General features: G+C 37.0%; 4 protein-coding genes across 12 annotated transcripts in view; 3 read left to right on the top strand and 1 right to left on the bottom strand.

Annotated features, from left to right (window-relative positions):
* Positions 1–24,187: 24,187 nt before the first annotated feature.
* LOC109074931 (ethanolamine kinase 1-like) lies at positions 24,188–38,373 on the bottom strand. 3 transcript variants are annotated; one of them, XM_019090930.2, is made up of 8 exons: positions 38,097–38,373; positions 34,231–34,490; positions 33,624–33,764; positions 32,524–32,666; positions 28,910–28,993; positions 28,659–28,819; positions 25,890–25,963; positions 24,188–25,794 (listed from the first exon to the last, which is right to left on the bottom strand). In XM_019090930.2, exons 1-8 carry the CDS (start codon positions 38,241–38,243, stop codon positions 25,722–25,724), a joined length of 1,083 nt encoding a protein of 360 aa, XP_018946475.2. In that variant the 5' UTR covers positions 38,244–38,373; the 3' UTR covers positions 24,188–25,721. The 3 variants fall into 3 exon arrangements, 1 of the variants encoding a protein (XP_018946475.2); XR_006156683.1 differs by lacking the exon at positions 24,188–25,794 and adding an exon at positions 30,645–30,739 and having other exon boundaries at positions 25,884–25,963; XR_006156682.1 differs by lacking the exons at positions 24,188–25,794; positions 25,890–25,963 and having other exon boundaries at positions 28,910–30,739.
* Positions 38,374–40,452: 2,079 nt separating this feature from the next.
* Positions 40,453–45,425, top strand: LOC109071365 (serine-threonine kinase receptor-associated protein-like). Its single transcript, XM_042740609.1, has 10 exons — positions 40,453–40,631; positions 40,786–40,910; positions 41,076–41,211; positions 41,290–41,371; positions 42,047–42,119; positions 42,229–42,328; positions 42,473–42,610; positions 42,728–42,864; positions 42,976–43,125; positions 44,714–45,425. The coding sequence occupies exons 2-10, from the start codon at positions 40,799–40,801 to the stop codon at positions 44,773–44,775; spliced, it is 990 nt and encodes a 329-aa protein (XP_042596543.1). The 5' UTR covers positions 40,453–40,631; positions 40,786–40,798; the 3' UTR covers positions 44,776–45,425.
* A 280-nt stretch (positions 45,426–45,705) lies between these two features.
* Positions 45,706–57,363, top strand: LOC109075106 (lamina-associated polypeptide 2, isoforms beta/gamma-like). Of its 5 annotated transcripts, XM_042740537.1 has the most exons (14): positions 45,706–46,014; positions 49,292–49,409; positions 50,291–50,440; positions 50,523–50,665; positions 53,102–53,209; positions 53,409–53,477; positions 53,563–53,700; positions 54,014–54,082; positions 54,167–54,301; positions 54,422–54,514; positions 54,629–54,844; positions 54,952–55,071; positions 55,305–55,408; positions 56,029–57,363. In XM_042740537.1, exons 1-14 carry the CDS (start codon positions 45,778–45,780, stop codon positions 56,375–56,377), a joined length of 2,049 nt encoding a protein of 682 aa, XP_042596471.1. In that variant the 5' UTR covers positions 45,706–45,777; the 3' UTR covers positions 56,378–57,363. The 5 variants fall into 5 exon arrangements, with proteins under 5 accessions (XP_042596471.1, XP_042596475.1, XP_042596485.1 ...); XM_042740541.1 differs by lacking the exon at positions 53,102–53,209; XM_042740551.1 differs by lacking the exon at positions 53,563–53,700.
* Positions 57,364–57,509: 146 nt separating this feature from the next.
* LOC109071370 (solute carrier family 25 member 3a) overlaps positions 57,510–60,948 on the top strand; it is a 4,738-nt gene continuing 1,299 nt past the window's right edge. Inside the window, exons 1-6 of one of the 3 annotated variants that reach the window (XM_042740589.1) lie at positions 57,510–57,935; positions 58,069–58,213; positions 59,037–59,164; positions 59,283–59,462; positions 59,593–59,774; positions 60,560–60,732. In XM_042740589.1, coding sequence (XP_042596523.1) covers positions 58,084–58,213; positions 59,037–59,164; positions 59,283–59,462; positions 59,593–59,774; positions 60,560–60,732 — 793 coding nt within the window. In that variant the 5' untranslated portion in view covers positions 57,510–57,935; positions 58,069–58,083. Of the gene's footprint in view, positions 57,936–58,052; positions 58,214–59,036; positions 59,165–59,282; positions 59,463–59,592; positions 59,775–60,559; positions 60,733–60,948 lie in introns of all 3 variants that reach the window. The other 2 variants (XM_019087831.2, XM_042740595.1) reach the window with 2 other exon arrangements.

The raw sequence follows: 60,948 nt of genomic DNA, 5'->3' as shown, positions 1-60,948 counted from the left end.
TGTGTTATTTTTTTTTTATTGAGGATTTATACAAAAGGGTATGATAAGCAAATGACTAATGTCCGTTAAAATGTCTGGTTTCTTATACTAGTTCTGTAGAAGCGCATTACTTACGCAGCATGCCGCGTTCATCGGTGACAAAGCGTCTCCAAATGTCCATCTCCAGCACGAGAGCCACACCTGCAGCTCTATGAGGTCTATAATTGACGAAGAATATATACAATATATTAATAAGAGCTTTCAGTGGCAGCCTTACACTGTTTGCGATCAAATTAACCACCATTCACATGAGTAAAGGGCCTGTTTTTTTCCGAACATTTGCACTGGTGTGTGATTTGGCCGCTGCCTCGTGCGCAGTAACAAACCATGTGTAGACCAACGGCACTCTTTTTTTGTGTGATATTACTGGTGTCATTTTAAATGTCAATAACACAATAAGTTATATTGAGTAACTTACATTCTAGACAGAGTTTTGTCAGTTTTTTTCCGTTGTGAAATTTTGGTTCAACCAGCAGAATCCACCCGTCGCGGACCGCGCCTTTGAGCAACAAGCGGTAATAGAGCTGCATTCCTGACATGAACTAGCGATTCGAACGAATCGTTTGAATGAGTGATTCAGTGACTCACTCATAAAGACAGTCACTTATCGTCACCTACTGGCAAAACGATAAAATTTACAGAAATCTAAAGTGCTGTTAAATATGTTCAGCCAAATTAAAACTGATGAACTGACTTGTATAAATTCTTATATTTTATTTAGTCAAAATACACAGCTAATTTTAAAAGGCCATCAATTAAGAAAGATGACTTTAGTTAAAGTGCAGCTCTGTCCTGTACCTCTTGCCTCAGGAAGTGGAATCGTCACTCTAGTTGAAGAAAAGCACCTCCTTTCCGATCCCAGACTTGTTTTTGCCCTTTCACTGACAGTGCACTGGAGCACATCTTTAATTTGCCCTGGTCGCCATTTGCTCTGTGCTCGAAGACTTTTGAGTTTTTTTGTTGTTGTTTTTTTTTCTGGCAAATATTTGTTTTTGATTTGCCAGAATGAGAGAGGCCCCACTGGCATGATCTGGGGCAGCATTGCTCATGCCCTCAGTGTAGTGACCGCTATTGCCAGCTGTTGACTTTGTAGCTGAAATTTGTTTAATATTCACTTTTCTTTATACGCTGTGCCCTCGTTCAAAGCAAAGGGTTACAGCCTCAAAGCCTCACTATTGCATAAATGCATCCTGATTCATGTGCTTTATAATAATATTATTAATAATGGTGCATTTTCTGAACACAGACCTGATAGTTCTCTCAAACTTACATTTCTAGGATGCCATGGACCCCCTAAATTTGATAATCCCCTTTTTTCGAGGACCCCCCTTCCTGAAACATAAAGGCGTATATTTTCATGTGTATTTTAAGACAGTAGTGTGAGAAAAATAGTTAACTTGATATAAAGAGAGTATGTTGTTTATAAAGTTAAATAATTGCCTTTTATATTGTCTTTGCACAGATGCCAAAGCAGATTATTTAAATATTAACTGGAAAATTGTCAATCTTTTTTCTACCATTTATAAAGTACAGATAGATATAAACCTGCAGAGATATTTATTTCTCAGTGTACAAATGCTTTATTTTAATTGCAATTAATCTCAGAATTTCCAACCAGTCTTTAAAAGATGACAAATTAAACTGCAATACAATCAAATTTAGCAAGTGTGCTAAAAATTAAATTAACTTTGACAGACCAAAATGTACTTTTTTTTTTTTTTTTTTTTTGGTAAAGTCAATGTGAAATGCACAACCCATTTTATGCCCATGATGTACTTTAATATGTAACAGGATATTAAATGAGGGGAAAAAAGACATTGTCCATCAGTACTTCTTTAGATTTAGATGATTTGGAAAAGTGTGCTAGAATATAACCAGACCAAATGCAAAATAATGCTAAATGAAGCCTATTTGGCAATTGATTAACATTATCCAACAGCCTACGTGGCTAAGTTAAGTCAGCTGAACTAGTTGTACATTTCTACATTTTAATTAAAGATTACAAAGTTAATATTTTTTTTCTCCAGAACAACATGCACCGATGAAGTATTCATAATAAAACCAGGAACATGCATTAAGAAAGTAAATAGGATCAATTCTGATTTCATGTTGGCTTGAACATCTAAAACCATTGCATGTCTCTGCTTCAATTACAACTGATTCTTTCAAAGTTGGAGCATCTGGTGTGGAGAATAAGTCCATCAGGGATGAAAGGGTAGGTGTTTTTACAGCCCAGCTAATGTTATTTGCATGAGGGACACATTAGTGGCCTTTGCCATGAATAGTAGGATAGAGTGAGATAAGAAGGGTCAGATGAGACATCAGAGACCACGAGATGGACAGGATTTGTGCCAGTGTCCGGGGATTACAGTGCATTGAGCACACACAGTATTCTGAGTGACGGATTTAACCATGGCCAGATAAATCCTAGAGTTGTGTAATTGTTGAGCACTGAGTGTTGTTCGCGCACAGCGGGCCTGTTGAACAGATGTGGGGTCATCCTGCGGTGTCTGTTAGTCCTGTGGTTAGTCCTTTAATAAGAGCAAGGGGACACTGCACACCACAAACTACAGGCCTGTAAACTGCGCCTGACTGCCAGGGAGTTTGCCACAGTGCACACAGACATAATGTTAGTTTTGTCTTGAATATTATTTGATATCTCAAGAGAATTTGGTAAAAAAAAAAAAAAGAAGAACAGTCTGGTTTTTTTCTTTTTTTTTTTTTTTTTTTTTAAGCTGATGGACAGAGAGAGCAGATCCTCGCATGGATGGAGTATTTCTGCATGTTTCCTCGGCTTATGGATTATGATGTTTTCAAAGAAATCTCTTTGAAGCCAAAAACACAAGTCAAACCCGCTATTTTTTCCAAGTTGTGACAAAAAATAGGATTCCAATGAGAACATCCTGAGCGCTCATGTGATTTGAGAGATGTGTCCAAGAAGCCAAGCCAGACTCCGGCTCTGATAAAAGATCACAGGTCACATGAAATGAACTTGAAGAATTTGGAAAGGAGAAATATGCTGAATGCTCTTATATGGAAGAAAGGATGGTGTGCAGACATCGTGCCATGTTTGTCTTTGCAGAGACCAGACACTTTTTTATTTCAGTACCATCAACCCAGTCTTTTATGTATGTGTATAAATTGTAACCTAAAATGTTGATGTTGAAAATAAAAAAGCCAACTACACATTAAGAAATTAAAATGAGGAAAATAGCTCTTAGCATTTTAATTCTAAAAATACTCTTTCTGTCTCTCATACACACTGTCCACATACACAGCTCCTTTGAGAGCAGAAATACATTAAAATTCTCTAGACAAGCATAATTGGCATGTCTGAAATATTGCAAATAACAGTAATTATCAGATATTACTTGTTGCATGGAAACAGCCGCCGTGTCATTTTATGTTTTGATTGCCGTGGTCAGATGTCTGCAAAAAGTTTCCGCCACTCAATTTACAATGCAACATTAGAACATCTTTGTTCTGAGGATGTGTTTATGTTGGAGTTGAACTCTTTCACATTCTAATGGGATTTTCTTTTTCTTTTTTCAAAGAAAAGAAAGGAAACAAACAGAAGTCAATGGTCTTTTGTTTCGGATTCTTAGTTTTGTTGATTTTCGACCCTTTAAAGTCCTCTGATATCCGGAAGTGTTTACAGTCTAATTACTGTCTGTGTTCAGCTCCCCTCTAGAGCTCCCAGCTGTGGAGCGGCTCGAGATGAAAAACATACGCGGGGGAAAGAGAGAATGAGAGAATTAATGGAGAGAAAGGGGGAGAGGATGGATGTGTGTTGACAGTTGGAATGTCTTTGGTTCCGCAGGTCATGCGGAGATTCTGTCCCCTGAAAGTGATCCAGATGCTCTGGGCTTTGACTTGGGACCAAGAGGCGTCTCTCTCTCTCTCTCTCTCTCTCGCACACACACACACACACACACACAACCTGTGTGCCACCGCTTGCTTGCAGGGCTGAATACACATGAGGGTGGGGTGACAGAGGACCCTTGTGCACTGGGGATCCCCTTTTGCCAAAGGCAGGGGGTTAAGCAAAGGAACGCCCCCACCGTGTCGGGATAACATTATTTCCATGTTGCTGACAACCTGTTTCAAATGGAAAGCAGTTTGAGACTGTTTTTGACAAGGGGAGAGATTCACCCTTGCCCTTGTCTTCATAATTACAGTGTCTGAATCTTAATAACACAGACAAAATCATAGTATAGAAATGTCCTCAAACTGAAACCAGCAAAACAAACATGCAGCATCTGCAGGGAAAGTTAGAAAAACAGGGAAATACGGAATTTAGTAACACTTTGTCTATTTTTGCTAGTTTCTTTCTAATTTTTAAATATTTAAGATCCAAAAGTTTAACAATGCTTCCTTTTTGCATTTTAGCCATCTCACACAAGTGTATTGCATGTGGTATATCTATGCATGCATGATGCATATGACACCGGATTGTTTTACATTTGTGTGGACGGACCATCTTTGTGTTCCCTCCATCTGCATTTCTCCCACTGCAAATCTGCGTCGCTGACATTTGCGAGTGATTTGAAGTGTGTCGCAAAGGTTGTCAAGGGATTAATCTCGTATCATGCTGTGGTGCAGAAAAAACGGCCCCTTCCAAGAATTAAACACAATTTACCCATCAAGCCTCCTTATTCTCCATCGCAGACAAGCATAAATAATATCTCTGCGGTCCAGATTCGCTAATTTACCAGCTTAAGCATCTCCTAAATGTTATTAGGAAAGCCGAGGAGCTTCACAGACCTCCTTCCGGCAGTGATTTGTTATCCGGGTGTGCAGTGCTTTTGTGTAAGTATGTGTGTGAGAAAGAAAGAGAGAGAGAGGAGCGTACCTGACACCTTCTCCAAGCAGCCTGTAACCTCAGGGGCATGTACCCTGTGCTTGGCATCCAATCTCGGTGATTGTCTCCGTCTCTGGCTGCTAAAACATCTATATTCATTATATGCCGCTCCCATTAGTGTAATTTCATGTGCAGAGCTGAGTTTATTTATTTAAAGTTTGTCTGACACACTAAACTTGTACATTTTGTGGTGTTTGCACACAACTGTGTACACTAAGATTCACTGAGTGAGCTGCCTACAGAGGCAGCGTCTTAAGTCAATATGGACATGTTCCTAAAGGCAGTTCCGAAAGGTAACTTACATTTATGGATTTGGACTATGTTTTTATAAACAACTTACATTGCATTCAGTGTATACATTTATATCATCCCTTTGCATTGCTAGTACCATACTCTGTTTGAGGAATGTGTAACTAAATTACTCTTCCTTTTAAGATGCTACTGTATATTTACACTAAATTTTAAAGCAGCAAAAGTGAACAATTCCATGGAGTGAGAGAAATGCTGATTGTAAAAGATCTATATTCAAAAGTCTCAAAAGAGTCAGAATAGTGTAATTAAAAGTAGATTATTTTACCTAAATTTTAAAGCAGCAAAAGTAGTGTTTATGAATTCATAAATTTTTATGCTGCTGAGGTTTATAGAAACATGTTATGAATAAAAAATCATTTGAATGGATTCTATTGACAATCAGTAACAAATTAATAAATGTCTGAAAGCAATACTATGCATTACAGTAACAAATTAATAAGAGCAAAACTATTTTTATTCTCTTATTTTATTATTTGATTCTAAGTTGTTAGCTTAGCAACATGCTAACATATTAATTTGTTTGAGTATATTAATAGTTTGCTATTTGTAAAGACTTTAATATGGATGAAATTATGGATGAGGTTTTTAAGTTGTTAGTTTAGTCTTATTGACTATCTGACTAAATATTTGTTTGCACTTTAAAAAAAATAAAAAATAATTAGAGTACAAAACTGTTATCTTCGCAAGATACAAAAAGCAAACTCTAATGAAATCAATTAAATGTCAAGGTATTGTCCAATTCCAAAAAGCGTCAAAAAAGGTCAGTATAATTAAAATATATTATTTTACCCAATATTTTAGAATTTGTATGTAACTATTGAAAGCCACTGTAAGTTTAGATGCCAGTGTAATAGTTTACTATAAAAACTGATTATTTCATTTGTGCTGAGATTTTTTGTACTGTTTAATGATTATATCTGATTTTTATTATTTTTAATATTCTATTAGCTTAGCAACATGCTATCATCCAATACCAATAACTAATAGCTAATAAATTAGTCAAGATCTGTTCAATTCCAAAAAGCGTCATTAAAAATGCCCAGTGTAATTAAAAATAGATTATTTTACCTAATGCTTATTAGAGTATCAAGCTGTTACCTAGCAACATGCTACTATCAAACTCTATTACAATCAATTGTGAGTGGAGTCTCCAGTGCAGAGTGCTATTTATGTGTTGCATGGAGTTTGCTATGTAGAGCATTTCTCAACACTAGTAATCAGTAACTATGAGATTTCATGTAAAGGTTAATGGGTAAAGTAGGCAAGTTTTGGAGAAAAAAAAATAGGTTTTAGAAACTGAGCCCTATTCTCCCTCTCAGAAACATGTCCGTCTTTGCATGTGTGCACAGACTGTCTAGATCACACAGTGTATGTTTATCAAGGTGCAACAGAGTGCATCCCTTGAGTGAAAAACCCCGTTATTATTCTGACAATCCTGATTGGAGGCCATGCTGGCAGGCTGGCTTCTATAGCATGTTAGCAGTGGAGAGCTTAGCTTCACCTGCCAGCCTGTGTTAAAGAGGTGAAGACTTTTCCACTGACTGGTTTAGTGTCATACACGTAGGGCCTGTGTGTGTGTGTGTGGGTGTGTGTGTTCACTGGAGCTCTGTGGGGGGTTTCCCAAACCGTCCGTCCCTAAGTGAGAAAGGTGGAGCCGGGTGTCAAGCGCTGTCAGAGTACCTCACTGCACCCGGAGCGAAAGATGTGTGTGAGACATCCTTTCTTCTCTAACCAGTCACAGAGCATAGATGTGCAAGAATGGGTGGAGCATTTCTTGACTGACAGAAGTACACATGAGCCACCTGAGCCAATGGACTCTCCGGACTCTGTTTTGATTATTTTATTAGTGGTGTTTGGTGAGATATCATCACTGTGCTATAAGCCCAGACAAATCTAATTAAATAGTCTCATAAAGTAAGCATTAAATTGAAGATTCAAACATGAACATGTAATGTTTTGTCATAAGTAAATGTGAGGTCTGGTGGGAGGAAAGGGGATTTATAAGGTGCATGTTTACTGTTTGAGTCATCTGTGTTCCACATAAGTCCACTCTATGCACTTAAATGTATAAATGCTTCACATTTTCTTAAACTTGAAGTGTTTATTTGATTTTTTATTTGATTTTATTGGTCAGCCTAAATAATTTTTCAGAATATTTTAACAATCTAAAAAGCCTTTTTTCAGCTATAAAGAACCTTTTGATCAATGGAAAGGTTTCATAGGTGTTAAATATTATTCATGGAACAATATAAAGAACATTAATTTTTAAGAGTGTGGATTATTTTACTCAGGTTCTATTTTTTCCACACATTAAAATGATCTAAGTGGCTAAATTTAATGAATTAAAATTAGGTGTTCTGAGCACTTTGAATTCAGTTAAAGCTTTTTATATGAGGTTTATTGTGTTCTTAGCTTGGTGGGCTTATTAGGAATAATAGGGGGTCAATGAGATGATCCTAATAAGCTCACTCAACAAAAACTTAATATTTCTGGATTATAATTACAGACAGAGCATTATGATAATCTTTGGCTCAAGATAATTCTTCAATTTTGTAATGTGAATATCAGCAGTTTTTATTCATTTTTGTTATTCTACTGCATCAATATTTGTTACTGTCACTCAGGCAGTGTCCTGTGCTCACTACAGATATAAAATCCATCTTTGAAATACACAATATAGCTTTAAAATACAATTAAAAAATCTTAATGTTTTAAATTCTACTCAATACTCTGCCAATTTAGTTACCAGAATCTAGAAACATAGCATCTTTGGGGGGTTCAACAACAAAATTTTGACGTGTCAGTCTACAGTTACTGTCACACAACAACATTTGATTAGAAATGAGTCATAAACCAATTTAAATCAGCTCCAAACAAAAACTAACATAACGATAACAAACATGTTAATTTGCTGTGCTTTCTGTCTTTTGAAATAAGAGAACAAACAAGTTTATGTTGTACTTGGACTTATTAGGGTCACTTCCCCCTAAATAGTGAGTGCTTCGATAATTGGCTTTCAAGGTTTGTTTTACATTTCATTGCCTCTTATTTTGAAGGACATTCATCTCCAAAGTCTCCAAAGTTTTCTTATTTTACAAACTGGTCTGTTTCAAATGTGGTCCATATAGCCCACAAAGGTCCTCTTATGTGAGAGACATTATGCATAAGCAAGCGTTCAAGGTCAGGCAACATGGTGGCTAGTCAACTTCAATACACTCTTGGTTGAGATCACACATACCTGCGATCTCTTCGGGTCTCTGTTTCAAGTCAACCACAGTGCTTACTATCCTGCAGACCGGTCACCCTGATGAGGTCATCGACTGACTCCAGCTGTAAGGTTAAATTACACTTGTTAACATCTTTCATCTCGACTTCTGGACAAACTACATTTTTGACAGGCAAATTCTCATTGAATTGCTCCGTATCAAACAGACAAGGTTCCCGCAGTATGAGATCATCCCGCACCATGTCTTTTCTTGATTCTGCTCAGTTTTGATGTGCCTGATGTTAATACGGTGAATTGCTACTCAAAATAGTATTCCGGGCAAAGGCTCAATACTTAGATAAAAAAACGTTGTTTTTAGAGTCCCCCCCCCCACTTTTAGGGCAAATCACACGCAGGAGACAGGTGAAAAGTGACTTTGACACTCGCTCACGCGTGCACGCGCACACACGCAAACAGAGAGGATCGTTGCGTCTCATTCCCACGCAGGCCTGGTTTTACCCCTCGCCAAGTCACAGGGTGCCGGCGGGGTTCGAGGTGACAGCGCGGCATCAATATCACGCGCCGCCGACGCCTCCTTGCTCTCTCTGGCAATGTGCACCTCGCCAACCTTTCTCTCTCTCTCACACACATACAGACATACACACTCACTTTCACTCCTATCACCTTCAGTGCTGAGCGCTCACCATCTGCAGCGCTGCTAACACCCAGCCACTGCCAAAGCACAGGCCCCCGCATGGCCTAGTCACACACACACACAACATACGTGCAGTGCACACACACGAACTGTCATATCCTCACACATTTAAGCACAGAAGATGAGGGCTTGTTCCCTACTAGTCTGAGACCACAGTCAGCCAACTGACCACCTGATGGATACTGCACATCACATGGACAAAATCGCCAGTTATGTTCAAACTGGCTTGTCTTGTGTTACTTCCAGGAGTAGAAGCACACAAGTGGTATTAGTCCACCTGAAACAAAATATTAAAATGGTTCAGGCTGATAAAATAAATAGTTAAGAATTTGCAAAAGTTTGCAAGGTTAGTGGCATCAAAGTTTTTTCAAAACTATCAATATTCAACAACAAAACTGTATATTCAGCTTTTTTTTTTTTGTAAAATCACTAGTCCTTAATCATAAAATATAAGTCTTTATATAAGACTTTATTTTATTCTGTATATATTTTTTATATTTGAAATAGTCACTATTCATTTTAGGTGGATATTATTTCTAATAGCAGAAATTATATTAAATATATTAATAATATATACAGTTCTGTTAATATTTATACTTACTATTTATACTTAAATAGTCATATAATATATATTTAATAATTATAAAATTTCTACCTGCATTTTACGGCATATTCTGTTCAATTGCTAGCAAAGACTGCTGTGCCATTTTTTTTTTTTAAAATATCAAGTTTATTTTATTTTGTATATATCAATTTAATAATATTAATACTAATGTTCTTAATAATGTGTGTGTCTGTGTTCAATATAAAGTCTATAAGACTGCTGTGCCATTATTTGAATTCATTTTCCTCAACAGTCTGTTTAAGTTTATTTTAGTGTGTGTGTGTGTACAGACAGACAGAAAGATAGATAGAGAATTTATACATAATGTGTTTTATGTGTTAAACAATATAAGTATAATATACATAGTATTAATTTATCTATTTTTATAAAATGTTACCTTTTCAAATAAACCCGCCTTAAAATGGCATGTAAAAACAAAACAAACTGCGGTTGGCTGCTTTATATGACAATCAGATGATCTTTTGCTGTCTGAGTGAGCGGTTCTTGACCTTAGACTTAATGCTGGTAGTCAAATGTCTGGCTATGTAAACTAATTCCCTACAAACTCTAATCCAGAGAGGGGAAAAAAAGAAGAGCACATAGAAGAGAAGGTGGTGGAGAGCGAAAGCGCATGCATGACCAAAGCGGAATGTTTTAGCTCTTACAACAGAAAAAAGCCCCACAGGTTTATTTAATTATCTCTCAGTAATCGAGGTCCCAGGTGATCGTTCCCGAGAGGAGAGCATGAGGGCTTGATGATATTACACACTGAATTATGCTCTGAGTGCGATATTACTGTGAGAAATTTCACGTCTTCCAGGCTAAACGTCTTGTTGTGGAGTGTCTTAATTCATTTACCGCTGTTTGCTGCCTCGGTGCCCCTGAGCAGAGGTGAATTAATGGTGGTCATTTCTTGCCCTTCCTCATTCCATTAAACGGACACGGGCGCTCGCAGGCACTCGTCGAAGAAGAAAAAACTCCTTCTTGCACAGGCCTCAAAGAGAGGAGCCCATGAAATGTGTAGTGGAGTTTAATGACTTATAATGAGATTCATAAAACAAGGTTGAAATTGCTCGAAAAAAGCAGCAGGAGAAAAAAACGGTAACGAAACACGTTGACGGCAAGCAGGCTTGACATTTGGCCTTGTGTAATTAGGAATGTGCCAGCTTCCCTTCCCTCTAAATCTGGGCTCTAAATCATTATTCTCCATGGTGTTGACTTTGTCATGTTTCTGCGCTTAAGCTTTACCATTTCTGTAAATATTGCAGCCAAAATTACATTACAGTTTTTTTCTACCCCTTAATTGCTTGCCCTCCAAACACAATCTGCTTTGGCAGTACATAAGATGGTATAGGAGTTAACGGAGGCTGGAAGCTGGCACACAAGCTGCACGCGCTCAGAAGAGGCCCGCTAAGAAGAGGAGATGAAGAGTTGAGAAGCTGGAGACAGCTGATCACACACACAAGCTGTAGAGCAGCAGGCAGATGCCATCGGAACATGGCTGTCTGTCAGCAAAACTGGCAGTACAGAGCAGCCGAGAGAGAGAGAGAGAGAAAGCTGAAACATCGAGGGAAAGATGGTGGCGGGAAGACTCGAACGGAGACTGTAGGATGGAGCGGAAAGTTAAAAATACCAAAATACAGGAAAACGAGGGAAGATGTGTCAATGGAGGGAAGTGATAGAACACGGAGTCACTTTAGAGTGTGTGACAAAACTGCATGAAAGGAAAAAAGCTCAAGAATTTTGCTCAAGAACACTTTTGGAGGGGTCAAACTTTCAAAAATCTGCAATTAAGTGAATTTAGTACTGAGTAAAGCTCTAACATTATTTGTTTTAATTTCTTCTTTTTTTAATTGTTTGTTTTAATTCAATGACATTTCAAGCATTTTAAGTGTCCTAATCTCCAAACTAAGGTCAATGCTGTCGAAACAATTAACATAGCGACTGAAACTGACTCTTAATTTCCCCAAACAGTTCAGTTTCACTGCATAATGAAGTACATTCTTTTCACATAACACATTTCTTTTGATGTGGGTCAGATTTGGGTGTATTTTGTTTTGAGAGCACTGCCGTTAATTTAGAAGTGTGTAAAAGCACCTGAGAAAATCAGTATGAGAGAAACAAGTGGAAGATTGCAAATAGCTTTTTGCCTCACTTGAAATACTGATACAAAACAGAAAAGAAAGCAATTTTATTTCTTTGTTTTAATTGTAGGGCCCTCATAGACATTGAGATCAGTGGAAATACGTATTAGTTTTTCATTGCCCAATTCTTAAAAAATGTAATCTTTGTTTAGGCTACATTCTTGAAGAGTTAAACATAGAAGTGGAAAAATACTGAAAAATGTATTAATAGAACTACTCTGGATTGATTTGTATTAGTTTAATTTTTATTCAATGTTTATTCATTCATTCATTCATTCTTATTTTAAAACAATTGTATCAAATTAGAAACTAATGCAAAAGTATTTTATTTTGTACTGTCTATTATATATTTTTGTGGTGTGGTGTTGGGTCCAAATATCTGCATGATTAATTATTTATTCATTCATTCATTATTTCATTATTTTGTTTTTTTATTATAATTATTTTATTTTTTAGAAAATACGTGTTTTTACTTATTTAAACCCACGTTTTCACCGAAACTGATTTCCTACATGGATAATGTTTTTCAATTAATGTTATGAAGCTGCTCTCACCGTTTCTCTTCATTATATTCATCTTCGGCTTCATATGATGCGCGCTCTGAACTACACACTTTCCCCCAACTTTCTTTCCCTAAGAGGCTGTTGAAAGGGATGTCATCCAACCCAGTCTGTCATCAGGGGTGGAGAAGTGTTTCTGCGAGGGGTGGACGTGGAGTTCTTCCGTATCGGGTTTTGGGAAGGGTTCTCAGCGTCCCGCTAAGCCGCCCGCTCTCGGACTCTAATCCCTTCAGCCAGTGGGGAGCGATGACACTCCGTAAATACCAATAACAAATAATGAAGCATCGCTTTATGTGTGATGGGAGCCGAGTTAATCTGTGGACCACTCTTGACACTCAATTAAAAGTGAAGAATGTGTCCCTCTCCGAGTTTCGGAGGAGTCCATGGGTGGACCTCGCCCGCGAGCTCTGTGTTCCCGGTCGCTTGCTAAGTACATGGAGATGAGAAGTTCTGTGACGTGTTGGGATCTCAAGAGCCTTTGGCTGCCTTATTTAGCTTAGAGCCGCGGACTTGACACGGACAAACAGAGAGGAGTCGAGAAAAGAACTGAGTCCAGTTGGACAAAAGAAAAGATAAAAGAAAAAAAACGGATAGCTGAAACCTGAATGCAATAATTATGAATGTGTCAGGTGAACGCTGTAATGAAGTATGAAATAAAGTTACGTTCAGTCAAGAGTATGGGGTATGGAGTATGAAACAGCCTATTTTAAGCACAAACTGTAAGAGAATTATTAAACAAAATTCATGAAAAATCAGAAATGTAGAAGGTAACATTTAAAAATATTTAGTATATATTTAGTTTAGTAAATTAGAAGAAACATTAATATTCAAAATACATGTGAGAACTTGACAATTAGGAGAAAAAAAAAAGTAAAGTGAAATACATGATGAAGATATATATAAAATCAGTGGTTCTCTACCAGGGGGACCGGAGCCCACTAGTGGCCTCAGACAAACTTCCAAGGAGACTTAACCCCTCACTCCGGTTCACCCCATGTTTTTTTTGTTTGTTTTTTTTTTCTTTGAAAAGCCACCTGCATATATGCCTGATTGTCAAAAACCTGATTTTAAAAGTGTAATTTCAAGACCTGGTAAAGTCATGTGAATTATTACAATATTGGCATTTTAATACATTTATAGAATATACATTTTTTTTAGTCCAAGCTCTAAAATATTTTGTCATGCACAAACTGTAAGTAAAATATTTGTAAAAATCCTTATGCAGTAAATCATAAGCAACTGGAAAAGTCATGGGGGCTTTAAATTTTGTCGAGGACAGTGAGGGGCCTTGGAGTCAAAAAGGTTAAGAAGCACTGGCTTTTTTAGAAACCAAAGAGTCATGTGTCCCGTTTTGAAATTGCAGGAAGAGGTCAGAGAGGAGTGTATGTCATACTGCATGATCATCTGGACATAATACTAAGGATGGGATTCTGTCACACATCAGTCTCAGGTAAGTACTTAGACCCACAAATGAAACTCTAACCACCCCTGTGCCTTTTACATAAAGGATTAGTTCACTTCCAGAATAAAAATCCTGATAATTTACTCACCCCCATGTCATAGATGTTCATGACTTTCTTTCTTCATTCAAAAAGAAATTAAGGTTTTTAAGGAAAACATTCCAGGATTTTTCTCCATATAGGTCCACTATATACTCCAGTGCGGATCACTGGGTTGAAGGTCCAAATTGCAGTTTCAGTGCAGCTTCAAAGGGCTCTACGTGATCCCAGCCGAGGGATAAGTGTCTTCTCTAGCAAAACAATTGGTCATTTTCTAAAAAAATAAAAATGTCTATATTTATTAACCACAATGCTCATCTTGCACTAGCTCAAGTTCTTTGAATCATTTCAAATCATGCTGGAGAACATTATCATTAGGTTTCACACAAACTTGAAGAGATCATGCAGCTCAAATACTGATGTCATTAAAGTAAAAGAGGAACATTTTATAATGGAAAATGGTAGCGTTATCTTAATACAAAATAGATTTATTTTTCCACTAATATTATACTATACTGAGCATGTGCTTTATTGGCTTTGTGAAGGCTTGAGATATCTTGCCCTTAACAGCATGCTGACATCAATGTAGATCACTTAACATTCATAAAGTGGGTCACATGATCCTGGTAACTGATTACTTCTCTTGAATCCATTGATCTGGAAGTGATGGGGTATCAGTTCGTGTGTGAGAGTCTGTGGCCCTGACCCGCGTGTGTCTTGTGGGCGGGGGGGTGAACACTGTGGTGCGGTCCATCAGCAAGGGGCTACACGGAGCCAACATTCTGCAGTCCATTTCCCTCCACTCACAGAGGAAATACACTGGGCTTTGTTTATGCTTCAGGGGCCTCCACTGTTCAGACATGTGAGAACGACAGAGAGGAGGAGGGAGACGAGAACTTATCTTCTACTTTCCATGACGATTTAGAGGTTTTTACAAATTAAAAAAAGAAGACACCTCAGTCCCAGCAGATGCTTGTTGGGAGCCGCGTGTTCTTAAAAACAATCTGTAATTCCCTCCGTTTAAAGATGTTCTGTGGTCACCCACTCTGCCCTCAGGACTGTATCTGCCCTCACATTATTAAACTCTGCATAGAGAACAGTCTGCCATAGCTGGGCCGATAGAAATGTTTTGACACCGGCACTGTGCCGCCCTCTCACCAGACGCAATCACACCAGTTTACCTTCCAAAACACAACGCCATCTATTTATTTATTTTTTTATTTATCCTGCAAAATGGATTTTTTTTTGTCTCTCGCTCTTAAAGCCTCCATTCTTCTCCCCCAAAGAGGTGCCTCTGTTCGCTGCAGATAAATAGGAATTCCAAACTCCAACGCTTCATTTGTCATGGTATGAAATCCAAGAGTGGAATCTAGAAATAGCTCCAGCAATGTTAATGTGCAGTGCCTGAGGCCTGATAACATGTAGGAGGTTTTTAGTGATATTTGCCTCTTGCATATTTTGTTCCGGGATTTTTTTCTTTTCTCTTTCTTTTTTTTTTTTTTTTTTTTTTAAGAAAGAGAACGGGAAAAAAACAAGATCTGCACTTTTTTTTTTTTTGCTGCAAATATTGCGAATTGATATTCCTTTTTCCTCCACACTGGCTGAGCCCATTATTTGGCTATGACATTACAGTTTTAATTGAATTGAATGCAATTTACTCTTTAAGAAAACTTTTAATTAAACACCATATGGACAGATCGTGGGGAGAAGTGGCCTCCACAAAGTTCCCTGAGGGAAATTTGCGGTATAATTAAGAATATGAACTATAATGACACTCCGGGATTTAATGAAACTTGCATTGCAAATAGGGCTATGTATAACCAGCATTCATCTGACAGCATGAGTGAAGTTTAGAGATGCGTCTAGGGAAACCATGTTCCCCTGAGCCCACTTTGTGGAAAATTTGAGTGTATTGTGGGGGTGGGGACCCGAAGAACGGGCCACATGAGAGCTCACATGACCTTACCGAGACTAATGGTGAACCCTGGATCACTGAAACATTTTGTAAACGATTTGCAACTCGTCCCAGTCTCCGTGTTCGAAAATCATGGGATGACACCTCAGATTCAATTGAAATGTTGACCGTAAAACAACCTCAGTTATTTTTAAAATGAAATGAGCCAGTCTCTTGTGGAGGGTTATCAAGCAGTCACCTGTTTTCTTTTGACCACTTGGCCATCTTTTCACACCACATTACTGCTGCGAGCACTTATTTTCAGCTCTGCGGAGATGCCAACTGTGTTGTATTTCAAAAAAATGCTTGTTGGTCTAATGGAGCTTTGTTAGTCTTTATTTATTCTTTTATTGCAATGTCTTTATGAATAAAATTCTAACTACTTATTTTTAATAATTTCCCACATTTATTAAACGAGAAACAAAACAATTGAAATAATGTTATGTTATAATGTGACAAAGATTAAAGAAAACGTAGTAGTTTTGCAAATAGATTCATACTTTATATTTATCTATAAACTAATCCCAACCATTTAAGCATAAGAGGGTTTTAAATGTGAAACACTATATATATATATATATATATATATATATATATATATATATATATATATATATATATATATATATATATATATATATATATAAAATAGCTTTATATTATGAATTATATAGCTAAAAAATATATTGATTTTAAGAAAAAAGCATTTGATATCGACACTTCATTTTGAGCAAATATTACAGCAAATACTGCAGACTGTTTCAGAATATTTGCACTGAGACATTGTCAGAAATAAATAAACACTGAACACAAACCAATCTCTGTGCGTGCAGCATGAAGCCCTTCTGTGCTTGTTTACTTTGTGATCCTGATGCATCTTACAGGGGTCATTGGGGTGAGGGAGGACATCGCCTAATTACCAATAAAAGCTGAGGTAAAATGTCTTCTGTTGCACAGATTCAAAGTCTGGGGTGAAAGCAGAGAGGAGAAATAAATAGCCGAGCTAAGATGTTAAAAGCCTGGTACACAAAAGAATTTGCAGCAGGAGCTCCATGAAAGCCAGGGAGACAGTAAATATGAGAGCTGGGATGACAAGAAACAAAGGCAAGGAGTAGAAAGAAAGAAAAAAAACTGGGAGCTGTATAAAAGACAGGAAACACAGTGTTTTCAGCACAACAAACTCATTTACAGATAGCCTAGGACTTGAAAACAATTATCAGCCATCTTTCCTATCTCTATAGCTCCATCTCTTGCTTTGTGAGGGCCCTTTGTTTTTCTCAAGGACATATTAATTATTTTAGATCAGCCTGATTTTCATGCTCCGAATAAAGCTCGTCTTTGTGTAGTCTAAGATTGGTCAACCTTTTATGTTTTCCCTGCGTATGAAGGCTAGAGAGACACATTTCAAAGTTGTCAAAGAGTATTTGTTCTAATGTAGGTTCATTAAAGCTTAAATGTCCCTAGCGTTAAATGCACTTTTTTACATTCAAACCAAATAAACTCTACTTCAGTCATACAGGAATAGGCTTTTCTGCCTTTTTAAAGTTTATTCTAAACCACAAAAAAGAAGAAGAAGAAGAAAGGTGAGAAGAAGAAAAACAACAAAAAAGATTTAAAGTGTGCTAAAGTGTCTCTTATGTATTTGCGCCTATAGCAGAAACACTTTGACAACACTAGAGTAAAATCAGATCACTAAAAAGACGATATTACTCTCGCTCACTCAACAAACCTCTCTAAAGGGAGCATTATATTTGCTTATGAATAAAAAGAAAGGGTACATATACACTCTCGCACCACCGGCCCCCCCCAACCCCCCCCCCCCCCCATTCCACATTTAATTGAGAACAAAATCCTACAACAGTGTCAGTCCAAAGTAAACGATTCAAAACCCCAATTCAGCCAATCAGGTGAGAAGCTTTAGTCTCCCTGGCGATGGTGTCTCCGCCCTCTTGTGTGGGGCACAGATGACCTATTGTCCCACTGACTCGCAAAGCACACAAGCCGTACTGTAACACCTCCGAAAAACTCTGTCACTTTCACCTACAGAGACTAAACACATTGCTGTGATAATACAACAGTGGTTCACTGCTTCAAGAAGGACTTCATTCTTCATTGAATGTGTTAAATACATGGAGGGAGGAAAATATAAACATGTCCCTTTAATATGGCCTAATTATATATTATTATGAACTAAATAAAATTATATTTTTCATGAATTCATATTCTGAATTACAGATAAATTGCTGTATGAATGACAATATGTTGAAAATATTATCTCCAGTTTACAATTCAAAACCGTTTAATTAAATGCACAAATGATTAAAACAGTTAGATGTACTATATCAATTATAAAATGTATTATGTAAATAGTCAAGATATTGTTTACCACATAATTTAGTATAATCTTTTGCTAAATAATTATAAAAGCGTGAATAGTGTTTTAATTACCTTCAAAAGAATGAATAAAATATAAAGGAATTGACAAATGACATAGGATTGATATTTTTTGTCATAATGTATATTATTGTAAAATAAATTCATATTAATTATTTTATATATATATATATTTTTTTTTTACTTAAATGGTCCTGTGGCATGACAAATGATTTTCTAATTACATATATTGCATGTATTTTCTAAATTTTATGAGGTCTTAAAAATTGCATAGCAAACTAGAAATGAAGACTGTACTGAACACTGCAGAACATATATCAGCTGTTTATATTTTTTGCTTTAAAACACAAATATTAATTTTATTTTTGCCTGATCATGATTAAATAGAAGAAACTCACCTCAGTTCTACTGCCATCCAGCTGCTCATTTTAACATAATTTATATGACATAAGGAACTGCAGATCTTACAGTTACTGAAGCTGAAAGTCATATACCACAGAGCATTTTTATCATCTCATGTACACTTTAAAAAGAGGCCCTTTTTAACTCTAAACCATGGACAGCACACTGCTGCCATCTGTTGGCCATTTTTTTGTGGCGTAGAGACGAATGCGACATCTATTACATTATTAGATTTATAACAATATAGTCTGCTTTAAATAGTCAGCATTCTTTATCATCCAGTTTTACCCTATCTATTTGAGTTTGAAATGTACGCTGATTTAAGACAGGATGATTAATAAACTAATAAAAAACTTGCCCTTTACAGACTGCAGTACAAATGACTTCAGGCGTCTCTGGAGATAAAAATACACATACAGCAAAAAAAAAAAAAAAAAAAAAAAAAACACAAATCAAATGTTTTGAAATTGAGCTTTACTACGATTCTTGTAGGAAGTGTGCATGATCATAATTAATGACCCACTGCACAACGTTACTGACACCCCATAGACCTGTCTCTGATGACCTCTGACCCCAAAGGTAATGTCATTAGGAACATTAGGAACTGAAGGCCAAGCACATGACTCCTGGAGTGCAGTCATGAATACAGAGCATTTCCATGTGGATTGTTAGGAGAAAATGGCATTTTTCTCATATTCTAGTGTGTTTGGGTTAGATGTGAACCAAATGTCCCCTCGAGTACAGATAAAACTGAACCTACATCAAGGAAAATGACTTAATTAGCATACAAAATGATGTCTGATGAAAATATAATGCAAAATGTTTTAAGTAAGGGGTAGGTTTTGGGATAGAAAATATCATAAGCTCAGTATAAAAACAATAGAAGTCAATGGAAAGTCTCCAACATGATAGAAAAAAGTGTGTGTGTGTGTGTGTGTGTGTGTGTGTGTGTGTGTGTGTGTGTGTGTGTGTGTGTGTGTGTGTGTGTGTGTAAATGTAAATATTTTTAAAAGTACATTTTAATTTATTGTTTACTTGCTGTTTCTTCGTAATTATTTGTGAAATTTACTAGAAATATCTTAAATTGCTGGAAATTTTTTTTTTAAAAAGCTTATTTCCAGACTCAAGGTCCGTTAGAAAAAAAAACCCACAATACAAAACACATTAAAAGAAATTCCTTTGAAACTATTTTCTCTCGGAAACTGCTATTAAAGAAACGGCAAGTAAAACATTGAATTAAACATGAAATCTTTGAAGTAGAATGACTGAAATAGTTTTTTTTTTTTTTAAAATGTACTCCAATAATCTTGGTTTTATTTAAAACTTTAAAGAATCATTTTTACAGTGTAGAAACCAATAAAGAAAACAAGCTAGTCCGATAATGTCATAGAAATGAAAAGACTTGGTCTACATATTTTGTGCTTGTAATGCTTCGGATATACTGTACAGTATAATGTGAGTAAAACATTATCAATTGCAATTCTATCAACGGAGACCACACAGGAAGCCTCCCATTGTCGACAGTGCTTAACTGAACACTGACATTATCAGAGGCTGATCTGGTCCTGCTTTGAGAACTGACAGTGGCGTTCACTCCATCATTTTTGTTTCACAGACAGCAGAACTGTAACCACACAGTCAGGATTTGCTCAGTGAAAAGCAACGGCAAGATCAGTTTTGGAGTCCTCTCGTAAACGGCGCGCTGATACAAAGCCTGTTTGATCCTCGGGGATTGTGGGATGTAAAGCGCTCGAGTCTGTCAACCCCTTTGTCATGATAGCGCCTGTTTTTCTCCATCTTCTTAGTCCGCTCGCCAGTCTATTGTTATTATCCGCTCTAGCAGCAGCTGCTGGCATTGTCATCGCTGTTAATCTGAGGGAATATCTTTAGCTCTCAGCGTTACGAACAGCTGTCCGTATTGTGCGAGTGTCGTTAATCTGATTCGGGATCTTTAGCTTCTCAATTTGGGGCTTTGATCCAGGCCATTACGCCGCCTATTGCATGTAGTCTTTGTTGTAAATCTGAGCTGGAACTGTTCCACATCTGGAGACAAACACTCCAGCGGCCTGCTGTTGCCAGATGTTTCTCCGCTGCAATCTTTCATTGTACAATGGCTTATTTAGTTGAATCAGTATCGGTTTCAGCAATGACTCCTCTACTGTATAAAGGCATCACAGCATGGATAACTCTCAGTGCTTTGATGAAAATAATTTGTCAAAATGCACCTGGATATGATCGAACCACATTCATTTAAGGGGATAGTTCACCCGAAAATTAAATTTCTTTCATAATTTACTCACCATCATGCTCTTCCATAGCCTGTATAACTTATAAAAGGCTTTTTTTCCCATACAATGAAAGTAAATGGGGTCCCACTGACATTCATTGTATGTTCATAAAAATCATAAACATTCTTCAAAATATTGCCTTTTGTGTTGCACAGAAGAAATAAAGCAGACATGAGGGTGACTACATTATATAGGCATATATATATATATATATATATATATATATATATATATATAGATATAGAGATATATATATATTGTTCCTTTAATGCATTTACACCCTTTTGATGCTGCAGACTTGTTTTAAGGCAAAACATTACAGGCAAATCCATGTTTTTTTCATGTGGTGGTCAATTTTGAGATTTTAGGTTATTGATGTCTTCTTTTAGTCTAGTGGAAAGAAAACATCCAAAATATACATTGACGTGTTTATTTTATTACACTTCATCTAGTCACACCTGTAGATCTTAATTACATATCTGTTTTCTCAAAATGAGTTTTTTCCTCATGCATTGAGTCAGAAGTCTTCACCTCAGTAGCACGTACAGTATTTACACCAAACGTTACAGTTCTATTCATATCTTTATTCTGACGGCTTTTCCAGTGGGACTTGTTCATATATCATTTGCCTTTTTTTCCATAAAACTTTAATATGTTAACAAAATGAAACAATAACTTTGAACCGGGGTTTATTTAGGTTCAGAATTCTGTTCTGGAAATGTATGCAAATTTGTGCACATTTAGTTAGACATATTTAAACATACAATTTCTGAAAAGTTGTACTGTGACTTATCAGCTGGGTATGGTGTTATCTATGAAGTTTTACTCTATTTACCTGTGATGTCTTTCCTATCTTAATAATTTTTAGTAGTTATGAATGCACATAATGTGATTTAGCATTGACACACAGCCATATGTGACATGTATATACAAATGCTGCTAGTCATAAATGAAACAGTCTTCATTAATATCCTCAAAACATCAGATCGGCCTATTACAGTCATCTCATTGTGAAGATACACACATTAGCTACAACAAGAGCTTCCATTAAACAATGAAAACTAATGAGGTTACAGTGAAATAAAACTAGATCGAGCAAGCTGAGTACAATTACCCCAAATATAAACACCACCCCCCATGTTTAAAGAGCCATTAATCAGATAAAAATAGACTGAAGAAGTCTTTTGTGATTAACGAGGTGAGACTTGTGCTAATTACTGTTTCCTCTGCTTGTAATTAGGTTGGCACATCTAATCAAGATGAATGAACGCCCTGACCCACTGCACATTGTTTGTGACTCACAAACCCAGCGGCTTTTACATCTTTATTCCTCAAACTGTATTATCATGACCTTGTCTCTATATGAGACACGCTCCCATAACTGTGTATTGCTTTATTACACCCTCCTGCAGTGTGTTAAAAGAGATGTTGTGAATGTGAGCTTTGTCTGGTCTGTTCTGCCTTCAGCTGCTTTTAAGCTTTTTCAGTCATTTAGTCCATGTCTACCACCTGTTGTGGAAAAAAAGCGGAGGCATGAATAGATGCGTGTAGTGTGCATGGGCTTTTTGTTTGATGCATCTTGCTTTTAATGACAAACAATTGTAGAACAAACTGTATGTTTTTGCTCATATTATTATATGTAAATTAGGCACAAGAATAGTCCTAATATGTCAGTATGTTGTGCATCTCGCACACTTGTAATTACTTCAGACAAGTGTTTGTAATTTGACCTTTGTAAAATGGAAATAAGTTGAGGCGTGAATACAGATATTGAATTTGGTAATTAATGCAGAGCTCTCGGTGGAAGTCGCTGGAGGGACTGGAACTAATTCAATTACAGTCTGAACTGGAGCACCGTTATAATTATTTCTTTCTGAAACGCTCTGTAGCATAAAATGCAGGCATGTTTTTTTTTTCCCCAATCGCTGCCATTAAATACTTTTGTGAACAAAAAAATGGTGGCTTAATCCATCACTGTAACCTTTACAGTTTTAACCATTGTGCTGTGCTGAAAATCCTTTGCCTAAATTAATTTGGTGTTCCCAGTCCAACATGATCCAACCACAACATGAGGGTTTAATGACACAATCTCTTTCTTGTAAGTAGAATGGGAAATCAAGACAAGAAAATGTTTCATTTCATTTTAATTTTATTTCTATTCAAATGATTTGTTACAGAATCTATAATGCTACACTTTAGGATTTCATCCCTGGATTATTATTAAATCTACTTAACAGTTCTTCTTAGAAAAAGAATATCTCTGTTTAGTTATTGACAACGGACACTGTTTAATAATAAGCAAAGATTTTCTTTTACAATATGTTTACAGTTGTATATATACACCTACATTAAAAACTGCCAGTAGATGCTTGCATGAGGCAGTCCTTTACGTTTTATGTTCACCAAAAGCACTTGACTGGCTGAAAGTTAGAGCCACGCATCACTTTCGGTTTTATACAAATGCTAAAGAGTGCAAATCAGTTAATCTTCATACACTGTTAAAAGAGAGAGATTTCCCACTAGATGTTTGATGAACATTTCTGGTGTATTACTTTGAAAAAAAAAAGGAAAATGTAGCATTCTGTGTGGTCTTTGACAGTTCAAAAACATGATCAAGGTGCAACCTTGACAGTTACAAAAGAACTGGCATAGAAAAAGAAGCATACATCAAAATACAGTAAAACAACCTGAAATTCACAGTTTCTAGTATTTACAGAATTATATATGGTTGTTTGTAGTATAGGCAAACTGCCACAGGAAACTGAGGTAAATGAGGGTGGCCAGGCGATGCAAAGGCAAGTCTCAGAGCTAAGGTTTACACCAGAAAACTTGGAGGGAAAAAAAGCGTGGTCACACTTTACATTACATTGCTCAAATGTACTTACTGTAGCATAATCCGAAACTAACTGGAATTGATTTCAGTGGCATTTTTTATATTCTTTTTCTCCAAGATATTTTGTCAAATAATTTAAAAAGAATCAGTTGATTGAAGTGGTCACCATGGTGTCTAAACACAAAATTAGATCAGCCTAGAATAAAATATTACGAAACCAAAATGTTCAAAAGTTTGGGGTCAGTAAGATTCTAATGTTTTTAAAAGAAGATTCAATCTCACTAAGGCAGCATTTATTTGATCAGAACTACAGTAGAAACCGTAATATTGTGAAATAATAATTTATACAATACAAAAATAACTGATTTCAATTTGAATGCATTTTTAATAAATGTTATTTATTCCTGATATGACAAAGCTGAATTACTCCAGTCTTCAGTGTTACATGATCCTTCAGAAATTGGTCTAATATAATAATTTGGTGCTAATGTTAAACCAAGTTGTGATGCTAAATATTTTTGTGGAAACTGAATATATTTCAGGAATATATATAGGGCATTTTTGTTCATTTCTGGCATTTTTGCCCCAAGTCCAGATTAATATTAATAAACTACTACACAATTACCGTGTGGAGCGACTTGTGGTTACATATAACAGTTTTTACTATATCAGTTCAATTTAGTAACAGGGACCCTGCTAAATAAAGCATTATCTCTACTCCCACTATGTGCAGTTAAAACTAGTCTTAAAGCAAAAAGAGCGGCCCATCGCAAGGTGAAGTGAGGACTGATTTTGTTCTTAAAGCAGTCAGTTTGTGCAAAAAGGCCTGTTGTTTAGCTATGCGGACGGGGAGTACAAATACAAAAGCTTTAGTGCATCCAGAAGGCGATACCATCATTAAGGCTCCCAGGAAATACATCCTTTACAAAAAGTTCACTGATACCTCCCAGAAAAAGCACATGTCTCAAGAGCGATCTCTTTAACAGCGCCATTTAAATAAGTACAAAAACCACCGTTTGAAATTTAAATATTACCACGTTATTTCTAATGTGGAAAAATACACTGTCCATAATGTTCAAGCAAGAAATATCAGCACTTTGGTGTGGGCTTCAGATTAGCTACCGGCTCGTTGTAGCCATGGCTACTGTGCGTCTACTTTCTCCAAGCGCCACGCTGAGAAAACAATGACAAACTTCATGAATGCGCTATACAGTGGTTCACAGTGCCAGAAATGAACAACGAAGCTTCTATTGGTCCCTGAATTACACATCTTACCGCGGCTGTGCCAGGAACAACACTCATAGGAACAGACAGGCCAGAAGTTCCCCGTTTAGACAGAATCAGTGACTATCCATACAGTAAACCCTACATTATCTCACAGTACACTGATTTCTCCCATTAAAAGTGTAAACAAGCAGGAATGACCTTTAGGGTGAGAACAGTTAGTTGCTGAGAACAAACCCAGCGGCCCTCCTCTCAGACTTCTGACAATAATTGTTGTTGTGGGAGGTTCGCCGTCCTTGGAGGACCGGTATCTGGGAGCTTTTCTTTATTTGAAATTCTCCAGGGTTCGCTCTTCACATACATTGGCAAGTCGAGGCTACAGAGTAAGCCATCTATATGTCAGTTGTTTGCTTCCTCAATTGGCAATATCACTAAAATGGACTAGGGCACTGGGGTGACCCTCTCTCTTGATCGCCACATAAAAGCGAGGAGGAGGGCTTAAGTGCTTGGTTTTCTACAACGCTAAACCAACGTTGAGTTCAGAGATGATTTGGGGCTTATCTAAAATGATGTGTTCAGACAAGTAAGTGCAGTGTTCAGTCTACAAATTGAAGAGGTCTCCAGCTAGTTCTTGTGTCCACCAGGGGGAGCCCTTCTCTAGAAAAGCACAAGCCATGACCTGAGAGATTATTCTGGAAGTAGCAGTGACATCACCTCTGGTTTCATCTTGAAGTACTGGCTGAAACGGAGAACTGCATATCTGTAAAAGCAAATTTGGTGGACAAGAATGAGCATACTTAGTTTAAATCTTGATTATATAGATGTTGTTGTTGTTGTTCAAAAGGGAAAACTTACCCCAAGAAGTCAAAGTCGATAGTGGAGTACTGAGCCTGGATTAATGCCCACAGTCCCCAAAAGAAATGAGATGCCTGGGGAGAACAAAAACCAAAGACCATGAGGAAAAAACTTTTTATTTACTCTTTCACAGAGGAAGGACTTGAGGACTAAATCTAAAAAAGAAAATACTGTACCCCAAAAGGAATAGAAAAAATATAGAAATTGTTTTATTATATATATTTATAATTATATTCATATCAGTGTTTTCATTGTTAAATAAGATGTTAAGAAAAACTATGCAAAGAAACTTATTTTATTTTAAAATTTTAACTAAGATGAATGTATATGAGAGAAGCCTATTTTCAGTACCTCTTTGTCTAAATATAAATATATAAATAAATAAATCATAGGAAAATCTATCCTCAAAACCAGGCATATTTATTTCGATTAGAATCAGTGTAATTTAAATTTAGAGCAACATATACTGCCTTGATGTATTAATATTTATTTATCTATAAATATAGAATTTGTTCTCATTACATTACTGAAAATTTGATTTACATTGCATAACTGAGAAGAGGAGGTGGATGCTTAACTGTTATAGAAATAATCTCTCAATGCACAAATCTCAATGTTCCCAAACAAAGAGGCTTCATTTAATAAACACAAAATGTTCTTAATTTTTTTATTTTGATTTCAGGGTAAAATAGGACTATGAAATATTCTTAAAAGGCTCTGTGAGATTCACCTTGACACTGGAGTTAACTGTGACAGATTGTATGTTGTATTGTTGCTTGGAAACATTTGACCCACGCCTTTCTAAGCAAAGACGGCTTCCTTTTAGTGGACCCATTAAAAAAAGGAAAAAAGATAACTGCATGGAAGTTATCTGTGTTGATTCTGGATCACTGACAGTGATGTAAAAGCTTATAAAATGTGGCATTTATATAAAAGCCCTCTAAAGAGACTGAATCACTCCTGCCATCATTTGAGTAAAGATCATTGGTTTGCTGGCCTATAATAAAGTCTCTATCCTCTGTGCTTTTTGCTCAACTGCACAGAATAAATGTTTGCCTCTGCCAGACTCAAGGGTGCTGAACCCCCTCAGACACAATCTCTGAGTATATTCCGACCATCTTTTATAAAACTGCATGTCTCCTGGCTTAGGCATGTGAGGATGGTGTGTAAACATAATAAAGCAGAGCTTCAGTGGGCGCCACACCCACGTCTATCTAAAATGAATATATAGTCCTTGGAATATATAGAGATATTTTTTGGAAATATTAGTTAAATAAACTCAAATTATTATTTTATATAGTTATAAATTAATGTAAAATGCACTTTATTCCATTATTAGTTTAGTGCATTATTCTCACCAAGGCTGCATTTATTTGATTAAAAATAATGTTTTGAAACATTATTTAAATTTAAAATTACTGTATTCTATTTCAATATAATATAATATTATATAATAATCATATAACGTAATTTACTCCTGTCATGGTAAAGCTGTTTTTTCAGCACCATTACTTCAGTCTTCAGTGTGACATGATCCTTCAGAAATCATTTTAATATGATGATTTGCTGCTCATGAAATATTTCTTATTATGATATTAATCTTGAAAACAGCTCCTTAATATTTTCAGGATTCTTTGATAAACAGGAAGTCTTTAATGTCACTTTTGATAAATTTTATGCATCCCTGCTGAATAAATGTATTAATTTTTATTGTAAAAAAATCATCTTACTGACCGAACTTTTGAACGGCGGTGTACAAAGCTTATAAATTATTGTATAAACAGTTTCTGGCAATTTTCTATTGATTTCCACTTTGTCAATTTTGACTGTATCCAATATTATTCAGAATCACCTTTGTTTGCTATTATATCATCTACATTATATAATATAGATATAAATGAATGATCAGAATATAACATTTTGATTATTAAAAGCATAATCCAGCTGCCTTCGATTTCTTGAAATCATAATAATGGCTTAATCTGTTTACGGCAAGTTAGTGTGTTAACATGATACTTAATCAGAATATGCCCATATTTTTCAGGACTCTTCAGTTTTCTCTGGGCTTTCAATTAAAGCCACAGAAAAAGGAATCCAAAAATCACAAAGGCAACGCACATCTGTTCATTAAGCCCCACACTGTGGCATTCCTCTGGCATTTGTTTTAGCGTCTCTCAAGGTCCCTCTCAGGGACAGGAGAGAAAACGGTCCCTCCCGCAGTTTTGTTCTCCATAACTGAGAGTCAGGGGGTGATTTTGTTTTTTCTTTGTGGGCTTTTTTTCCCCTTCTTCCCCTGACAGACTGGAAATTAAAAAATGTCTGCCCTGCTTTTAACACGTCTATTGATCGCAAAAGACATAACTGCGAGAGTAACCTAGCTATTCAATTAGTTTTCCTCTCCGAAGTAAATATCATTGTCAAGAAAGGGCAGGTGTGCTACTTGATCGTCGAAGAATGACCTGCGCACACACACAAACACCCAGAGGTCGACGCCTGCGAGGATGTCAAGGCTACCTCCCTGACGACTTGCAATCACTATTCATACCTTTGTCTCCACTTCAAGCGTGGCTCTGATGCAGACGATCTACCTGCTAAATAGTTAGTAAACTGCTCACGATGTTCCAGTTTACTTTGTAAAATGCTGCGTGTCATTAAAGAAAGTAATTACATTGAAAAAACAAAAGTCTGATGTTTAATTTGGCAGGGTGCAGATGGATGGAAATGCGTCACGATTCCAGACTGTGGCAGATAAATCCAGTTTTGACTCACCAAGGCGAAGCGGTTGACTTGCACGTATAGCACCTCCACTTCAGTGTTGGAGACCTGTGTGCCCTGTGATTTGTACTCCTTGTAGGCCTCCAGATAGGCCCGGAGCCACTGCAACTGGAGCTCTCGCCCAGGATACAGGGTGTAGTCCACCTCATTCAGACCTGTCAATCACAAGAAGGCCACACCCACCTGGTAAAGCGGGTTCTTTTCTCTTCTATACAATAGTTTAATTTGTGTTCATATCGCATTACCTGCAAATTCATTGAAGTGATTGCCAATATCAAAGGCTTGATAATTGTACCCAGCATATTCGTAGTCAATGAATTTGACATTTCCTGCAGGAGGGGAAACAAATAGCAATTTGTTTAGAAAAGCACACGGGCTTTGTCTTCTTAATAACCCTTGTTCTTTTTTACTGTAACAATCTATTGCCTGTATTAGCAAACCAACACTACAATGGGCATTATCTGCAATTTAAATGAGTTATCAAATCAAATCTGAAAAAAGGAGTAAGGATTTGCATTCTGGTGCACAAGAAAGACAAGAAAGAATAAACAAATGATAAAGTGAACAAGACATGGGGACAGATTTCATGCACTTATAGCATGCATGTGGGAAAAAACAGCATGTTATATAGAGATGATTCTACAATTAGGGGCACTTTGAAAAATTAAACTTTTTTTTTCACACGGTTTCATTTCATGTAAAAAAGAATTTCACATCCTCTAATAATGAGCTGTTCTTGCCTATTGGAGGTTTTTGATTTTGTGTGTGATGGTAATGATTTTTTGTGTGTGTGGACAAAAAGTTGCACTCAATTAACTTTTGAACTGTTGAAAAGATACTGTTTCTGAATTAAAATTCTCAGATACTGACCATTTTGGTCAAAAAACCTCTCAGTTCATGATGCAATATTTTTAATTATAATTTTGATGTTCACTATACTCATGTTACCACATCATGTATCATTTCCATCATACCAAAATATGAACATTATTCATTACACTTTTTAATAATTCAATAATGTATTATAACGTTTTAAGTGTATGGGGTAAGTGAAATTGATTCTATATTCTGGAAAGTGCAATATTTCAACACAAGCAATTAAAAACAATACATGTTTAAAGTTTAGTTTTTATAATAATAATATAAAAAAAATTATGATCATCTTTTCAAAATAAAATTACTTATGTTATTAATTAAAAAAGTTTATCTAATTGATGAATCACCATTTACATGAATCTGTTGAGAAGAAAAGTGGAAAACTTGCAACTTTGTTTTATTTTTTGTTTAAAGGAAAATGTGGATTTTTATTTCTTTCTTTTTTAGAATATTTAAACCGAAAACAAACAATGATTCCTGCTTGAATACAAATTATTAGTGAGTGGGCAAAGTAATTACAAGTTTTCCAGGACGTCTCGTTACTGGTGACAGAAAGAGCGCCTCACATAAACACTCCTCAGGAAACACAACAGTAAAAGTAAAAAGAGAGTAAAATAAAAGTGAACAGAGCAAAAATGTATAAACATGTCAGGTTAGATAAGAGTTGACAGCATTACCAAATGCAAATAAATAAAAAAGTACAAAATAAAAATACGGAGACGGCGCTGTACTATAAAACCACAGGGCTGGAAGGACAGAGGAGGTAAAGGAGAGAAAATGGGCAATGTTGCCATCTAGTGGCACATATAGCAGTGGTCTAGCAAGCATTGACTTGATCAGTCAGGTGATGTAGACAGTGTTGAATACAAAGCCTTACTCCTCTCACTCTACATGTGTAATGCATGTGTATGTATACAAATACAGTATAATATATGAAAAATCACTGCCTAGTTTGTAATATGCATATTATTGCACCTAATGTGTGTTTGACTTTACGTTGCCTTGCATTCCCAGTGCTCTAGAGCTTAAGGTGTGTAGAAAAAAAGTTTGATTGACATTGGACAGAAGTGTAGGTCTACAGAAAGAGACACGTGAGGTGGTTACCGGACCCGGTGGCGTCCTAGCGGGACACACTGAACACCTCCAGTCAGTGGCTATAGCCCTGTGCAGCAGATGAAGAGATTTGGGCAAACTCACATCTGTCACAGAACACACACAGCTTCACTGCAGAGAGGCCATTGGGCACCTCCCCCGTTAAGAACAAACACGGCTCATCTCATAAACGCACACCCCCACCACACAGCATCCCCATTGGTCCATTAGCCAGCCAGTGAGGCCCCAAGTTACTGGCTCTATGCAAATGCCACAGTGGCTTCCTGTGCAGCTCGAGCCTGTGGGACACTCAAACTTATTTGACTCCCTGAGTGTCGACGGAAGGCAAGAAAAACAAAAACAGGTACGAACTCGGAAAGCTGGCCTATTGCATAACACTCCCGTTCATGGCTTCTATAGGTCTTGCCGGGAAGGGGAGGGGGCTGAGTGAGCAAGAATGTCAAAAACTTAAACATTTTACTGTGAAAACTTCCTGCCACCCCTGTTGGTCTGTTGGTGTGTTAAAAGCGAGCTGGAGGAAGTGGCTTGGCTTTTTTTTCTGAAAACAGAGCCTCCTTCCTCTCTCTAAGTTTAAGTGCCCAAGGTCGCAGCTGCGTCCAAACCCTGTTCTCGAAGCAGATTTCCATGACCCAATCTTTAATCGCTCGTTGTCAATTATTTACTCCTTCAAGAACAGTTTTTAGGGGCAAGTGATACCTTTAGGGCAACCGATACGTGCTGTTGATAATCAGTTTGACTGTTGCTGCCACTTCAAAAGAAAAAAAAGGAAAGAAAAAAAAAGTGAGAGACAGGAACTACACATTCTCACACTACTGCTGTGGCAGAGCAACCATTTTCTCATGCTTATACTCTTCAAAGTGGGTCATTCCTGTTATGCTGATGATTTTGAGTGAACATAGGGTGAATTTTATTTAATAATGTTAGTGTGTGTGTGTGTGTATAAAATTTTAAATAACAACTACAGTATAATATATGACAAATATCTATATATCTAAATATTTAATATAACAAATATATAATTAATTATTCATTATATTATTTATAAATACAATTTATTATATAAAAATATTGTATTTTTTTTGGTTTGGCATCTGAGAACATGTCAAAAATCCACTAAAAAACCAACGAGAAATTATTAAAATAATAATAATGACAAATTAAAAGTATACATACAATTAAGAATATTTTATTAAAATGTGTATATTTGTATACATTTGAAATTCTGTTATATATAAATGTTATGTATAAATTCATGAGTGATATATTAAGTAAATAATAAATTACGCTGTTTATTTTCCTAGTCTTATAATAAATACTGTATTACTAAAACTTGCTTTTATTCAAATAAGGCTTGAAATTTCCTTCCTGTTATTTTCTTGTCATTGTATAAATAAAGCCTGAGCTAGGCATATTAATGAAAGTCTGATACTGTGTTTTATAAAAAAAAACTTCCTTATTTCATAAATATATTTGCAGAAAGGAACGAACTGAAAACATTCTGCATAACAGGAATGTCCCACTCGCATTCACTCTCCATCCTGTGGGCCAGGTAGCGGCAGACGGTCGCCAGTCTGTACATCATGAAGATAGTAAACAGCATCACAGCATTCAACAACATTCCCCAAAGCAAACACAAACACACATTTGCTTTTGATTTCAAGAACAGAAAACACATTTTATGGAAACCAGTGGATTCTCCTGATGCCTTGATTGAAATTGGATGAGAATGTAATAGTACTACCCTTTAACAAAGGGCATCCATGCTATATTTCAGAGGTGAAAACACTAAATTTAAGCCTACCTTAGGCAGGGGGGGTTGGGGAAACATACGCTGTGGCTGAAGGAAACTGGTGGGGTTTGTTGGACTCACCTTCCTGTTGTTTGTAGATGATGTTCTTACAGAGCAGATCGTTGTGACACAGAACGACTGGGGAGCCCAGTTTAGAAAGGTTCTGCTGAAGCCAGATCATCTCGTCTCTAAGACACGCAGCACTGGGCACCTCATTGTTCAGCCTGGAAACAGACAACACGTACATGCATTCAGAAAACACAAACACGCTTTTGTGTTCCAGTGTGATTCAAATAAGGCACATTGTAGACAAACCTGCCTCACTCAGTAAGATAAACTTTTTAAAAACCACTATCTATAAATAGTAAACTAACTGCACAGACACCGTATGGGCGTGTGATTTGTTGTCAGCGGTTATTGCGCAACCACTTTTAGTGCCTCTAGGGCATAAAAATAATCAACTTTTAAATTCAAACATACCTGAACTATTACATTTCCTCAAACTTGACTGGGCCAAACACTCTAACAACCCACACAGCAACATTCTCCACGTCTCAGTTTTGCATGTACAACCACTCACATTTCCTTCTGACAATGTACAAATTTAGTTGCATCTGCATAAAATTTTTACAATAGATATTTGGCACTGACTTTATATTTAAATCTAATGGTAAAATATTTCCAAACACCCTACTTGACTGTTTCATTTTGTTGTTTTATTAATAATAATATCTTTATTTCGATGTTAATATTGTTCTATAAAGAAGACTTTATTATATTTTAATATGGATTATTGTCATCTTATGTAAAGCACTTTGAGAATCTATTTTTATTTGTCTACTTTTATTAAAGAGTATTTCTGCTAAAATGATTTGTAGAAACAAATGTGCCAAGAGGAGTCATGTCATGTAACATTGTAACATTGGGAGGACTTTCAAACCACAATGTAAGCAAAGCATATTGAATGGAATATGCTTTGAATATGAAGAGAAACGGCTTTATGTTCATCTATGCAAGTGAAGCTGAGATCTGAACCTCCCTGTATTGACAGCTTTAATATCGCCCAGAGACATAATATTCGAAGGGTGTGTTACTCTACATGTTCTGCTTTGCTAAAAAAATAACATGTCAAACACAATCGCACCCTAAAACACAAGGCAATGCTTAAAATTTAAGCTCACCTCTGGTCCTTCTCAGGGTCTTCAAAGTGTGTAGGAACAAGAGAAAAGAACTTGCTCATCTTCAGCCAGAGGTCTGATTGGGGCACCCAGCCGTTGTGGGCATGTATGGCATGGTACTTTGCCATCTGCCTCGCAATGTGCCTGTAAACAAATAAAGATATCTTATTTTCAGGTTTAGATTACATTTTAGAGTGCTCCTACAGTATGTAACAAACCATTCAAAATTTGGGATTGGTAAGACTTTTAAAACATCTATTATGCTCACCAAGACTGCAATTATCTGATCAACAATAAGTAAACTTTTGAACAGTAGTGCATTTAAACACTTTAGTCATTGCTCTGCTAACACAGTAGCCTTGTTCTTTCACAGCTGTCTGAGACCCGACAAGTATTGGCGGGAGGCCTGGGTCAGAGTCCGAGAGAAAGCACAGTGCGTCATTCATGTCTTAAGGGATTACTAGGTAAGGTTTGGGGTTATGTGACAAGTGTCTGGCTAGTTGGAGGTCAACACCGGTATCTCCACTCCGTCACGCCGTCCTGAATCAATTAGCTCAGTATTATAAAGGATGATTGGATGATCATCCCATTAGAAAACGCAGTTTCTAACCTGAAGAAGGCAGGGCTCCGGATGTGCTCGGGCTCCAGGGCCACTCCCTGCAGGAACTCATAGCACAGGCCGTTGTTGAAGGTGCAGTAGAGGCGTGGAGCACATCGGTGCGCCTGCAGGACGCGGAAGCTCTTCACTTCGTTCTCACGGTCCACAAACAGTTCTGTCTTGTTCCCGTAGACCCGAACCAGGACCACGTCCTGCATGGACCCACCGACGTAACAGCCAATCAGCTTGTTTGTGATACCGTCGGTGAAAGACTGCAGAAAGAGGAAGAAAACAAGCGGAGAGTTCATTGGTTTCAGCTCGCTCAAATGGTTTGAGGTTAACCTTTTAGTGATTTTCATTAAAAAAACTCATTGTTGAGATCAGCATCACATGCCTCCAGTTCCTTTTTCCACTACATCGGCTGAAGAGAAACCTTATATTTACATGTATAAAAAAAGACAAACTCAGTGTAGCAAAACAACTAAATTACTTTTAGTTTATTTTGAATCAAAAGTGGGTGCATTCAGGGTGACAGAGCTGAACAGATATACATTGTCTACTAATGCAAAAAAAAGGAGCGCGTTTGGGACGCCAAGCATTCCAGGCCACAATCATCTGTACTATCTGGGATTGACTGGCAGTGGGCGGAACGTCAGGAATTTGATTTCTGCCAGTGTCAGAGTGGTTTAGCATGTGCTGAGCACTCAATTTTGTTTCAAAGTTGATGAAAACAACCCAATACATATCTGGTTTCCCTACCACATGCGAGCGACGTGACACACCCCTACCAACTCTGTTTATACAAGGAAACACCTTAGGCTAAACAGGGTTCAGTTTACAAGAATATAATTACAGACTGCTGACTTTTCATCCGGATGGAGGCTTCGGATGTTTGGGTTTACACTGTAATGGGGAAGTGAGTTCTTATTTGGTTTTAAAGTGCCCAGAATGAAAATTCTGTAATCATTTATTCATCGTCATGTCATTTCAAAACCTGTATGACTTTCTTTTTTATCTGTCCAACACAAACAAAGATGTTTTGAAGAACATCTCGGGTTTCTGTATATGTTTTGTCCGTGAGGTCCAATGTTGTTCAGATACCCTTCAAAATCTCTTCAGCTGGGAACTTCTGTGGCAAAATCATCAATAAATTACCAATGACTTAATGGAAATTTCCACTCGGGTTTCGCAGTACGAAATGCAGGGAACATTCGATTCAATGCCAGTAGTAGCAGTTGAAAAACTTGATTCAAGGTGTCTCCCCTGGTGCACAGCTAAAGAAAAGATTCCTATCTTCACAGTACTCAACAACACCAAGGCGACGGAAACCTGAACCATCACATTGAACATTGTTAATGCCATGGTCAATAGTCAATACATGCAGGTTCTGTATTCAGTGAAACTGACTTTGTACATATTACGTTTCTAAGAAACTCCTTGAAATGCTGCTTGTCTGGAAAGGCTGAAGACTTCTAGGAGAATGAGTAGTCTTGAGAAATATGTTTGTTCTTGGAAAAGGCAGTTCTGTGAAATGCAATCATTAAGGAAGTTTTAGGCTTTGTGTATAGATGTACTCCACTGTACTCTTGATTCCGCCCATCTCAGGCTTATCAATCATGTACGAATGCAGAGCGCTCTGGGGTGAACAGAGCAGTGTAATGTCACCGTCACAGTCGTCTTTCTGTGTCAGCTGTAAGCACACAGCTATTAGTGTTACAGTAATTTCACTGGATAGCAAATAAATGCCTTGACACTGACTATCCTACACAAATATTGGCTTTGAGCCATTTTTAAAAAATGAGGAATGCTGTATGACCATAAGGCAATAATGCAGGTAGAAAATGTCCTCATACTTCATTCATCTGTCCTGTCCATCTGTCAGAACATTAAATGGCATCCACCTAGATCCTACATTATGTAATTCTTAACAAAGCATTAGTGAACGGTCATTCAAAAGTTCACAAAACAAAGTCTTGTATACCTTTTCCCAGTGCCTTCAGGTCTCATAAATTGGTTCTAGTATCCAATAAGTTCTGATTAAACCTGTATAGAAACTATTAGCTAGGGATGCACTGATCCCATACTCTGTATCGGTATCGGCTCCGATACTGCCATTTTCTGCCGGATTGGGTATCGGTAAGACGAGACTGATACAAATCTGATATTGTGTGTAAAGTATTCCGTGTTATTGTTATGCCCCACGAAAGGCATGAAAACATTATAAAGCACCATAAAGTTTCCATGCACTATATTCCAATTCTTCTGAAGCCGTTCCATTGTTTAATGTTGAATTCAAGTTTGCATAAACTCGCCTCTCCGCTGCAGCTGTCTGTCATCTTCCAGTCAGCATTCAAACTGCGTGTCAAGATTATTCAAGATTATTCAATGTTCCTATTATTATACATGATCTGTAGATAAAGATCAATGGTTTTGCATAAAAGGACTTTATCTTTCTGGAGTTTAGTGCTGTTTCTAAATCATGTTACTTTCTACATGTCTGTTAGATCACAACACCAGAATAGAGAGCACTATGAATTGTTCTTCACACGCACAGTAACTGAAATTTAAATGAATGTATTTTACAACAATACAAAGAGCAATATGTAACATCTTACCAGATTTAGTCCTACACTTATTCACTTTTATTTGTTCCCCACTAGATAATGTTTTTTCACTAAATGTTTAGATTTTATAAAATTACTGTGCACTGAACATTTTTTTAGAGTAAATTTTGCTGCTGAATTATCAATTTACCTAGTTTATAATAGTAATTTTGTCATAGATTATAATATATTTTTTCATTTGTTATTTTTCTTTATAATGAAGTTGTCTATATTTAGTAGATTGTCTTTAACACAAAACAGTGATGATCAGGTCAACACACAGAGGTATAGAATTGTTTTTTTTTTTAAGTGCTAGTATCGGTATCAGCCGATACTCAGAATTTTTGGGATCGGATTGGTTCTGAAAAAAATGGTATAATGCATCCCTACTATTAACTAGTTACTATTACTTACACCTTAGTAACTAAGTACCTACACCTAGTGACTAGCACAACTATAACAGACACCAGCAACTATTGTAATACTAGCTGGAAGTGAATAGTTCTCCATACACTGAGCAAAACAGTAACCTTAAAAAAAGTGAGAAATGTAATTTAATATAGCTGAATCAACTTAAATACATCATTTAAACCAACAAAAATAAATTTACATATTTAATCAGGTAGTAATACCTCTTTAAGGTACCAATTAAAGCGTACCACTTTTACAGTGTAGAATTTAAAGGCAAAATTTGCAATTTGTTAACCATAGCAATTACTAGTCACTATTAGGATTCACGTAATTAGTACTAGTATCTCAAAATTAAGTACTAATTACTGATTGAAAACATTTACTAGGCATTATTGGAATACTTAATAAAGTAATTAATTAAATAGTAATAACATAAAACAGACACTAATTCTATTAAAGGAATAAATAAGCTAAAAAAATACAATACAATACAACACCTACAATCTTCCCTTTGCAATTTTACTTTTCATTCATAGCGTTGCTGTAATTTTCTCGTGATGGTGCATTAAATACATTGTAGCATGCACGCATGCAAAAGCAATATACTTTTATTAATGAAAGTGTTACAACATAAGTGCTTTGACAGCTCGCATTGGCAGCCGTGTCTCTGCTAAGCGCCATGGTGCCGACGGGTCCATCTGGTGACGCAGCTCAGGATTTGAAGGCGCAACACGCTTAACTTCGCTTTCTGCATTATATAAGGCGTCAAAAGAGCTGCTGTCAGTGAATGCAGAATTTCTGCATCGGTTAGAGCCGGCGTGCGACCACCTGAATCGTAGGCAAAGAAAACTACATGAGATTTACCTTCATTTTGACCTCCGAAGGTTTCCAGTGGGGTCTCAGCGTCTTGATCAGTTTCAGCGCTCCGGCTCTGTAATCGTGCTCATCTAGAGTCACGTCTAATTTTGGAACCACAGGCGCGCCTTCTGGGACGTGAATATAATTGGCCATTGCTGTATACGCTCGCTGGTGCTGCTCTGAGACGGAGAAGATTCAATGAATGCGATAGAGTTAAGCAGGGTGCGGATTTTAGCTCAGGTTCTGCACGGTTACGCCTCCAGTGGGGATGTTCGATTCGCGAATCAAGCGTTCTTATCAGTCGGTTCTTTTTCGCGATTCAACTGAACCGATTCGCAGAGCGTTTTGAGCGGACGGTCTCTAAAATGTGAAAATTCTATGATTATTTATCTTGTATAGATCCAAACCTGTGTACGTTTCCTACGCGGAGCACAGAATGTAACAACAGATTCAGTAAAGATGCAAAGACGTGCTGTCAAATAAATACTTGGGGTGTCTGAAAGTCTAGGTGAGAGGTTGACAAGTTATTGCAATAAATTTGGTGTCATGTCATTTGGTGTCATTGTCTTTCTGTGTGTGTGTTCAATTAGTAAGAAGTCATAGGGGTTTGAAAAAAAAAAACATGAGCATGAGTAAATGACAGATTTTTGCTAATTTTAAAAATGTTATGGGGCAAATCCCCATATCCCCAATACCACACAACTGTTCAGATGCAAAAGCCTCTAAAAGTGCCATCTGAATTTTTATTCTAAAATTAGCATTTTTATCAGGCTCCTATATTTAGGTTCAGTAATTTTACTTTAATGGCAATGTTTAGGTCATTTTCTATGCCATTAAAGTGAAATGAATCAACATAAATAGGAGCCTGACAATAATGCTCATTTTAGATTAAAATTTCATACTGCAATTAGAGGTTTTTGAATCTGAACTGTTCAACACCGGAAATATAAACAGAAGTATTTAACGAAATATTTAACTTAAGCGATGATTAATAGAAATCAATGAACTGGTTTTTGAACCGGTTCATTCAAGTGAACGATGCGAAACGAACCGATTCGCTAAAATGATTCGACTTCTCTGTGCCATCAGGTGATCCCAGCCTGTGCTTTCAGAGACTGTCGCGGTGCATGCTGGTACTTTATGATTCACACTGCTTTACATCTACAGCTTTCAGCGTTACTGTGTCACTAAGATAATACTCAGGTAGAGAGGCTTTCGTGTTTGCTTTTCTGTTTTCCAGTCATGAAAATGTGTGCTCACTGTCGATGTTCATTCTGAATGGCCTTTAGCGAGATAAAATTATGTAAGGTGTAGCAAGCAACCTGTGATTAATGGCAATCACAAGCATTACAGTTTCAGATTGACGTAACTTTTAAATAAATGTAACAAATGTTTCATTTCTTCGTCTTACGCAATAAACCATATGAATATGTACGGATTGATTGCTTGATAGATGCACATGTATTTGTCATGTTAATAATACTTTATCATTATATATTTATATATCTATCCATCCAGCATGTTCTGTGAGTCTTTCCAGAAATTTCTCCCCTGCCTTTAAACCAGGTACGTGTCTGTCCCATAATGACCCTGGAATTATCATGACATCACGAGTTTTCTTCTCCAGTGTAATGCATTAAACACCCCCTTTTTTTCTTATTTATTTTATTTTGTATTTTTTATTTTGTTGCCATTGTTTATCATTTTTATTTGTTGATATTTGCGTATTACTGTTTCTATACTGTTTTTGAGCATTAATAATAATAATAATAATAAAAACCATCAGTAGATGCTACCTCATTTTAAAACAACGTTTGCACCTGGATGTCTGTATGTAAAACATTTCCCTCCGCAACCTGTTTTTGTGTAATAGCCTACATGTCGTGACCACTGTATTAAAAAAAAAAAAAAAAAAAAAAAAAAAAAAAAAAAATGGGGGCAGCACAGTTCTATTTTTAGGAATTACTGACCTACGGGGGGCGCTCCGTGGCTCAAAAAGTTCACTTGAACGATTAAAAGTAAATCTTATGGTTAAAATATGATTCATAGCCGTCATAATAACATATAATATTGAAAATCGTTCTCTTTATAATGCCGTACGGCCTCATAACAATAACGTTCTCGTCTTTTCTGAGCTCGTACCTCATAATACTGAACAAATGGTCTCATATACACGGTTATAAGCTTACCTTATAGGGTTTTCTTCTTTTTTATATCACACAAACATTTTACAATACGTGTTAGTAAGCATGTTATATGTACTTGATGATAGAAAAAGGACTATATAGCGCTCCACGTGATTCGATTCTGACCAATTGAGTGTTTGTGCGTGACGGAAATGTTGTCTATGTTAGAGACTAGTGCTTCCATTATGTTCCTGTAGCGTTAGCGAGGGTGCGAGTTTAACTTACACACACCCCTCGTGTAGCTGGTGGCACAGCACTGTAGCTGGGAGTGCAGCCCTGAGCTCCACAATCCTCCCCGACGCGTAATCTGTCCACAAAGTACTGGTGTGTGTCGTTGTTTTGCTGTCTTTGCAAGGTAATGACTGATTTCCTAGATAGCCAAGCCTGTGTTAGCCAGCACAGCTGTTCTGTCCTGTTAAACACCTTGTTTTTAGACATACACGTGTAGCTGTTTTTGAGTAAAAATCCAAATGTGCCCTGCCATTTTTTTTGTTTTGTTTGTTTTTTAGGTCTCCAGTGAGTATGGCTATGAGACAGACTCCTCTCACCTGCTCTGGTCACACCAGACCTGTTGTGGATCTGGCGTTCAGTGGAATAACTCCTTATGGATATTTCCTTATTAGCGCTTGTAAAGGTAGGTGTGTTCTTGAATCTTAAAACCAACCCTTGACAGTACACCTGGTCTTCTTGATAGACATTGAGCGTGTAGTGTAACAATTTGTTAAAGTAAGTGACTGTCTATAAATTAACTGTTTGTAAAATATATCTGAAAGTTTGTTTTCACAATCCAAAATTGCAGATGGCAAACCTATGTTGCGCCAGGGAGACACAGGGGACTGGATCGGGACGTTCTTGGGTCACAAGGGTGCTGTCTGGGGTGCCACCTTAAATAAAGAAGCTACAAAAGCAGCTACGGCCGCAGCAGATTTTACAGCGTAAGTACAAGCAATAGCAAAAAAATTATATGGGTGAAGAAAACGTTATTTTACCTTTTATTTATTTGAATCCGACAGAAAGGTATGGGACGCTGTCACTGGAGACGAGGTCCTCACACTGGCGCACAAGCACATTGTGAAATCTGTGAACTTCACACAGGTGAGACTTGATGAAGAGAGCCAGATGTTCACAACAACACTACATTATTAGTGTATTAAGTATTAGAATGATTTCTAATGGATTGTGTGACACTGAAGAGTAATTGCTACTGAAAATTCAGATTTGTCACAGCTGGAGTAAATTACATTTTAGGATAAATTAAAATAATAAAAAAAGTTATTTTCCATTTTAATTATTCAAATAGAATACAGTTATTTTAAATTGTAATGTTTCGTGACATTGCTGTTTTTACTGTATTTTTAATCAAATAAATGCAGCCTTTGTGAGCATTTAAAGCATAAAAAAATTAGACCCCAAAGTTGAAAAAACTAAATTACAAAATTCTTATATAAGTGAAATACTTCATTTTAAATATGTTACTTATTTATTAGTTTAATTCTTGCATTAAATATTTTAAATATACTAGAATAAAGTAATGAAAACAGTACCCTTTCAAGTCATTTCAAATACAAAAATGTTGAGAGATAAGGCTGAAAAATATTAAGATTTATTTTCTCTATCTCTATAATCCAAACTATGTATGAAACTACCATATGTTCACAGCATTAATGATGTCACTTCATATCATGTTTTCAAACATAGTTAACTGGGTGGAGTGGTTTTTTATTATTTTTTTAAATGAAGAGGTTTTATCTGCATATGTTAAATCAACAGGACAGTAACTGTCTCCTGACTGGTGGGAATGATAAAGTACTGCGCATCTATGATCTCGGCAAACCTGAAGCAGGTATGGAAAGTGACATTTTTGATTTGTTTTGATTTGCAAAATCCAGTTCCTAGTCATAATTGCTTAAAGATAAAATGACATGTTCAGCTAAATGGCATTTGCAATGCAGAACCCCAGGAGATTGCAGGCCACACCTCTGCCATAAAGAAAGCTCTGTGGTGTAACAATGACCAACAGATTCTCTCAGCTGCTGATGACAAAACTATCCGGTAAGTGGCCAAAATGGTAATGGATGAAGTCTTGGAATTTTACAGTAGATGCTTTTTTGCAGACAGATATTTTACAGGGTGTCTGTATATGTCGGTTTATGTATGCGTGTCTTATTCTGAGTGCGTGTTGTCTTTCATGTGTAGACTTTGGGACAAGAACACAAAGGAAGCAGTGAAGTCTCTGTCGTTTGATGCCTCTGTCAGCAGCATGGAGTACATCCCTGATGGGGAGGTCCTCGTCATCACATACGGGAGGACCATTGCTTTCTACAAAGCCCACAGGTAGGTGGCTACAATCTGTCATATCATGCAAATATTACTTTAGGGGCTAATTAGGACAAAAACATGCAATTAAAATGTATTGAGAACTGAAAGTCAAACGGTTTCTGTTTTCTTCAGTTTGGATCTGATTAAGACTGTTGATGCCCCTGCTTCCATTCACTCTGCCTCCCTGCATCCTGATAAAGACTTCTTTGTGGCTGGAGGAGATGACTTCAAGCTGTATAAATATGACTACACCACCAAAGAGGAAATGGGTAGGAATATAGTTTCTGAGTTTTAACTAAATTATAAAAATAAAAACAAAGCTTATTATTATAGATTGGCTCATGAATGTATACTTGACATTAAGTTTGTCTCTCTTTCAGAGTCATATAAGGGTCATTTCGGGCCCATACACTGTGTGCGGTTCAGCCCTGATGGAGAGCTGTATGCCAGTGGCTCAGAGGATGGCACTCTGCGTCTGTGGCAGACAGCTGTAGGGAAAACATACGGCCTGTGGAAATGTGTCCTGCCTGGTAAGTTTACATAGATAATGTGAAGAAAGTTAGTATGTCGGGCTGCACAAGTGGTTGAATTAAAACCGAAACTAGGATATGGCTTAGTGTAATTTAAATATATGCACACCACTGCATTCTTCTACACACAAACCGCTCATGATCCAGTTTTTTCAGTGTCTCTGAGCAGCTCAGTTTGCAGTAAATGCTACTCTGTGCTTGGGTCACTTAAAACGTGTATTTGGGAACACACAATGCTTACTGTCTTAACAAACTTGTAATGAGAACTTGTGCTGCTTATATACCAACTGTTGTCAACAAAACAGAAGTTTTAAGGGCTCTCTGCAGGGTTTTCCACTGAAGTGAAAGCTTGGTGGTTTAACATTTTAAAATAAAGAAATTAAGAGCCATTTGTACTGTTTCTTTATTAGTAGTAGTAATAATAGCAGTATGTTTATCTTCAATACTCCTATTTTTTATTTTACAGTTTAGGGGTGGGCGATAATCTACAAATCTTGAGTATATGACAATGTATCATAATATAGTTATTTTTGCTTTAAATAAGGTCTTCATGATATCAAAATGTTTGATACCATAGACATTTCATAATTCTTGTCACCAGTGTCACAAAAATGTAAAAAGATGTACACTTTATTTCTGAAGGCCTAAACTAAACATACATTATCAGTCTAATACGCTTCTATTAATTAACCAAAAGAAAAGCTTCCGATATAGAAAATATAACAATGCTATATTATAAGCACTAAGTCCAGCAGAATTGCAGCACTATCATTAGATTTGAAAGGCTCATGACAGATGTCACTGCCTTAGTCTCCGCGTCAGACGCCACTCCCACGGACCGCTGGCTGAACGTCTGATGCATATGGCACACTAAATTGGAAACACTTTGGGAGTTTCAATGTCATCATCGGATTGGTTGAATTATATAGGATTCCCGGGAGATGTGTGTATCACGTTCTTTAGCGTTCCGCCTGGAAACAAATATGCCGTGATGGCAATTAGAAGAAATACGGCAATGTTAGAAGAAAGCCGTTATCAGGATCAACTGAACACTGGATTTTCAAAACTATGTGAAATATTTAAAGTTCATAGCATAGAATCTTTAAAATACGTGTAAGAGTTTTACACATGGTCTGTTATTGTGGGGACATTTCCACTCCCCTAAACATGATGCGGAACAAACCGAAACGTGATTGGTTGCTTTATCTGTCAGTCATATGGCCTCTTGGGCGGTCCTTGCCATTCAAAGCGGCCAAGGTTCCCAGACCTTCTGCCGTTAGTCTGAAGGTCTGGCTACATGAGACTATCACTGCCTTAACTTCAGCGATTAGCTGACAAGTGGCTTGTTTTGCCTCTCATCTGCATGTAGAAATGCTTTTTCTGTTGTGCTGTAATTAATGCAATATCTGCCATGTTTCTAGCTGAATGTATCAAATGCCTGCTCATCAATAATACAATATTAAATTATTTGGTTATCAGTGATTTTTGTGACTATTTGAAAGTGCTTCATAGGTCAGGAATAGGCTTCATATGTGGCCTTGTGTATCAGATTATGTATCCTACACTAAAATCCTTCTGTCCCTTTCAGAGGAGCTGTCATCCGAGAACTCTGAAGTCCTGTACTGCCCTCCAGCAGAGATCAAGGCCTGAGTTGGGAGAGAAAGAGGGAGACACCGAGGCAAAGGAGGAGAGATCACAGGAGAGGGAGAGGTCAGGGGACGGGATGGGTCAAGGAAACCACACCCCAGCAGAGTGCTGTGCCACCAACCTTCTTCACTTGAGACGGACCGCACTGCCGAGCATGACTTTTGAGCGTGGAGATAAACCAACACGCACATACGCATTGTGGAAATGAGCATCAGGAGACGGCGGTAGAGCTGAGAGCGCTAGTTCAAATGCTAATCCTCCAGCTGCCTGCTCTTTCTTTGGTACCCATGATACACCAGTCAGCTCCTTCATAAGCGGTCGGTTTCTGCAGCACTGTGATCACTTTGGTTAAGATTTTTTTTCTTTTTCTTTTTTTTCTTTTGGTGTTACAACATGTGCTTTTGGTACATTTTGTTTGTTAATGAGTTCAGTGTTCGGTTTGATATCATCTCTCAGCGGAAGTGCTCCTGAGGAACGTGTTAATCAATACTAGTGTGAATTTGTGGTAAACGTTTTCAACGACAGCCTGGGAAATATGTAAACATGTAAAACTTAAAAGTGACTTAAGTTCTTTAATATTTTTGTCTTTGGTTGCAACAAGTTCTATCATTTGGCCAATAAAATTATGACGTACATTTATCAAATGGAACATTTTTCTTTGTCTTTGTGTTTTTATTTATCAGATGATATAAAAGTTTTAATTTCAAAGCATTATATTAGAAATAACTTGATGCTGTGATGTTCTGCACGTGAATTGCCCATCAGTCCACCAAGAGAAGCCCTTTTATAGTTCTAATCAAATCTTTAAGTTATTATTCTATCTCTTATAAACAAGTGGATCAACACATCTATTTATCGCCAGTGTGTTTAAATAGTCTAACAACCAATCAGAGCGCTTCTTTCTGCGGAACGCGTCCAATAGGGGTCTCTTTTCTATGATGGTCACTGATCCCATAAAAGAAATCAGTCTGAGCCAGCGATAGTGTCCTGCTTAAGCTAACAGACATGTCGGAATTCCTGGAGGACCCGTCTGTGCTCACTAAAGATAAGCTCAAAAGTGCACTGCTGGCCCATAATGTGGCTCTGCCGAACGGCGACCAGAAGAAGGACGTGTACGTGCAGCTGTACTTAAAGAATCTGACCGCGCAAAACAAAAAGAGCAGCGGCTCTCCGGATGTCTTCTCCAGCGACGAGGAACTGCCTTCAGCCCCCGTGGTCTCCAACAGGAGCCGCTCTGGCAGGGTGGGTTGGTTGATCGGTGATCTGACTTGTTTTGGAAATGCATGCTTTGTTTTGACTGGTTATTTGATTTCCATATAAAATGAATCAGAATCAGTTGATGCAATTCGCAGTTTCGAGTTTTATCAGTTGAATCAAATCGTGCATCTTTTAGAAGATGCTCGATGTTAGAGTAAAATGAAGAGGTTAGTGTTATCAGAGTAAATAAATGTCAAAAGTGTCCGGTTCGCCAATGCACGTCTCACAAATGAAAACAAACCGGCATGGCGAACTTTTACTAATAGTGTCCGATTCGTGAACGAATCGTTATTTTGAGTTGGATCATTTCAGTGAATCACTTGAGCTGTATTACAAAACATGTCTGAACGATTCAGTAGAGTGAATTAGTAGAATAGAAGTGTTACACAAAACACAAATATGTAAAAAAAATATTTGTATGAATTTTATCACACTCACAACATATATTTATTTGAATAGTATTAGATTTAAAACATGCAGTAATACGTTTAGCCAATATTTTGATAATGTTTTTACCATTGATTCTCGTGAATGCAAATTATATTTAGGTTCTAAATTACTTTTTATAAGTTGAATCATAGCTACAAGTAACGTTAACCTGGGCTCATGGAACGCCCTTAAGATATAATCAAAACACATGTAACAAACTTAACGACAAATATGTAGTCTGAACAGCAAAATGTATTTGTCGCTTTATTTGAACGCTTATTACAATAATATGTCGTGCAGAAATATCAGCTATCACGCTTTTACATAGTGCCTTAAAAGAATCATTTTTAGAACAGTGTTTTGAAGCTAACCGTTCGAAAGAGCCGATTCGAACGCTACTCAGGCTTCCTATTTCCCGCGTAAATACGTCGGTCTGATTCATTGATTTAAATTTCACTCAAGTGTTTAAAATCATAAATGCATGACTTGCAGAGATTATAACACTTCTACGTGTTATCTCAGTTCCACATCTGTTTCAGAATTCGTACCTAGCATACCATGGTCATTTTAAAAGAAAATGAACACGGTATTGTTTTGATATGCATCTAAATCTGGTGATGTTGCTGGTTGTTGTCATTTCATAAATAATACTGAAGTGATCAAACACCTGGTCTTAGAGAAGTGAGAGTGTTTTTCCCCTACTTCTCTATATTTGTTACTCATTTTTTAAAACCAATAGCAATTTCATAAACGCATAATAAAGCCAGACTGCACTTCAATAAGCTTAGTTTTTCTATCAGATAAGGGTGTGTCTATTGTTGCCATTATTTATACACTTCTAGAGTGAATGCTACAAGTTTCAAGTTCGTTCTGGTTCTTCAGCCAACCCAATTACCTCAGCCCTCCACCCAGACAACTACACAGAGTCCTTTTATGTTTTAACACAGATGTTTCATGTTAAAGGCACCTCTCTATACTCTATACAGTGTGGCCTGTCATTGTGAAATCTTCCTGAATAGGAGTTTCCCTGTCATTAACCCCCTCTTCATCCTGCCCTCCAAGATATTTTTCTTCAGCAATAAAAATGGCAGTAGGTATTTATCAGGTATGAAAGACTACTCTAAGCTCAGTTGGTAAACAAATGACTTAAATCAGGGATTTTCAATTTCAACATTTAAATGGCAGCTCTTGTGTGTGCGTAGTATATATCTCCGTGTGTGCCTGTCATGTATAAAGATGCAATTTACTGTGAAAATTAATATTATAAATATAATGTTTTTCTGTACTCACTATAGTATAGAAAACCATCTTGTGGCCCCCTTGGGGTCCCTGGATCTTATTTTGAAAATACTTGACTTGATCGAATGGGAACTTACAGGTCTAGGAGTTGTAGACTAAGATTGTTTTCATATAGTGGGCTTGGTCCCTTTATTGAGGAAATACTTTCTTGTGAAGAGGAATTTCTGCTTCGGCTGCCAGATGTGTGTGTTTGTTGCATTCCTCTTTAAAGTAGCTGTCTCTCAGATAGTAATTTCAGAAACATGTGATACACTCCTCTTTGGCATGTTTTTTTTTTTTTTTTTATTGACTTGCAATAGTGTAAATCATTCTCATTGTTTTCAAGTGGCCCACTTAGTCGTTTGATCTCATGTTCGACCTCTTCAATCCATTGTAAAAGTGTGTGTGTTCAAATAAAACAGGTTTAAAAGCTGTGATGCAAAGGCCACAATTGGGTAAACTGTGGGTAACCAACAACACCATGCCTCATTATTGCAAATTTTCAGAGAGTTGACTTTTACGCTGAACCACGTGTGCTGGTTGGGCTGGTGTAAAGCCACAGGACTTGGCTCAGGTCTGTCAGGGTGCTGGTGCCCAATCTAGAACTCTTTCTATAGAAAGACACTTTCTGGACTGAAAACCCAGCTCTGCAATGGCCCATAAATCTTGCTGATCTGAAACTTGGAACCAGAAATGTTTAAACCAAAAGATTATGCAAAATAAAAAAAATCACTGTATGTACAGACATTTTATAAGCATGAGGGTGTTGTCCGTGGACTAAGGAAATGTTTTTTTTCCTCTATCCTGCTGGAATGCTGTGATTATGAAAGTTTTTTTTTTTTTTTTTTTTTTTTTTTTTTTGAGTAGGCAGTGTTCCAGATCAGCTCCTCTGAAGGCCCCTTGCTGAAGCTCATGTGCCTTCGCGATCTCCTGCCCCTCGTAACACATTCTCTCCTCCTCCTCTTCACTGTTTTCACCATTTCTCCTCGGTCACATGGTCGTATTTGTGGAGCGGGGCTTGACTCCAGGGAATGTGGCTGGATTTGCATTGTTCATGCTTTGTCCCACTCTGAAAGTCTGTTCACAATGCCTCTATATCTAATCTCTATGGAACTTTGCATAAGCATTATTGATTTTTCATTTTACTGCCTAATTTAACTTGATTAGTTTATTCAAATTAACATTTGTGCCTGTGCTTACATGCTAGGCGTGTTTCCTTAATAGGGCTTGTTTTAAACTCCACCCAGTTGGTGCTGAGCTCCTGAGTTTCTCAAAAAGGTAATAGTGTGTATAGTATGTTTATGGGCTGGGGGGATATAATGAATGTACTCACATTTTCCTTTGAAACTAGCTTGCATTCCAGAGCAGGCAGGGCGCTTGTTTCTCTCACGTCTTGTAATCAGGACAGGAGCCTGTCAGGCAGACACCTGTTGCTCTAACAAGTTCAAATACTTTACCCTTGATGCTATTTTTTTAATTTTCGGTACCACAGCTTTGCAAAGTGCATGTGAATATTAAGATGAAAATGATAAATCACAGAACTGATTCTTCACAGAAAGCCACCAGGAAAACCGACAAAGTTCGTCCAGAGGATGTTGATGTCACTGAATTAAGCAACGAGGCTTTGAAAGACCTGTTACTGAAGTATGGCCTGATCACTGGACCCATTGTTGGTGAGCCATTTATTAGATTCAAACTCCCTGTCAAGTGTAAATATTGCAGATAATGTCTCATTTAAATATTGCAGATAATGTATGCAATGCGTCATTATTTTATAACAGATTGTCAAACCAAGTGGCATTTATTTTAAAGACGTGACACAACGAATACAACAAAAAAGTTGGTTTGTGTGTGTGTGTGAGAACTACACTTGTTGAATGAGGAGAATTGGCTTCATATATTCCTTAAAATAAATAAAAAAACCTGGGAACAGTTGGTTAAAAGTAACTGCAGTAAATGGTGCCACTGTATATTAAACAGCATTTGTGTGATATAATATATTTTAAGATATGTACTAAAATTTATGGAGCATAAATATATTATTTAGATTTAACAGACTAAATTAAATGTATAATGAAATAAATGTTGCCATAAAAAAGTACAATGAACTGTATGCATAAATAAGGCATGAAATACATTTATTTTTGCATGTATGGACATGAAATACCCCCAGAAAACCCCCAGAAAAAAAAACATCCTATAAAAACCTCATGAAATATAACATGTAATATACACACAAATAAAACCTTGTCTAGTCTCAGCGCAAAACAAGCAACTAAAAAATGTGGTCTTGTGCAGTTTCACCAAGCATGCAGCTTTGCATGTTTATCCAGCTCCGGCCTGAATAGTTATAATGTCCTTAAATGGATGTTGGAAAGCTCTTCAGATAAAGCAGCAGACTTTCTCACTGGTTGTTTTGAAAAGGGCAGAACCCATTCATGATGGCAAAGAACTTTTCATCTATGTCAGACAATACATTTCAGCAGTGTTGTTTGTCATGCTCAGAAGAACTCTACTGATTTGACACTGACATTGACCAATGTCTTCTCATCAGCGTCCACTCGGAAGGTCTACGAGAAGAGGCTTCAGAAGCTGTTAGATCAAGGTCCTCCTGAGACTGTGGCCCCTCCATCAGAGATGTCACAGACAGACGGCAGCCAGAATGGCAACACAGACTCAGACCATTACAGTGACAAAGAGGAAGGTAATGGACAATAAGATCCCTTTATTTAAGCACGTACTTATAGAAATAAATGTTAAAAAATGCTATTTTGCCTGTTTGTCAGAAACGGTAGCTCCAGCCCCTGTGTTTGTGCCCGAACCTGAACCGGAAGTAGAGGCCGAGCTGATCCCAGTTGTGGAGAGACCAATCAGGAGCAGAGGGAAAACACCAGTGACCAGCAGAACACGCAGTGGCCAGCACAACAGGGTGAGGACGAAACCTGTGCTTGCTTGTGCTTTTCCTTTGCCTTTTTTTACTACTTTTGCACATCAGCCGAAATGCATCTCAGTTAAATCAAATTTTGAATCTGATTAACCTTCAACAAAGGAAAAGCGCTGTTGTGCCTAGTGGTCGAGCTATTTCGATATCTAGGGAGTGAGGTGGCAGATATACACTACTGTTTATATACAAGACTGGTGTTAATGGCTGCTGAAAATTTAGCTTTGCCATCACAGGAATAAATTGCATTTTAAATATATTTAAATTGAAAACAGTTGTTTGAAATTGTGATAATATTTCACAATATTACTTTTTTCTTTTTCTTTTTTTTAATTCAGCCTTGGTGATCATAAGAGGCTTCTTTAATCATTAAAAAACACTTACCAACCCTAAACCCTTTTGAACGGCAGTGTAAATTATATTAATCAACTCCATGTGAAATCAAAATCACATTTACTTTAACACACTGTGTTATTATGAACATTTCATCATTGCACGTTATTCCAAAACAAAGATAACATTTTATTTGTAATATTTAATATAATAAATTGTTTTTTTTTCCCTCTGTATGTCTTTTCTAGCCATTTTGGCATTGGTTCAACTCTCATTTAGTTGAGCTTAATTCTGGTATATAATAGCTACTTTTCACAATTTAAACATATAAAGTAATGTTTTGCCTTTGTCATTAATATATTGATGCTATTTTATTCAGAAATGCATCTTGTTACAGAAGTAAATGATTAGTTTAAGGCCGATTAATCAGTCTGGCAGAAGTTGTGTGTATGTGGCAAATGAAGCAAAATCTGCAGACTGAAGATATGTTCACATGATTTCAATTACAGCTAGCACTCCTACTGTTTTATATCCCTTCTCTCTTTCACTTTAGCTTAAACTTGGCCCAGATTTTAATCCTGTTTTATCTTCTTACTCCCTCCCTTTCTCCATACTTACTTTGCTTTCTCATTCCTGTGTGAAGGTCTTGCATTTCTATGTAGACTCGTTCAAGTCAGTTGTAAGCAAATAGCCTAGAATATACTCTCATCAAAGCCTTTTACTATATATAAAAAAAACATTTTTTTCCCCCCATGTGATGATCCTGCCTGCATATCTTCCCAGAATTATCTGTTCAGGGTTCAGTAGCACCACCTGGTGTAGAAGAGATCTGACTTACTGCAGGTGGTCACATGGCTAGGGTTTGGTATCGTTAGAATTTTATCGATTCCGATTCTGCTTATCGATTCCTAGTTTCGATTCCAATAAGATAAAAAAAAGTCAAACATTTAGATGTCAAACATTTATTCTGTCTTTTTACAGAGCATTCTGTTGCAGCTGAATAACATGGGCAAAAATCAGCAGCCTACAGAACTCTGCAAGAGGAATTTTGCCTATGCTTTAAAAAAAAATACCACCGCAAAAACAACTAGATTAATACAGGGTTCCCACGGGTCCTTGAAATCCTTGAAAGTTTGTGAATCTGAAAAAAAATGTCAAGGCCCTGGAAAGTTTTTGAAAATAAACATACATAGATACAGGTCCTTGAAAGTACTTGAATTTATTTTGTTAGAAGTTTTCTGGAAAAAAAATCCATATTATTTTCTGTATTTAAGGCATCAGAGAAGCGTTCCGAATGAAAGCTATACGGAATTCAGTTTGTCCCGTATACGCTGTATGGCTATCTAGGCCATACAAATAACAAATTTATCATTCTCATGCAAAGAACGTGATTATTGATCATAAGCACAACATCCAGCTAGGCAAGAAAACATGCAATCTACCTGAGGGAAGACCTCTTTCAGTATGGTGAGTTAATGTTGTTAAATAGAGAAACAAAATTACACAATTTTAAAATTTTAACTTCTAGCATATTCCTAAACCTGGAGCTCATTAATATTGAAGAACAAATTCAAGCACCAAAAGCAAAAGTTCTCTTGAATTGAAAAAAAAATATATATATATGAATTCATAGGCTATGTGTTTGCAATAACATTTTAGTTCAAAATTTTAAATGTCATTGTTTAAAAAAAAATGCTCATTTGATTTTATTTTGATATATTTTATGTTGTTTTAATTTATATTCACCACTTGTGCAGTCACAAATCTATAGTAGTAAAATTTACTTAGGCCTATGCTTGCCTTGCGCTTCGTGTGTGCTGCACGCAAAAAGGGCGCAAGTTCTTTCCGTTCCTGCACTTAATCATTTTGAATCACATTAAAATGCAAACACAGGAATCGTTAAGCAGAATCGAATTCCACACGCCTTATCGAATACCCGGAAAATTTATTGGAAATTTGGAACCGGTTTGGTTTTCGATACGCAGCACATGACTGCTCCACATTTGAATGTTGTCATACCTGCTTTCAGAATCAGATATGCTGTTTACTCATGTATGGAAAATTCTAGACCTTTCGTTGTGTGATGTGTAGGAGGATGAGGAACATAAGCAGGAGGATTTTCCGGTTTTCAACATTAAGAGAAAGTTGAAGAGATCTTCTCAAAGGCTGGATCAGATGGTTCCTGCAAGCGATGACACTGTAACATAATCTGTGGTTATGATATTAATGTGCATCACCGGGTTTCTGTGTGGTGATCAAGTTAAAAACATATTTGGGTTTGCACACGGGTGGACAGGGTTTGGTTGAGCTCATATTTGTTTCACAAATGAGCCAAAGCTGAAATATACTTTGTTACTCAATGGTTAATGAGGTTTGTGTGCATGTGTGGTGTTTTCAGGAGAACTCTGAGCTCTCATCTGCAGAGTACTTCCCTGTTACTCAAGACAGGAGAAGAACAGGACTTGTGGTAGGTGGCCATGAAACTGCTCTGGTGCCAACTGTCTAAATTATGAGGTTGACTTCATGAGCATTTTTTTATCCTCATATTAAAGCCAACAAGAAAAGAGCCCAGACCTTTGCTCACAGACAAGATGTCAAAGCTCTCATCTGAGACTGAATCTCTGAGACGACGCAGCGCACCAGTCCGCTCATATGGACCTGATTTGAATGAGGCTCCCGTTACTGATAAGGTGTCGTTCTGCTTAAAAACCCTTGTCTGAGATCTCAATTTGACATAAAAGGCAAAACAATTAAACTTCTCAATGAAATTATATCATTTACTCACCCGCAAGTCGTTCAAAATCTGTGTGAGTGAGTTTCTTTTTGGGTTTTTTTAAGAATGTTGGCAACTAAACTTTGAAAAATATTACGGAAGTCAATGGCTACCAGCATTTGGTTACCAACATTCTTCAAAATGTCATCTTTTGTGTTCAACAGAAGAAAAATTCATACAGGTTTGAAACAACATGCCTCATTTGTTTGTTTGGAAACCATGTCTCATAGGATTTCTCTGAGCCCTCAGTGTTGAAGGAGGTCTCTATTCCTCTGGTGAGGGTGAAAGCACAACCTTTGGTAGGTCCAGATGAAACCTCACACATGAACCTGATGCAGCTCATTTTCTAGTGCCACAGTGTTTCTTATGGTGTCATATTAAAGGTAGAGCCAAAGGATCCCAAACCCTCAAAGCGCTCCTCCATGTCTGCAACTGACTGGGCAGAATCACTAAAATGTCACAACTCTCCTTACCAGTCAGCCTTATCCGGTTTACAAGGCGCCACTCCAGCTGACAAGGTGCCAACCCTCTTTAAATCTTTCATTTCTTTCAACTTGAGAATGAAAGCATTACATTTAATAGAGTTGGTAATTGTTTTGTGTGTGTGTGTATGTGTCAATCAAATGTCGTCTTTGTAGTTTGATGAGAATGCCGCTGAATTCACTTCCCGTCTGATTAGACCATCCAATCGAGAGCCGCTAGTTTCCCTGCTTAATACTGCTTGCGTTGAGGTGATAATACACACACATCCATTATTAATTAATGGTTTTAGCTCTAAATCAATGTATAATAGATGTCAACCACCATCTAGTCAGCCTCAAGCCTTCTTGTTCTGTTCTCTGAAGGCATGGGAAGTCAAATCTGTCACAGTATCGAAGCTCTCAAAGCCTCATTTGAGTCAAACCAAACCCACCAAGCCCTTGATAGACATGGTGAGCCGTCTTTCACCTTCCTGTGATGGCCAAAGAGAGGTTTTCCCATCACACTCAGTTTGTTTTAGGGATTCCTCCCACCGTACGGCTTCAGACGACTCCCTTCCTGTCTCGTATGACCATTCCCAGGTTTGCAGTTGAATAATTGTTCATTTATGGACATTTGTTTTTGACATGGTAATAGGTTACAATGTTACATGAATTTCGAGCTGTAATTTACATTGTTGGTTTATCAGAAGAGCTTTGGCTCACCGAAGACCAAGACTAGACAGTCCAAAATCACCCCTTTTTTTCCCCAAATCACTTCTGTCCGAGGACTTGATAGCAGCCAGACGGAGACTCCAAAGACAGCAATGGTATGGTAGTTTCATGAGCTTTATGGTTTTTGGCTCCACAGGTGTGTAAAGGTAATGAGAAAACTTTGGGATTTAAGAGTCACTTAGGTTATGCACGGCTATGGTGGGATTTAATGTGTTTCTTTCGTTTTTAAAGTGAAAGCTGGCAACATGGATCTTCAGTATTGAGATGTTTTTGGTGATGTTATATCCCGCACCAGTTTTAACATCTTTGTGGCTCTCTTTGTGCGCAGGTTGAAAAGGTGTCGGCTATTGATCAGACACCGAGGACGGTAGAGAGAGATGTGCTTAAAGAGATCTTTCCCAATGAAAACCTCAGCACCCCTACTGGAATCAGGTATGGAGGGAAGAGGTTTCTAACACTTGCACTGATCGAACACCAGGGTCAAACAGAAATAAGTGTGTCCATGTCTTTAAAAATCTGCTTTAAAACTCCCTTTAAACGTATACAATTTTAAAGAAAAAAAAATTTAATTATAAAATATCATGATGAAACCCTTTTTATAATTAAAGATTGTGACAAACAACTTGGTTTCTTTTCATACAGTTGTATCACACTGACTTTGTCTCCCAAAAAATATCAAAAGTAGTAACATGCTTATCATAAAATAGGATTATTCAAGTGATTGTAGGCATGAGTTGCATTATTATTTTTATTTTTTTGAGTAAAATAACTGAACAAAATGAGTGTTATGACCTATAATGAAACTGTGAATTTTGTATACACAAACAACAGATAATTTCAGCTAACCTATAAGTACCAAAAGATTGCAAATAATCAACTATAAATCTAATTTTTTAAAACGTATGGACAAAGTAAAAGTATTATTTTTTTTTTATTAAAAAAAAGCTTTTAAAACAAGGTAAATTTCCTTGAAGCAAATATTTTCTAAATATTTAGACTAATTATCAGAGAATCCATCTTAAATTAAGTTTATTTTTTAAATGTATTTTTAGTGCCACCTGTCGCCGACCAATCAGAGGAGCTGCTGGCCGGCCTGTGGTCGGTGACACATGGCTGGACGAATCCCGTCTCCGTCTTAAGGAGCTCAGAGAAACCAGCTCCTCCTCCACCTACACAGAGACCCGATCTGTCCCACGTGTGACCGCCGTCCCTCTAACCGCTTCCAAGCCCGCGGCGCCCCCTGCTGTGAAGACCAGAGCACGGCGCAGCCTGCCAGTGTGGGTGCAGCTTCTGCTGCTCAGTGCAGTCGCTGGATTCCTGTTCTTTGTCTACCAGGCCATGGAGACTAATGAGGTTGGACTCTTCAAGCAGAGCGGAGCAGATGATAGCACCAGCAAATGAATGTTATGCGGATCGCCCCAGTCTTTTCCCTCTTTATCGTACCCAGCAATACGTCTCTGTTGATCCAGCAGCCGTGGACTTTTATCTGCGATCTTTATAGATTCATACAAAGACAGAAACCCTCACATTTCTGTTCATACCCTCTTCCAAATGAACAGGTTTAGAGGAATGAAGCCTGGCTTTAATTTTAAAACAGTCACTTTCCTTGCCTTTGTATGTTGATTTGTATGGGTGTGTGTGTGTGTGGGTGGGTGTGTGTGTGTGTGTGTGTGTGTGTTTCATTTGTACATTAGTTTACAGATAAATGTTGGTGCTGTCCATGAATGTGAGTCTAACCGAGTTGAAGTGCTGAAGGAGTCTGCTAAATACACTTGTTTTGTTTGTAAACTACATTTAGTGTCTACTTGTGACAATATTTTTGCATTTATTTTCACATGTAGCTCTTTATAGGTGCCGTATCTTAACATTGAAGGCCCTTGTAGTATTTGTGTATGTTGTTGAAATACAAATATTTTCAATAAACTTTTGCAATGTAAGGCCATTTAATATTTTTATTATAATTTTAATCATTTTCAGGATCTTGGAGTTACAAGCAGTTTTGTGAAATGTCGACAATTAATTTAAACAACCTAAACACTAATTTAGAGTTTGCAACAAAACTCGACTGCCTAGTTCTCAAATTTGAAAAATATGCTCTATGAATGATCACTATTAAATTAAAGTGAGTTTAAAAATTTGGGTTAATAAACATTGTAAGATCCTGATACTTGATATGTTGCTTTCGTAGAACTGGACAATGAGTAAAATGGCCACCATTATGCCCTTTACTCTGCTTTTAAGACATGCGTTAACGATTCAATATTCTGAAAATGTTTTTATCTTACATTATAAGGTGCTGTAGATTTGTGAGAGAAAGCTGGGAGCGTTCAGGTACTTTTTATGTATATGACAGAATATGGTTTAATAAAGCAGTTTACCTCATATCAGCTACATCTCATTTGGCTGGTTTATTTTGATAAGTGTATGTGTGTGTGTGTATGTTTGAGCTAATTTATTAGCACATTTCCTCTACTAAATGTATTGTCTTCAGCTTGAGAGAACGAGTTTGCTGCAGTTCTTCACAGAGACACTGGAAAGTCTGACCTTACTTCGATCTGGGATAGGTCAGGAGGATATAACTCTGCAAGGCCCTATGCTCTGGTCCAGGAATAGACCATCGCATTGAGTTTAATCGTCTTACACCAGCCACTGCTGTGCGTAATAAGCTCACACACACTACCATGAGCTGAAGTTTGCAGTGAGACTCAGCCATCAGTTACTATAATTTAGTTGGACACATTTACACAAATAACTCAACAGAGTGGTGTAATTCTTTTTCATTTTTATGAATGCTAGTGTGGCGCATAATACCATAATTCCTCTTTGAAATGGCTTGGTGATCATTTTCAGTGTGATGACGTCATAGAAGGTCAGGGTGATTTAGTCTGAGGTCATCTGATGTCTTAGATTCGCCCGGCGCTGATGCACCCAGGAGGCGCCGTTTCTTTACAACCAGCAAGTGAGTGGACTATTTCTTTTAATATGAATTTCTCAGATACCTCAATGAGAGAGAAATGCTTTGTTTCTAAGCAATGTATGCAAGAACGGCTTACTTTTGTTTGATTTGAATTGTCAGCTGTCTGTTTTAGCAGTAAACCCTGGTGAAAATGTACCCAACCACCCTAACACAGCTGGCACGGTCGAATCCTTTCCAGAATCCTCTTTTTCCCATGAAACCAGATCAGCAACAAGAGAGCCGGCAGATAAAACGCAAACTTGCTGCAGCAGCTCATGATGGTAAGAAGTTATTTTTCTTTATCTTCTGAATTGGAAAGTTGGTTGCAAAAAGTAGTAGACATGGACACTTTTGTCCAAAATAGATTTTTTTTTCTTTGCATGTTCATACATATTTCAATATTTTTTATTTTTTTTTATTTTGTCCTCTTATATTTTATTTGTTGTATTTATTATTTATTATTTTCCTAGTATTTATTTATGTTGCTTTTTTGTTTGCAGTAATTGTTATGGTTGTTATTATGTGTTGGCATCATGATGCTCAGTGAAAATACGCTACTATATTTAAAGTGGACTCCGACTGTCAGAGTGCTCGTCATTCCATTCGTAAAGAATTAACCTCCTCCACAAGGATTACACGTCTGGCTAATAGACTTTACCCTGTCATGATTGCCTGTTAATTCCTAGACACTTTTTTCTCAAGAAAATATTGCACTTGAATATGTAGGACACCTATTTACTGTTAAAAGAATAGCTGACCCAAAATATCATTATATTTCTGTTTCGTCCTTCCATGGGACACAAAAGAAGACATTTTTGTGCTGATTGGTTTCAATATGCAATTACAATGAGAATAAAGCTTGCAAAATCATCATGATTGTAGTTCAAATGGTTTGTAAAGAATATATTATGTATATAAATAATGTAAGTCTTCTGCGGTCATGCCATAGTATTGTGTGACAAACTCAATTTATTCAGTTATTTACTGTTAACTGCTGCAAACAGTTCATTGAATTAATCACATGTATTTCTTCCTCTGTTTTATCACACACAGTATTGATGTTTGGAGCAGTTTTCTTGTTAAATGTGTGCTTTTGTCCCTCAGATGCAGATGTGAGCTGTGAATATGGGTCAAATAAATATTACGCCCTCTGTGGTTTCGGTGGGGTTTTGAGCTGTGGTCTCACACACACAGCAGTCGTGCCCCTCGACCTCATTAAATGCCGCATACAGGTGTCTGTTTTACTTCAGTTTCTACACGTTTTCATGTTTCATTAGAGAAGTTACCAACTTGTTTTGACTGATTGTGCTACCAGACTTAGGCAAATGCATCATTTCTATTGTCTTCCAGGTGGACCCGGTTAAGTACAAGTCCATTTTCAATGGTTTCTCAGTCACCCTGAGAGAGGATGGCTTGAGGGGTCTGGGCAAAGGGTGGGCTCCTACATTCATTGGTTACTCCATGCAAGGCCTTTGCAAGTTTGGTTTCTATGAAGTCTTTAAGGTCCTGTACAATGATATGCTTGGAGAGGTGAGTCGTCTCTGGGATACAAAGAGAACCTGCAAAGATCCTTCCAAGAAGCTTAATTTGACGTATTTTTGCGTATTTGTTTGTGATAGATCATCAGCTAACTGCTGTCATTTTTTGGTCTGTTGAGCAGGAGAATGCTTATTTGTGGAGGACATCAGTGTATCTGGCCGCATCTGCCAGTGCTGAATTTTTTGCAGATATTGCACTGGCTCCTATGGAAGCGTGTAAAGTGCGTATCCAGACGCAGCCTGGCTATGCTAACACCCTGAGAGAGTGCGCCCCCAAAATGCATGCTGAGGAGGGGCTAAAAGCGTGAGTAGATCCTTAACCCTCTGGTATTCCTCACTTAGGGGCCACACTTACAATCCCTGGAGGTCTAAACATACCAAATAAGCCTTTTTTGTTAATGAAATGAATAATGAAATGAATGCTACATTTTGTTTCAGTAATATTCATTCTTTAATAATAATACATTTTTTGAGGGGATTTCATGAATCTAAGTAGACCATATTTACTTCTAAACCTTTTCAATACAAATATTGGAAACAAAAATTCATTATTTCTAATTACAGTTAAAATGAAACAAATGTATTTTTTAAATGTTTATACAGGGCTGTATATTGTATAAATAAATAAAAAAGATATTCTTTATATATATATATATATATATTATATTATATATATATATATATATATTCTGCGGTCATATATATCTGCTATATATCACTATATATATATACACATACACATATATATATATATATATATATATATATATATTATATATATATATATATATATATATATATATATATATAATAATATTTTCAGATATAATTACTTATTTTTATTAGGTTTTGTATTTTAATAAATCTAATTCATCAAGCACAATTTATTTATTTATTAATTTATTTCTCTAAAAAGACATCTAGAGGGTTAAGGCTAACCAAACTGTACAAAATGACAGTCGTTGACTGCATTACACTTTTAAAAATAAAGCCATTGTAATCAACATCATTAGTTCCATGAAGAACCTAAAGGTTCTTTAGTGGAAAGACATGCTGGAGTCCTGATTGTGGGTGTTATTGTCTGTGCAGGTTCTATAAAGGTGTTTATCCCTTGTGGCTGAGGCAGATCCCATACACCATGATGAAGTTTGCCTGTTTCGAGCGAACCGTGGAGATGCTGTACAAGTACATAGTACCGAAACCACGCAGTGAGTGCTCCAAACCTGAGCAGCTGGTGGTGACTTTTGTTGCTGGTTATATTGGTAAGTTAACTTCAAAAGTGGTTAGGCCCTTAGGTACAAGTTAGAAATATTTAGACATATAGATTAGCATGATATATATATATATATATATATATATATATATATATATATATATATATATATATATATATCTAGATATATATATATCTGAAAAGAGAACTGGCTCAAGTGTGCATCAATAGATATAGATACATATAAGCTGTGTTGAATGTCTGT

This window comes from Cyprinus carpio, chromosome A4 (assembly GCF_018340385.1).
Source record: "Cyprinus carpio isolate SPL01 chromosome A4, ASM1834038v1, whole genome shotgun sequence".
NCBI lineage: Eukaryota > Metazoa > Chordata > Actinopteri > Cypriniformes > Cyprinidae > Cyprinus > Cyprinus carpio.
This window is presented reverse-complemented; position numbering and strand designations above follow the sequence as displayed.

Bases quoted from the DNA above. Each gene is read 5' to 3' on its own strand.
- LOC109075106 (XM_042740537.1), top strand. From the start codon at position 45,778: ATGTCGGAATTCCTGGAGGACCCGTCTGTGCTCACTAAAGATAAGCTC. The intron at 50,666-53,101 runs GTGAGGACGAAA...TGTGATGTGTAG, and splicing joins GCAGTGGCCAGCACAACAGG to GAGGATGAGGAACATAAGCA. The intron at 54,302-54,421 runs GTGCCAACCCTC...TCGTCTTTGTAG, and splicing joins GCGCCACTCCAGCTGACAAG to TTTGATGAGAATGCCGCTGA.
- LOC109074931 (XM_019090930.2), bottom strand. From the start codon at position 38,243: ATGGCCAATTATATTCACGTCCCAGAAGGCGCGCCTGTGGTTCCAAAA. The intron at 34,491-38,096 runs GTAAATCTCATG...CTCTTTCTGCAG, and splicing joins CTTCGGAGGTCAAAATGAAG to TCTTTCACCGACGGTATCAC. The intron at 28,820-28,909 runs GTAATGCGATAT...TGTGATTGACAG, and splicing joins TCACTTCAATGAATTTGCAG to GTCTGAATGAGGTGGACTAC.
- LOC109071365 (XM_042740609.1), top strand. From the start codon at position 40,799: ATGGCTATGAGACAGACTCCTCTCACCTGCTCTGGTCACACCAGACCT. The intron at 41,212-41,289 runs GTAAGTACAAGC...TGAATCCGACAG, and splicing joins GCCGCAGCAGATTTTACAGC to AAAGGTATGGGACGCTGTCA. The intron at 42,120-42,228 runs GTATGGAAAGTG...TTTGCAATGCAG, and splicing joins TCTCGGCAAACCTGAAGCAG to AACCCCAGGAGATTGCAGGC.